Raw genomic sequence first — 72,089 nt, 5'->3', positions numbered from 1 at the left:
ATGAAAAAAGAATTAAAAAAATATATTGAAAGCTTCAGATTTCCTTAATCTTTGTGGGAATCATATAATGTGCAACTCAGATCTACCTCTTCGTGCAGTGACTGCCTGTAAATTTGCTGGAGCCTAATATAATATGGCCTTGTGCTTTCCACTAACTCACCTTCATTTCATTTTCATTACATTTGCTTGGTAGTCAGATTTTGGTGTGTGGATATTTTAAAACAATCTAACTAACATTAGCAAAAATTAAAAATAAAATTAAAAAAAATGCACAACAGCATCGTATCAATTTTTATAGATAAGATAAAGAAGAGCAGTTTCCCTTAGTTTTCTGTGCCTCTTTACTTTCTTACCCTCTCCCCTTGTGTGAGAAACTCTCAAAGTCAAAGATTTCTAGTTAGGCAAAGATGGCAGCGATAGCAGCAGTGCTTATTCATTATTGCAATACTGCGCGCACATCCCCTATTGGCAAGGGAGAAACTGCACACCAGTCAGTGAAATCAATTCTGTTCTGTGCCCTAAACCCACTGCAGGTGATGCTCTCATGGCTCTCATTGGTTGAGCATCTCAGGCTCACAGACTCCTCGAGACTGTGGCTAGGATTCATTTCCATAGAAGGTCAATTACCAACCTCTTGTTTTTAGGTCTGCCTTGTACTTTTCTGCGGACAGAGAAGGGCAATGTTTCCAAAAGTCAGTACATTCATTCTGTCCTGTGCTGGGCTCTACCCACCCTGTATTTATCTTGTGCTTGTCTCAATTCTCCCCATGTCAGAATGCCCCCAGTCTGAACTTAATTCTGTTCAGCAACTTTCTTGGTGGAAAAACTACTTATACAGCTGTTTTACAAGAGGGTTATACATTCAGTTAGGGCCTACACTATGTACTGAAAATACTGGAAACTTCCACTGCAAAAACACAATCTACCTCTCCCATCTGTGCAGCCTTGCAGACCCAGAGCATGCCAGGTTATTTCTGCTTTCATAGCATTTGCATGCTGTAGGGTGAGCACAAGGTTCTGCTGCTTGATTCTTCTGCAAGAGCTGCCTACCGGCAAATGGTTGCAGGGATGGAGGATGTGACAGAAAGCATTTGTCTCCACAAGAGCAGAGTTACATTCAGTGCAGAGAGTGTGAGAGTCAGGTTGGTGTGGAAAAGCACTGACACGCTGGGGATGATGCAGTGCTCACATGTCTAACACTTACAGACATTGCTGTCAGAAGGATGGTGCTGTGTTGTGCTTCTACCTTTGGCAGCCCCTGGAGAAATGCTGTGGCACACAGAACACCTTTGTATTGCACTGACTGCTGCCATGCAGCATGGATTTAACACACCAAATCCAGAGGAGCATGACTGCATCTAACTGCCCTGAGAAAAACTACTGTAGCTGAAGAGATGAGGAGGCAGCTGCTCATCTGCAGAACAAGCAGTACTGCCAGACATTGGGCCAGGTGAGCACCTCCTGCTGCAGCGTGATGATGACAGGGCTGGAGATGATCTGCAAAGCCAGCTTAAAAGTGGGAGACGTGAGTCAACATGGCAGGAGGACAGAGGTGTTAGGGAGCAGCCAAGGCATCAAAGAGTATCAGAAGGCTTTGAAAAGTATCACAAAGTGACAGCCAGGAAGACTGGGATATATCATGAGCAGCAACCTGGATGCTAGAGATTATTTGCTCCCATACAAAATGGTAGAGATCTTGCTGCAGACATCCCAAAGCCAGGCAAAATGGGAACCCAGAGCTCTGCCTGCACGAACCCCACAGCCATAGCATTGCAAGCTGAGCTGCCTTGCTGTTTGTTGCATTCATCCCAATCCCTGTGATTGAAGACTCGGAATGCAGTCGAGGCGATGACTGAGCATGAGAGTGACTTTATTCAATAAAAGACAGGAGGGCTTGAGAGGTCAAGGGTGAAGATGGGACTCCTCTTGTCAAGATGAGAGTGGCTCAGAGCTTGTGCTGCTGCCTGGTGCCTGGGACTGGCAGCCTGACTCCAAGTCCCCATCTAAGATGCTCAGCTTCACCTCACTGATGCTGCCCTGCTCCTGCATGGTGCTGCTGCTGTTGGGGCAGTTGGGCTGTGCTTGGGATGGGCAGCACTGCAAAGGCGCTGAGTCACAATCCAGGCAGGTGACTGCTGTGTCTGGCAGGCTCAGGTCAGCATCTTCAGCAGAGCCAGGAGATATGAGAGCATGAACGTGGATGAGCCCCTTGTGTCCATCACTGTTACCATGTGGAAGGCTGTCATCCGAATTGCAGCGATTCGTGCTTAATAAGAACTCTCCATTGATGGAAACACACTGCACATCACTACTTGGTTTGGATCTTTGGGGTTGACAAGGGCTCGAATCACCTAGGAAGGCATAGAAACACAAGGGTTAGTTTCAAACATTTGCAAGTTGAATCATGAAAGGTTGTTGATACTTGGTAATAGAGTGGCGGCAGGAAGAAGCAAATAGGCTTCAAGCAACAGAGCCACTGTCTTGAAAGTGATCCTCATGCAGGTCCAGCTCGTGAGTTGTTTCACTGTAATCTGCTTCTTTGGGTCTACCTAGTGGGCAGCAGCACTCGAGCTGTTACTGATATCACTGAAAAGAACTGGAGACAATTGTTCTATTCCTAAGAGCTTCAAGGTGCCTAGAAGCACAAATAGAAACTAGCAGTATTTCATCACTTCATCAAAAAGAAGGTCAAACACCTGAGCTGTGAAGAGCAGTTACAGAACCTATGCATAAGATCACACCAGACATACTTTGTTCTAACAACAGTTATGGCACATAGTCCATTTCCTTCAATATTCCCAAAATGAAATGATGTGGAGCATTACAGGGAAAGAAACACTGCACACAGACACTATGACCCTGATTAGACTCAAGCAGCAGACTTAAAACAAGTCAGAGTTTTTGATTCCAGGATATTTCAGGACCTATAATGTGTGAAATTCAGTTACACAACAGTGCCTAGGTGCCTGCGTTTCAAGCAACTTTCAGATCACAGCCATGTAAAATAAAAACAAATTCAGTGCAGAAATAGCAATCCTGTACCTTAATACCCATGAGATTATCCATTTTTTACTGCATTCTGACTAAGTTCTAAAACTTGCTCATCCCAGTTCACTTCAACAAGTTCCACCAATTCAAGCAACGCAGTTCTGAGATCCTGTGTATGTTGTGCAGATAGAATTGAACAGTGCAGAAATAATCTCTGACAGCTTTAAGAGCTCTGTTCTGCTTACAAACTCTCAGTCCAAAACTATTCTCAGTTTTAAGGAAATGAACACCTGAAGCAGTTGGATCATCTGCCGCATTCTGCTTCTTGGCATCATGATTAGCACAAAGGGTTTTCTGCTGTCCTGCAGAGATGGAAAAAGTCCTGCTTACAAATGGACCAAGTTTCAGTGTACAGCAGAGTTTGTACCAGACTAAAAAGCCACGCCATTCAATTCATGTGCTCAGGTTGTTATGCACTCCGAAAGGAAACAGAACTAACTGTTGGATTCTGAAGGCAATCTGTGGGGTCCTACATTACCTCCTGATTCTGGAAGAGGAAATTCTAATAGCAAATGCAGAACTTTGATCTTTGTAGACATGAGAAGAGCTGGCATTTAGGAACATTCATTTCAGGGAAATCAAATGATGTGTCTATATTTTTACTACAGATAGTATAGGGAGCAGCCAGTTGAAGAACCAGATACAAAAAATCCAGCCCATTGGCAGGAAAATACTTCTCCTTAAATTCTGTATGCTATCATGGTACAGAATTAGGCTACAGTGCCACATAGGCCAACCAAGTGTAGAACCAAATCCACAAAATACTGGTAGACAAAGCAGCAAAAACAGGGACAATATTCAGCAGACAGGCCTTTCTACCCACAGCTCAGCATGTTCTGCCATCCGAAAAGCAAGGCCTCTTGTCAAGCTCAGCTATTTCCCTTCTCAGTATATTCTAGCACCACTGATACCCACTGGTATCCTCCTGTAGAGTGCCATCATATTGTCATCATCCAAAGGGAAAACCCACACAGCAGAGCATACAGCACTACACCCATGCTCCAAATATCCGCCTGAAAAACAAAAAGACAAGCTTACAAACCTGAAGCACCTCAAATGGCTTCCTGACAGACTGGATTGTCTGCCCTTGCCAAAGCCCACATATAGCCCATGAAAAGCTGGCTCTTTCCCTCAGGAAATAAAACCTTATCGTCCCAGAGAAAGCATATAACCCTCATTCAATTGCCCTTCCACTCAGCTTAGAGCACTACTAAAACCAGCATCTTCACCTTAGCTCATCACACTGCTGCAGTTCCTTTTACAAGGATTTCACTAACAAAAATGAAATCAAAGCCGTCACAAGGGATTTAGCACAGTTACGTGTTACTGGCTACGAGAGCTGTCAGCACAGTCACCTGTCAGGCTTTGCTGCTGTTCTATTTATGTACAGGCACAACAAGGTTCAGACACCTCACAGTGCAATTCTCACTTTGACTGTAAAGAAAAAGGAAGCTTGAAAAGCAGCGTGTGGAAAACAAAGAAACAAGAATTAGAACAACAGTGGGGCCATGGCACTTGTAGGAATTGCTCCGCCTTTAACAGCGATTCAAGAAGGATGAGGGCATTCCAAACCAGACCAGTTTGGACAGATTAACAACTGCAAGTAGTGGGTTCCAAAATTCCAGACATGAAATCAAAGCTGGAAAAACTCTTCACATTTTCATCTCTCAGTTTTTAGTACATTGTACATTACAACGGAAACAATTCTTCACATACAACTTGGAAGCTAAAGACAAGTCTGACAAAACAGACTGCACAGAAATGATGGATAATTAACAGAGCAAATTGCTCTTTCAAACACTTAGTAATAGAAAGAGATCTCTGAAGTTGCTGTTCTGTAGAGCACCAAAGCAGTCGCTTGAGGCAGTTCAGGATTAGCCTGAGACAAACCAGCCAGCTGTGTGAACTGAGACCAATTGCACTTCTTCTATTTTACTTTCATTCTATGTGACCTCACTAAGCAAATATTGTCTAAGACCATGAGTATCACATAAATGTGCAGATCTCAAGCTGCTCACTTTTCTAGTACCCTTAGCATGATGCTTTATTTTCCTCAGCTATTCATCTAGATTGTGCCTGTTGATTGTGCAACAACAGCCTGTTGGTCTCGATTACCTGTAAGAGGCTTTAAATTTGGCCAGGAAAAATCATTTGAGGATAAGTAATTATCTGGGACTCAGTAAGGCAGTCTTCCCATGCTTTCATAACAGCAGAGATACACACACACACAAACTCATGGAACCCCACTGCTTTGCACAATCCTGTGCACACTCACATGTGTCATGCACTGATTTCCCAGCCAGTCCTCATGGGGTCTATTACTTAGGACAGGAGTGCAGGGGAGCAGCCAGAAGCTGTTTGCATTCCCTGCTGTCTGCTGGGCAGCTTTGCTGGAGATGCTTGGGTTGCTTTGCTTTTCCTTGGGAGGTGGGAAGGAGCTTTGGGTTGGAGGCACATCCCGTGCCAGAGCATCTCGATGGCACGTGTGTGGCACTGATCTGCAGCAGATGAAGGGGAGGAGGTCCCAGCACAGCCCTGCACCATGCTCTGCCACACTGGGCAGCTTGTTCCTGGCTCAGCAGCACCATCAGACAAGGAGCAGGGAAGGAAATCAAGGATGGGGGGTACCATCAAACGCAGTTAGTGCATGCCTGTGCAAGACAAACAGACCCAGAGCTTGCGGGTTATTCCTGCTTTTGTAGCATTTGTGTGCTGTAGCTGAGCAAAAGGTTCTGCTGCTTGAATCTTCTTCTGCAAGAGCCACCTACCGGTAAATGTCTGCAGGGATGGAGGATGTGACAGAAAGCATTTGTCTCCATGACAGCATAGTTACACTTGGTCTAGAGAGTGAGAGAGGCAGGCAGCACTGCCTGATGTTGGTCAGGGCGAGTTCCTCCTGCCGCAGCACGATGATGGCAGGGCTAGAGATGATCTGCAGGGACAGCTCACAGGTGAGAGCCAGGAATGGACACGGCGGGAGGAAAGAGGTGTTAGGGAGCAGCCACGGCATCAAAGAGCATCAAAAGGCCCTGAAAAGCATCACAGCCACAGCCAGGAAGCTTGGGGTTTTCATGAGCAGCATCCAGGATGCTAGAGACTATTTGCTGCCATACACAACGGCAGCAGAGCTCTCGCTGCAGGCATCCCAAAGTCAGGCAAAATGGGAACACACCCAGAGCTCGGCCGCACAAACCCCACAGCCAGAGTGTTGTAAGCTGAGCTGCCTTGCAGTTTCTTGCACTCATCCCAATCTCTGCGAATGAAAACTCGGAATTCAGTCAAGGCGTTGATTGAGCACGAGCGTGCCTTTATTCAACAGGAGAAAGGAGGGGGTGTGAGGTCTGGAGGAAAGATGGGACTCATCCTCTCTTGTAATCATGAGAGCTGCTCAGAGACCGTGCTGTTGCCCGGAGCCTGGGACTCGTGTCCTGATTCTGTGCCCCCCTGCGAGATGCTCAGCTTCTCCTCGGTGATGCTGACCTGAGCCTGCATGGTGGTGCTGCTGTCGGGGCACTCGGGCTGTGCTTGGGCTGGGCTGCACTGCAGAGACATTGAGTCCAGGCTGGTGCCTGAGGTGTCTGGTGGGCTCAGGTCAGCAGCTTCAGTAGGGATGGGATGAATGAAGGCTTCAACGATGATGACCTTCTTCTCTTGATAGCTGATGTTATACGGAAGGCTTTCATCTGAACTGCAGCATTCTGTGCTTAGTAACAACTCTTCATTGATGGAAGATGCGTCATCGTAACATGCCCTGCGTCTTGGGGATATACAAGGGCTCGGGTCACCTAGGAAGGAGCAGATGTACAGCAGTTAGTGTCGAACGTTCGCAAGATGAACCATGGAGATTCTTGACATTTGGCTATGTAGTGGTGGTGGGCAGAAGCAAATAGGCTTCTAGCAACAGTGTCACTGTCTTGAAAGTGATCCACGTGCAGGTCCAGCTCTTGTGTTGACAAGAGACTCATTTGGGAAAGACAGGGATCAAGACGGGCTTGAACGCCAGAAGGAGGTACAAGCCCACTGAAAGCATGAATTCTACCTGTGTTGCTGACAAGCAGTGTTTTGTAAGCTGGACTTGCACCCTTACCTGCCAGGACCAAGACTTCTGCTTCAGAGGGCTCCCTGGCACTGCTCTGCAGTTGGCGTTTGGCCACAGGGGATGGTTTGCCCAGGCAGAAGCAGGAACACCAACTGCCAGCTGCTGACTCTGCCCTCTTACTGGGAGAACTCATTCTGCAGAGAAAACAGAGCATGCTGTCAGACGTGGTGCAGGGTGATGGAAGAGCTGCACCGAGCCCTGGCCAAAAGTTGCCTGTTCTGGGCACTGCCTGCTTTCTGCTGAAACACAGCTTAGAAACTCCCTCTGTTTCAAACAGCAGAGGATGCTTCCATTCCTACAGCTCAGCCCTCAAGTCCTGAAGGCTAAATACCTCTCAACGATGTCAAGCAAGGACATGGATCCGGAGAATGTCGGAGGCTCAGGCTGCTTTGCTCTCCCGGGGCTGGCCTTCACCAGGGAACAAAGGCCGTTGATGAGCTTGCCCCATTTCTTTGGCTCTGCGCAACAAAACAAAGAAACCAGTTCATTTCAGGCCTGGCTCGGTTGGACGAAGCTGAGCGCAATGCATTCGACAGAGCATGTAACAACGGGAAGAACATTCCCAACAAGGACACGCAAGAATGGATTTTCCCCATCCCTGGAGGTGCCCAAGGAGATTACTGTAGTTCTCTTTCTAAGCTTGCTGAACTTGGGCATAAACAAACCCCCTGAAAGTAACGTTCTGACCCTATTTGACTAACTCGCGTTGTCAAATGTAAATTACGCACCTGGCTTTGGCAATGAATTGAGGAGGGAATCGGGAACTTTTCCGCTGATGAGTTCCATGCACTCACCAGGGAAAAGCCCAACCTGTAATTAGAACAAAAAGACAGGTGAGCATTAGCCCGAGCCCAGAGCCAAAGGGAAGGTCCACTGACAGTGACACAGGGCAACTGTTTGCATCCAGCAGCCATCCTGTGCAGGCAGAGCAGCTCCAAGCTGAGATTCCCAACTCTACTGAAGTTGTGCTCTCTAGTCAAAAACGTGTGCCTATCTCAAAGCCACGCTTGCCTCTCCACCAGGGGCTCAGCCTGTTGATATGTCCTCATATCAACAATGCTCACCAGATCTCTGACCTGAAAGAGATTGAAACATCAATCCCAGATTCAGCAAATCTGGTAGGAAAACAAAGCAGAAAGGACTGCCCTCTTCTATGCACGACAACACGGAATGCCTGGAACTGCTTACCTCCAGAGAGAGCTCATCTGGCCCCTGGGTGACGTGGCTCTTAATAACATGGGCTGCCGCAAATGCTGGTACGTTTAAAGATGACATAGCACGCACCAGCTGCGGCTTCTGCATGTTATCAGCCTGCAAAACAGAGCACAGGCCGTGGTCAGGAGCTGAGGACAAACCAGGAGGATTTCAAGGTGAGGAGCACATCTGCAGAGAAAGCTGCAGCAAATGCGCTCCGTCCTTCTCAGGAGCACTTCAGAAGGAGCTGCACGTCTCATAGCTCTGGAGCAGCACTTCTTCCCCACCCTTCACTACTCCAAGCAGCTCCAACAAACTTCTCAGAAGAAATCCAGGCCAGCACAGACCTGGCAGACCAGAACCAAGTGCAGCTTGTGTGACGGCAGTGCCCACTCCTTGCTTCCACCCTGCTCCAGCAGGTTAAGGAGTCTGAGCATCACTGGCCTTTGACAACTCAAGACTTCCAGCACCTCATGCCAACATTTCTCACTAAGATACACCTAAGGCATTGAATTCTCTTCTCACTACCTCCTCTCAGTCCTCCCCTAGGAACAGAAACCATTTAGATTCTACAGCAAACTACAGCATCTACCCTGCAAGAGCACACTGAACCACCTGCAACAATGAAACATGGTTTTGGAGAGTGGGTCTGAAAACACACCTTTAGACAGCTGTCTCCCTGTAGCCAAAAGGAAACCAAGTAGCAAAAGAAGAGTCCAGCCTGAAACATGCCCATGCTACTAGCCCAAGTTTCTCACAGTGAATGCAGAATCCATCCTGCTCTTGAGTTAACAAATGACCAGTGGGTCTCCTCTTGCTCCACCCCTTCTCCTTCAAAGCCAGAAAAAGAAAAACAGGTAGAAGAAAACCCAGACGTACCTTTCCACACACAGAGCAGAAAGTGGAACAGCAGTTGTCTCCTTCCTGAGACATGGTGGGGAGCATCCCAGAGGAAGCCCAAGTTCTTTGCTTCTCTCCACAGGGACTTCAAGCATTCTTGGCAAGAGCTGCTTTTGTTCTTTCTTCAATTGCTTCCATCACCAGAATCTCCTTTGGAAAAGGAACCCGAATGAAAGAATCAGCAAATGAAAAAGAATGAGCAATAGCCACTTTACCAGCTTTCTCCTAACATGCAATTTAGACCCCCAATTCGGGCAAGGTCTTAAAATCAGCTGGTTACAAGAACTGTCCCAAAATATATCCAGCTTCTGTACAGCTGCTGTTATTTCTGACAGCGAGTGTAATCACAGAATCATAGAATGGCCCGGGTTGGAAGGGACCTCAAGGATCATGAAGATCAATCACCTCCCTGTCCCTGCTGGCCATCCCCTCTTCTGATGGAGCCCAGGGGACCATTTGCTCTCTGAGCTGCAAGAGCACGCTGATGGCTCACGTTCTGTTTTTCATCCACCAGGACCCCCAGGTCCTTCTCTGCGGGGCTTCTCTTAAGGACTGCTCCTCCCAGTCTGTAGAAATGCCTGGGATTCCTCCAACCCAAGTGCAAAACCTTGCACTTTGCTGTGTTCAACCTCATTAGATTCACGTAGGCCAACCTCTCGGTTGAGCTCCCTCTGAATGGCATCCCTTCCTTCCACTGCGTCAGCCGCACCACTCAGCAAACAGCAGAGGGTGCACTCCATTGCATCATTGGTGTCTCTGATAACCATGTAAAAAAGCACTGGTCCCAAGACAGACTCCTGGATGACACCACTTGTTATCGGCCTCCACCTGGACATCAAACCATGAATCACCACCCTCTGTCCTCTACAAAACCTCTTTGTCTTCTACTCCTGCTGCAGCTGCAATGGCTGCACCAGCATGACTCACGTGTTTGACAATCCTCCAGCTCTGGCCTAGCCATGCACAGCAGCAGTCCGTCTCCCTCCCAGCTCACTCACCAGTGTGCTGCTGTGCCCCAAATTCAGTGCAGCAGCATTGAGAGCAGGCAGCACCCATCACCCTCCTCTAACTCTCTCTGCCAGCTGCGATGAGGACTGACATAGCATGCCCACCCCAGCCCAGCTTTTCTGCTGAGACACCTCCCAGCAACCACCCAGCACCAATCCCAGTTGCTGCAAACTGTCTGAGAGCCTGCTGGAGTGCACTGACAATAACTTTGTGGGCCAAGCATTAAGCACACCAAGCAGAAGGGAAGCATTACTGGACATGCTGAACAGCAGGGGTTAAGACTGGAGGTGGTCAGGGCTGTAGTGACCATGCCCTCCTAGAGTTCCTCATCTCAAGGAATGCAGGCCTGGCAAAAAGCAAAGTCAGGACCCTGAGCTTCAGGAGAGTCAGCTGCAGGCTGTTCAAAGAATTCTTGCATGAGAGACACTGGAAAACTGTTTTTAGGTGTAAAGGAATGGAAAAGAGATGGTAACTTTCTCAGAAAACCTTACTCAGAGCTGGAGCTCTGAGCTCCATCCCGACCACACGAAACACAGCAGAGGAGGCAGGAAAGCAGCATGGCTGAACCTGCTGGTTACAGGGAGCAACAAGAAGGAAATGGAGAAACAGCAGAAACGGAGACATGCAGCCTGGTCGCTTTGGTGACCTTCTACAGTGGAGTGACAGCATCAGTAGGGAAAGGAAAAGCAACTGACATCACTCAGCCAGACTTTTGCAAGGCCTTCGATGTTGAGCAAGTTTCCTGTTAGAACTCAGTGTGAACAAATCTACCACTGAGCAACACCCTGAGCCCCCACTCACCTCAGCAGAGGTCAGCCTGCACCCCAGCCTTCCGCCTATTCTGCTCCATTGATGGAAACACACCGGGCATCATTGCTACTCACCCGACCAATGATGATAGGGGCAGAAAAGGGAATTCCTCTTTACCTTTCAGATGAAAAATTGATGACTGTGTGGAATCTTCGCAGTACAGCTGTGGGGCCTTCCTTTACTTGTATCCTGCTGCTCCGTGTCACAGTGGGAGAGCTGCTCTGGCCTCTCCTCTCAGCCTGTGCCTCCTGCAGTGTGAGCAGCTTTGTGGATAGAGGAGACACCCACACAGACTTGGGCCTGGATAGAGAGCTGTGCCCTACAACATAGGTACATTTACATCACGCTCTTTTCCTTGTGTGTGAGCAATCCTTGCTCTTTTCAGATGGTACTATGAGCGTGTGACATCCCAAACACATAGTTAGCATCTGTCCATATCATTAAGGCTCTCGTCAAGGCAGTTATTTCAGCCTTCTGAAGGGGTAGTCCCCATGGCTGATGGTTGTGCTTCCATTCCCTGCTCAGTAGCAGTTACTGCATGTCCTGCCTTAAAGCCTCCTTGTCTCACAAAACTGCAGCTGCTGGTAAATCAGGCGTCTTCTGCATCTTCTAAGGGTTCGTCCTTCAGCTCCAACCGACTGGATGTAATGTGCAGCATCAGTTGTTTCAAATCAGTGATGTCATCCTGGTTCTCCACCAGGGGAGTTCCGCTAAGGAAAGATACTGGGTTGGCAATAGTAGTTACAATTATTTCTATATCACCCTGCTCTACCAGGATGGCCTGGTATTTCGGGAATCTTTGGGGTGAACAGATGCCATTCAGAGGGACCTTGACAGGCTGGAAAGCTGGGCTCGGGTGAACCTAATGAGGTTCAACACAGCAAAGTGCAAGGTTTTGCACTTGGGCCGGAAGAACCCCAGGCACCTGTACAGGCTGGGAGGAGTTGTCCTTGAGAGCAGCTCGGCTGAAAAAGACCTAGGGGTCCTGATAGATGAGAAACTTAACATGAGCCAGTAGTGCGCTCTGGCAGCCCGGAAAGCAAATGGGATCCTGGGCTCCATCAGGAGAGGGGTGGTCAGCAGGGATAGGGAGGTGATCGTCCCTCTCTACTCTGCTCTTGTGAGGCCCCATCTGTTGTACCGTGTCCAGGTGTGGAGCCCTCAGTACAAAAAAGATATGGAGATTTTGGAAAGGGTCCAGAGGAGGGACAGGAAGATGATCAGGGGGCTGGAGCACCTCCCCTATGAGGACAGGCTGAGGGAGTTGGGTTTGTTCAGCCTGGAGAAGAGAAGGTTGCGGGGTGACCTCACTGCAGCCTTTCAATACCTGAAGGGAACTTACTCCCAGGAGGGGAGTAAACTCTTCGAAAGGGCTGATAATAGCAGGACTAGGGGAAATGGTTTTAAGTTGAAGGAGGGAAGATTTAGGTTGGATGTTAGGGGAAAGTTCTTTACTAGAAGAGTGGTTAGGTCCTGGAACAGGCTGCCCAGTGAGGTTGTGGATGCCCCGTCCTTGGAGGTGTTCAAGACCAGGTTGGACAGGGCCCTGGGCAACCTGATCTAGTAAAGGCGTATGTTTGGTGGCCCTGCCAGGCAGGGGGGTTGGAACTACATGATCCTTGAGGTCCCTTCCAACCCGGGTAATTCTGTGATTCTGTGATTCTGTGGGGTGAAAGCCAATGTCCCCCTTTTGCCTCCAATACAGTAAACACTGCATGAGATATTAAAACTGGTATCCTTTGGCCCAGTGTAGATTGATGGGCTTCTTGAATATTGAGCACCAGTGCACCCTGGATATCCCTTACTCACTTCAAGCTGTTTCAAGTTTACCATCAGTCCGTAGCTGTGTATCCATGGTTGGCACCCTCCTGTCATTCCTGGCAACGTATGGAGTTCCTTGGCAGTTTGCAGCTCAGGGGTTGAGCAGATGGCTTCTTTCTTGGCAGTCCTTAAGGTTCAAAGTCCAGCTGTCATCTCCTATCCCAAATACGTCACTTGCTGCTGAGTTATTTGTGCTTTCTGTAAACCAAGAAACTCAGCAAACTCTCAGTCTATTGTACACAGTCCTTTTGTTGCTGTGGCACCCACGTGCTCCAGTAAAGTTCCACCCTAGGATGGAGGATCCCAGGTCTCAGGCTCACGAGTTGACCAGTTCTCAAAAATCATTTAGCTGTTCTCACAACCCTGGGTAACACTTTCCAGGTTCACTGAGTCTCTTCTCCCTCTATTAGGGAGAACAGATACACGCAAGTACTCGTATGCTATCATGAGGAATTCAGTAGGTTACATTTAATTTAGAAGCATGATGCAATCAAAAGCTCGCTTAAATAAAAGCATACCCTTTTCTTTCACTCAAAATAATAGCCCAGAAAAAAATAAAAACAAAACAAAACTCTCATCATAATTGTTAAAGAAATTATCTACTAAATCTCGATGGAGAGTGGAGACACATGCTAGTTTTAGGAACACAGCACTTATCTCATTATCTGAATGCATCTCAAGGCACGCTCCTTGTGAAACTGTGAGAACTTCTATCATTAACAGACGTGTACCATGCCCTGATATATGGTTAAACCGCTTGCAGTGCACTGTCAGATGTACAGGATGGCAGCTGTATGTGCTGTGACCAAATAAGCCCCACACTGAAACCTTTCAGAATTTTAGGACCTACAAGTATTGCATTCATATTAAAAGTAAAAAATTCCGAAGTTACACATGTTCTAGGTTTCCATTTGTTAGATACAACATACCTTTGGAAGTAGGCGCCTGAAAAGATATGCCTTCTACTTGCTTCTCTGTCTGGCTCTTCGAAAAGAAGGCCTTTGGAGCAGGAAATGCAAAGGGCAGCTCATTTCTTAACGCTGACTCTGCATCAACATTCTCTGTGTTTGCACGCTTCTTAGATGCCACTTTTCTTGTCACTGGAGTTGACAGTGTGAATTCCATATCACCCAGTTGAGTATCATGCCTCGAATGGTGCCAGAGACGGAACAAAAGGTTTTCTGATCACAGCTGGAGAAGTTACTGTCAAAGAAATTCTAACAGCTGAGAAGGTCAGACACAATGCTTATAAAAATATCATACATTATTTGGCTATTGAACAAAACAGTTGAAAACTCTGATTCTCTCCTAGAATAAGTTCGTTTCTTATAGACTGTCAAACACCATTTTTTTATTTGTTCATCTCAATTCTCCATTGAGGATTAACCTTCACCAGCTTATCTAAACATAAATATGAATTATCACTTGGTTTAGTTAAAAATTTGAATAATATCACAGTGGATTTTGTTGTCCAACACAGTAAGATTGAATTTCTTTCAGTACCTTTCAACCTCTGCCTACCTCCAGCCTAACTCCAGAATCTTATTAACTGTGCCTTATCGCTTCCCATTGTGTTTTAAAATCCTCACTGACTCCTTTACTTGTTCCCTTGCTTGCTGTTTCTGTGCAAACCAAACACTGGAGTTAGGGATCACGTCAAACCAACCATGGCCTACAGGTAGAAGGCAAATAAATTTATGCTTAACATACTTCTTTGCTCTATCTTTATCTTCCTTTGGTCAAGGTCCACTAGATACTTAAATATGGAGTAAGCACTAGATACAATGAGAAGCAGATTTCTAGATTAAGAGCTGTATTTTTTCTGTAAGAAACTAGCTGTACATCTTCACACACCTGCTTTGTTTTCTGAGTATTTAGATCTAGTGGAGATTCTTCAAACACTGAAGCTACATCAGAAAATTTCATGGATCCAAACGCATCTGGCACATGGCTGCAGTCTGGCATATCTTCATATGCCAGAGCCTTTTCAGACAGAAATGTTCCACCAAGATTCTTTTGCAGAATTAGAAGGAAGATTTCATCAGAAGATTTCACCACTAAAGTCTAAATAAGATTGCTTTGCAAGTTCCAAACTATGGCTAACAGCTAATGGAAGTCCACAGGCCAGCAGCAACAACTTTTATATTATGTTCTTAATATTCTAATTGTTGATATGACGTTCATATAAAGAGCAGAAGGGAAATTACTCTTAGAGCTCAAGTCATCTTTCACAGCCTGCGTCAACAAGAGCAGCACCTCATAGCCTTTGGTTTCAAGACCTGGACCACAAGCTAGCTAATGATTTTACACAGAATTCCAGAGTTCAAGTCACTGTTTACATTAGGGCTGAAATTGTACTGAAAGCCTTCAAGTTCATCACACTTAATTATCACTGGCACCACACATAACTCCACGTTACATATGTGATCACACGCAACCTGGCAACTTCAGACAATTCCCAAAGCACTCCACTTGCACTTGGCTACTAAAGTACAGAAAAAGGAATTAACATCAGAAATAGCTGCAGTCAAAACCATCTAAGAATCCACGTCTCCAGGAAACAAGGAAAGCAAATCCTCTCCAGGACTGTGTTCTAAAAGGAAACAGATCAGAAAGGTGAGTTCTTCCCCCCTTTGACCACCCACTCATGTAACGTCCATGTCATTTCTAAGTATGCTGCCCAGACCAAGACTGAGGATGCTTCAGAAGAAGACCTTCCCTGCTAAGCCAAACAGAACAAGTAAGGTACCAAAATATGTAGAGCCAAACGAGGAAAGGTGCTCTAAGAAGGTAAGCATCACAAGAGACCAACAGGAATACTTACACAATCCAAACAATGCACAGTTCTGTTCCACAAGCTGCCAAGAGGAATGTGTGCAGTACTCACAGCGCACCATGTACACTGCTTACTGCAGTCATACTGCTTCGTAGGACCAGCCCAACTTACTAAAACACTTTAATGAGCAATCCGAACTGTCTGGATCAGCACGGTTCACTTGGAAGGGACCTTCACAGATAAACCTGAAGAGGTGAGGCGACTGCACTATCTAAACCTTAAAGCATATAGGACCTTAAAGCATAAGCTTAAAGCACAGAAGCATGACCAGCAGGTCGAGGGAGGTGGTGCTGCCCCTCCACACTCCTCTCATTGAAACCCCATCTGGAGCACTGCACGCAGTTCTGGAGCCCTCAACACAAGAAGGACTTGGAGATGTTCAGGCAGGTCCAGAGGAGGGCCATGAAGGTGATCAGAGAGGGCTGAAAGCACCTCTACTATGTGCACAGGCTGAGAGAGATGGGGCTCTTCAGCCTGGAGAAGACTCCAAGGAGACCTTAGAGTGGCCTTCCAGTATCTGAAGAGGGCCTACAGGGAAGGCTGGGGAGGGACTTTTCATAAGGGCAGGTAGCAACAGAATGAGGGGAAATGGCTTTACATGGGAAGAAGGTAGATTAGGATTGGATATTAGGAAGAAATGCTTTACTGTGGGTGTGGTGAGACACTGGAGCAGGTTGCCCAGCAAGGCTCCAATATGATTGCTTTGCAAGTTCCAAACTATGGCTAACAGTTAATGGAAGTCCTCAGTCCAGCAGCACAAACTTTTATATTATCTTCTTAATATTCTAATTGTGGATTTGACGTTCATATAAAGAGCAGAAGGGAAATTACTCTTAGAGCTCAAGTCATCTTTCACAGCCTGCGTCAACAAGAGCAGCACGTCACAGCCTTTGGTTTGAAGACCCGGACCACAAGCTAGCTAATGATTTTACACAGAATTCCAGAGTTCAAGTCATTGTTTATGTTAGGGCTGCAATTCTACTGAAAGCCTTCCAGTTCATCACACTTTATTATCAATGGCACCACAGATACCTCACAAAGAAGCATTATGACATCACAAAGGGGCATTATGACGTCAGAAAGGGCATTATGACATCACAAAGGGCATTATGAATCACAAAGGAGCATTATGACATCACAAAGGAGCATTATGACGTCTCAAAGGGCATTATGACGTCACAAAGGGCGTTATGATGTCACAAAGTAGCATTATGACATCACAAAGAAGCATTATGACACCACAAAGAAGCATTATGACATCACAAAGGGGAATTATGACGTCAAAAAGGGTCATTATGTCGTCTGAAAGGGGCATTATGATGTCACAAAGGGGTGTTATGACATCACAAAGGGGTATTGTGACATCACAAAAGAGCATTAAGACATCACAAAGGGGAATTAAGACGTCACAAAGGGCATTATGATTATGACGTCACAAAGAGGCATTATCACGTCACAAAGAGGCATTATGAAAACAAAGGAGCCTTATGACGTCTCAAATGGCATTATGACATCACAAAGGGCATTATGACGTCACAAAGGGGCATTAAGACATCACAATGGGTCATTATGACGTCAGAAAGGGGCATTATGACATCAGAAAGGTCCATTATGATGTCACAAAGGGTGTTATGATGTCACAAAGGGGCATTATGATGTCACAAAGGGGCGCTGGGAAAAGATCTCTGTGTGGAGATTGCTTCTACTAGAGGTAGTTCTATAAGACTGTTATATAGAGCTGTGCAGGGGCTGTAAATCTGTCTGCAGAGGGTGATGATCAGTTCCAAGTGTCTGCAGTCAATGCTCATGGACAGAGCCCATCCAACCTGGCCTTGAATGCCTGCAGGCCTTGAATGGGGCATCCACAGCCTCCTTGGGCAACCTGTTCCAGTGTGTCACCACCCTCTGAGTAAAAGACATCTACCTAAGATCCAACCAATACCTCCCCAGTCTCAGTTTTAAACCATTCCCCCTTGTCCTATCATTATCCACCCTCATAAACAGCCATTCCCCCTCCTGTTTATACGCTCCCTTCAAGTACTCAAAGGCCACAATGAGGTCTCCCCACAGCCTTCCATTCTCCAGGCTAAACAAGCCCAGATCCCTCCACCTTTCCTCATAGGAGAGCTGCTCCAGCCCTCTGATCATCACAGTGGCCCTCCTCTGGACCCCCCCCAACAGCTCCACATCCTTCCCAGGCCTGGACACAGTGCTGCAAATATGGCCTCACAAGAGCTGAGCAGGAGTGGACAATCACCTCCCTCTCCTGCTGGCCACCCCTTTTTCAGTGCAGCCCAGAACACACATGGATCTATCTTTTCCATACGGATATTCCCATTTGTGTACATATATATACCACACCTACACCCCCACAATCTGCTACAACTCCATAGAATTTTCAAGGTTGGAAAAGACCTGGATGATCTTATGATCTTATGATCTCAGATCTTATGATCTGGATGATCTTATGATCATCCAGTCCAACCATCACCAATACTTCCCAGTTAAATCACATCCCTCAACACAACACCCAAACTTTTTGTGAACTTCCCAGGGTTGGTGACTCTACATGAGAGAAAAGGGCACACAGATAAGGGATTCTGCATTTGCTATTAGCAGAGGTGGGATGAGACCGAGCACTGCCCCAGCTCCTGGGATAACGCAGAAGGGCTGAGACCTTCCAGCTGCTTCCACCCAGGGTCACACAGCAAAGCCGACCCTGCAGGAGTCTGCATCATTCTTTGCATGGCATTGCTAAGAGGAAGATCCCCCCCCTACCCTTGGCTCTACACTCCAGCTGCTGTCTGCCATCTGTAAAGCCACCACAGCTCTCCTACTGGTGTTCCCATCTGCACAGTGACAGCTTGGTTTCTTCTTACTGTCAAAGCAGCCACAGCCTCAGTGCTTCTCAAATCTCCCCTTTTCAGCTGATTTCCTCTTTCTTGTGGCTGGGCAATTCCTCCCTCTCACAGTCATCCCTCTGCCCCACTCTGTGCCCACAGACCCAGAGAGGGCACACAGAGCCAGCCCTGTCCCAGCTGCTGCTGCTTCACATCTGACAGTCTCAGGAGCTGAGATCCAGGCCGAGACAGCAATGCCCAGACATGGTTTGTAGGACGTTTGTGATAGGAAATAGGGAGGCTTGTGATTAAATCTGCCCCCTAAGGAGGAAGGCAATGCTGCCTGCAGCCCCAGCAGGCATTACAAAACATCCCCATTTACAGGAGGGTTTTAAATAGCACAATTCAGGAACTACAACTGCACAAATTCCCGCATGCCCTGGAATAAGTTTGGGAATGGACATGGTTCTACCACCTGTGCAATGCCATAGAAATAACAACCATCCACCTGTAAACCTCCATCCTCTCCCCTGCTGCACAAAGGGAAGCTCAACAGCAGTGCACAAATGTCCCAGCAATGTCTGAGCACTGCTCTGTGCATCCCAACCTGCTCATCCCATCCACTCCTGGCTGGGCAGCAGGATTGGGGTGGCACACTGCAATGGGCACAGAGGAACATGGAAGCCCCACACATGTGAGGAAGGGGCTGGCTGTGCTCCACACTCACGTTATCAGACGTGATTTGCCCTTCTGTGGGGAGCCTCTGCTCTTTCCCAGCTCATCCTCCAGCGTCTGGGACTCCAGGATCTCATTCAGGCTGTTGTTGGCTGCGGGGCAGCTCCATGAAGAGCCGCTCCTCCACCGACCGGCACACAACAGCCGCTCCCGCGCACTGTGGCTCAGCCAATCGTAGCCGGCAGAGCTGCCGCTGCCCGATGGGACCCCCCCCTCCACATATTGACCCCCCAGACGAGGAAGAGGAGGAGGAGAGCGACGAGGAGCTGCCGCAGGAGCTGACGTTGGGGCGGGGGGGCAACGCGGGGGGGGGGTCGGCAGTGGGGGGTGGGGGAGGGGGTGGGGCAGCATTACCCCCGGACCCCGTGGACCCCCCCCAGCCAAAGTGCTGCTCTCCGACCCCCGCGGGCTCTTTGTGCAGCCGCTGCCCTCCAGTTATAGGACCCCCCCCCCATATTGCACTTTGCTCACCCCCACCTCCGGAACCCCCCCCCCACTCACCACATCGCCCCCTCCCCCCCAGGTGGGGTTATGGGGGGTGGGGTGGGGTCGACGATGTGCCGTAAGCCGCGCCGGGGTCGTGTGACAACCCCCCCCCCCCATCAAGATGAATGGGGCGCTGTCGGGGGGGGGCTCAGCCGTAAGGATAAAGCGGGGGGGTTAATGACGGGGGGGGGCAGTGCTATAGGGAACGCAACTAATCTAAGCTCCCCCCCCCCCACATTAACACCCCATTGTGTGTGGGGGTGGTGGGGGTGGGGCACACAATAACCCCCCCAAAGGCCAAACAGCCCCAACACCCCCCCTCAAAGCCGCTGACTTACGCTGTGCCCCCCCTGCATGAAGGGGCCCCCCCCATCGATTGAGCCCCCCCCAATCCCATCTATAGTTGAGAGCTATGCTTTTTATAACCCCCCCCTTTTAAAGTCCCCCCCCCCCACAATGTTGTGCACGATGTGTTGCCCCCCATGAGCCCCTGACACCCCCCCCTTAAAAGATGGGGTGGGGGGGGTGGTCTCGGACCCCCCCTCCTTTAAACGATGGGGTGGGGGGGCGGATTGTCACTGCCCCCCAACACCAAAATGGACACCCCCCTTTTAAAGGATGGGGTGGGGATGGGGGGGTGGGGGGTGAAGGTGATCTCGGCCCCCCCCCCATTAAAACGGACCCCCCACCCCTTTAAAGGATGGGTGGGGGTCGGTTACGGGCCCCCCCGGCGCTGTGTGTGTATGTGCCCCCCCCCGTTTTGCTCCCCCCGTGGCGCAGTGTGCTGGGAAAGGATCTCTGTGTGGAGATTGCTTCTACTAGAGGTAGTTCTATAAGACTGTTATATAGAGCTGTGCAGGGCCTGTAAAGAGAGTTGAGGGGGACTCTAGTGGGCATATGGGGCTGTGGTGGGCAATAGGAGGACTAGGGGCTCTAGGGGGCTCTGAGGGTGTGTAGGGGTTGTGGATCAGGTTGGATCTTAGGAAGATGTTTTTCGCTCAGAGGGTGGTGACGCACTGGAACAGGTTGCCCAAGGAGGCTGTGGATGCCCCATCCCTGCAGGCATTCAAGGCCAGGCTGGATGTGGCTCTGGGCAGCCTGGTCTGGTGGATGGCGTCCCTGCACATAGCAGGGGGTTGGAACTGGATGATCTTTGGGATCCTTTTCAACCCAGGCCATTCTATGACTGTACAGTTCCATAGTGGAACAAATATAATATGCTAACTATGTAAAACATGGAGTCAGACCTGTGTGATTTGTCCACACCAGGAGGTGATTAGAAAACAATTTGTAAGCTACAAAGCTGCTTGCTGGAAAGGAAAAGAAAATAAAACTACAAGAAAAAGGGAAATCATTTCTTCCTGAAAATAGGAAGAATTATAGATCTGACATGAAATTTGAGTGAAGCTCCTGATTTTATGAAGCTATTCCCATTATTTTCTTGGTGCTGTGTTTCCCAAATGAGTGGTTTCTGGCTCTGCTGCAGCACCAGTCTGCATGTGAACATCAACTCTGTTCACCATCTGGGAAGATTAGGACTTCCCTTCTCCTACCAGAGAATACCACTGAATTACAGTTACTCAGTGGTTAAACAAAGGAATCCTTAAAGAAGGGTTTACAGCTGTCCTGTTGTCTGAAGTGCTTGGGGCATTCTGATGCTATTAAGCTCTATGTATTAACAAGTTAAAAAAGAAAAGGTAGGCATCTGATTGTTGTGACAGTTTCTAAGCGATTTGGAAAGCTGTACCACCCAACCACTCCTTCTATTTGATGGAGGTGACAAAGCTCAGTTTAATTTCTGACTGCTGTTTAAATTCTGAAGCTCGAGCTGGTTCCTGGAGCAGAAAAAGCTCGGAAGCTGTCCCTCCTACAAGCAGGCACCTCTGAGCAAAATATGACATCTCAGTTTCTGATGGTAAGGTCAGGAGATCTGATTCCAGCATCTAGCTTTTGGCTTAATACTGTGTTAGTGGGACCTTTGGCATCTAGCACTTAATGATCTTGAAGGTTTCTTCCAACCCAAGCCCTCCCATGATCCTATGATTCTGTGATTTCATTCAGGTTTATTGAGATGAGTTCTCCTGAATGTGCTGTTCTCCATATGATTATAATTGGAGTCCAGATGGGTGACTGAAACCAGACACCAAACTTTCTGATGGCCAAAATTAAATGAAATCAATCCTTTACTGTGTCAGTAGTCTGTAACTAGAGCCCATCAGGTAATTCCCAGCCTCCTGCCTGTATCAGTGGCTGCACACAGTGAAAAAGTCTGATGGGATTTTAACCTCTAAAATGTTCCAAAGCAACCAGAGGGTGAATATATTCACTATGTAAATACCTGCAGGAATAAGCTTGTCATGTATGTCCTCAGGTACCACAGTAGTTAATGGTGGGACTCAGTAGGTCATGCTGAAAGTTGAGTCTGCTGATTTTGAAGGTCTTTTGAAGGTCTTTTCCAGCCTACATGACCTTATGCTAATATTTCTGAAATTTATTTCTGTTCAGCTCCCAGAAAACCTCCCACCCAGCCCCCAACTGACCCCGTGGTGAAAAATAAAACAGAAACCTCAGTGACGCTGGCATGGTCCCCTCCGAAGATGCACCGCCCCATTCCAGTCGATGGCTACATTGTGGAATGCAAGAAACTAACTGGCTTCACCTGGGTGAGGTGCCACGAGTCTCATGTCCCCGTCCCAGAGTTCACGGTGAGCAATCTGTCTGAAGAGGCTGATGATCAGTTCCGAGTTTCTGCAGTCAATGCGCATGGACAGAGCCCGTCTCTGGAATTCCCAGGGAGCGTGCACCTTGGTAAGCACAAAAACCCCAATGGAAATGGGTCAGTGTGTGCTGAGCAGCTGTGTTGGTTCCCTAAAGATGCTTCCTTTGACTTTAAGGATAGTAGTGCATTAACACACCAAAGGCTTTCCTTTATTCCTAGTTCTCCTATCTCCTATCAACCTCCAGCTACCACTGAAGTGATACAAGTTCTGTTTCTGTGACAGAGACCTGAATATCCTTATCTTTTGATATCTCACATGTGCAAGAGGCAGAACATTCTGTAACAGATCTTAAGCACAGAAGTGCTTCTTCTAGCACTCATGCAAAGGGAGAAGTAGAAATGTACCTATGATTTAATCTTCCATCTCTAAATGAGATACCAGACTTGCATCTAAAGAGCATTAAGACATACATGTTCTTCCTCAGACCCAGTCCTGGCTGTGAAACCCCCCCTAACAACTGGTGAAGCTGTACCTGGAGGGGATGCCATGTTTACTATTGACCTTACAACAACGTGCAAGCATGCCAGCTGATGAATGTCTGCAGTTCACAGCTATTGGCCAGTGCATTCAGTCACCAGGTTTACCACTGCATGACCATAGAGCAGTACTTTCAGCTGCAGGTTCAGACAGCCTTTCTGATTGCACTGGAATAGTTTAGAAGTAGGGGAGCAATCATTCCAATAATATCTCTATCAATCAGCTTTGCATGACAAAGTAGAACAAATAAACATTCATGATGGGAGGACCTGTTTGTCATTGGGTGGAAACCTCTGCAGAAGCATGTTTAGAGCATTATTAATCAGTAGAAGGAGATGTTTGGTTGATTTTTACTTAGTAAATCCAGCAAGAAGACCAAATGAAATATCGTGAATTGCTCAGCACTGACACAATGATGAGTGCAGGAACAGAAGGTGATACTTTTTCAGAGATGTTGCAGCAAACATTGACCACGTTAGCCTGATATAAATTGAAATAACAAGGCCTTTGCTCCTGACAGGTGCTGCAGTGAGATTTACCAAGAAGAGCAAAGATGTAGAAAAGATCTGCGCTTGGCTGCGTGAGGAAGCCAAACTGCAGGCTGAGCTTTCAGACACAGGTGCTACTGTGGAGTGGATGAAGGATGGGAAGGAGCTCAAGGCCAGTGAAAATTATGAACTGCAAATTGTGGGGAAGAAACACACCCTGAAAATTCACAACGACTCAATGGATGTTGCTGCAAGTTATCAGTGCATCTGTGAGGGGGATAAAATGCTCTATCAGCTTTCAGTGAAAGGTATGTGACAGTCTGGGCTGTCCTCTTCCTGCCCAGGGCCAGCAGACTGCATTCACCTGACTCCCCGACAGTCCAGCTGTTGTCAGACAGCATCTGGGGTGTTTTCAGTGGCTGTTTTGACTTGAACTGGCCAATCTGCTTTGTAGAGCCATTTGATTTCTGTGTTCTGTCCTGTGATTCGTCCCTAAGATATAGAGGAAATCAAGGGAAAGACAGGAAAAAGAGCATCCCAGCCTTCCTGCTCTTCTGTCAGGGTGGCCACAAGAGATGATGTCAACATCTCTTTTTGTAGCAGTGATCCCAAATGTAGAAAACACCTGTGAAGAGTCACAGGGACTAAATTGATGGAGAGCAGAACTTCCTGCCAAGGCTTGTCAGCTAGTCTTAATTTTGCTTTTCTTCTCTCTCTTTGTCATGTTAGCATAATATTTCATACTGGCAGGTCTGCCCACAGAATTAACTGGCACAGGCTGCCCAGGTAGGTGGTGGGATCCCTGGAGGTGTTCAGGAGCTGTCGAGATGTGGCCCTGATGGATGTTATCAGGGGGCATGGTGGGGTGGGTTGGGGTTGGAATCAAAGGAGGACCCCCATGTATTTCATCGGGAAGCACTACTGGTAATAAGACCTTTGGAGCAAATCCTGGTAGGGCCACGCTCAGCTGGTCCAGTCTGGAGGCTGTTTCTCCTTACTGCAGTATCTGCAGTGAAAACCAGCAGCTGCTTTTGTGTGGTTGGGCTCACATCCAGCAGTGGTGACGGGACTACAATGATAAGAGACAGTTCCTGAAAAAATGAATGAAATGTGACTGTATGATAGGATGGAGTTAAATGTATTGACAGGATCTCAGTCATCCCAGTGTCCATCAGCTGGCTCTCGAGCTCCTAAATACAGGCATTCTGTAGAACGTTGTTGAATTTGTATTATACATGCGTGTTCTTGGAACTGCAGAACAAATGCATGCATAATCCAGACTTTGATTTTAGCAGCTCTGACTGCGCTGTCTCAACAGACCCAGCTCAGTTGTGTGCGCTGTTTTGAAATGATATGTTAACAAGAAGTTGGAAAACAAGCTCAATTACCCTCAGTAAAATAGGACCGTGGACTTAGGCTTGAACTTTTGGCTAAGACAGTGGTGAGATTTTTAATCTTTGAAGTCAATTATTCCACTGTGTGTTAATAAGGGCCAGTTTTATCATCTAACTTTTGCACTCCAATTAATTTCCATAAAGGAATTCTTTTTTTTCTTTTTTCTTTTCAGTCCTAAGTGATATCTCTATCTTTTAGGCTTGATTTGTTTGCCAGGGGGTTACAGTGCAGTAATAGATACCCCCTCCATTGATTTCCTTCTAGTTTGCTTGTTCCAATTCTTTCCTCAGTTTTCCTATTTTAGACATTTTCTTGAAGCCTTGGGCTTCTTCCTTTGGCTCTGTCCCCTGTACAGTGTATGTCCTTCAACTCGTGGAGATAAGGTAATCTGGTACGTGGTTTATAAAAGCTGCCAATTTGCCAGCTTCTGAATTAGAATCTAGCAATTAGAACTAGGATTAAACGTGCACGTTTGATCTTATGATAAATGAATGCCTCATGGTCACCAATGTCCCTGCAGTTCTTTACCATCATATGTATTTTGTGTCTTCATATTTTGTTTCAGCACTGGCAAACTTCGTAATCAAAGAGACAAGTGGAGGAGTAATCAGGGCCGTTGCTGGAAAACAAGCTGAATTTGTTTCTGAGACCTCTGAAGCCAATGTCATGGTGAAGTGGTACAAAAATGGCAAAGAAATCAAGACCAGTAAGAAATTCACAATGGAAGATAAAGGGAAACTGCATAAGCTTGTGGCTTCAGCTGTAACGAAAGAAGACGAGGGAACATACATCTACACAATTGGAGATGACACTCTGATTTTTGATTGGAAAGTCTCAGGTAAGTTTGTGAGGCAAACATAGGATCACAATCCATGTAAAGCACTTCAGACTTAATTCATTTTATTTGTCCAACGCTGTGGGTTTCCAGTATTTAGGACAAAGATTGCATAGCTCTATTGAAGCAATTCTGACCTTCCTGTTGTCCCTATGCAAATCCACAGTATGAGCAAATAATGTAACTGTGTTGTGATGAATTCAAGACAGCCTTAGCTCCAGCTGGGGCTGGAGTCACGACTTGAGCCCTGACATCTGGGCTTCATTCATCTAGTTCATGTATTGCCTCAGCACTTACATCATCTTTAAACCTATGACTGAAATGGTCCTAAGTTATTAGCATGGGAATCCTGTCTCCGCTTTGGACAAATTAAACTCCACATTTGGAGAGTTGAGTGTCTCCTGCTGTACCCGAAGGACATTGTGATCTCTGAGGTGTCTCCCTGAGGTGCTGTAAGCACAGCCATTAGCTCATAGTGCAAGTAAAGCACTGTTAGGTCAAGCCTGGAGGAGTAATGCTTGTCACTGACATGTTCCTGTTCAGGGTGGAGCTGGAGGGTAAAATAACACAAGAAATTGTCATTGAAATTCAATATCTGTGAAATTCAGCTGGTTGCATTCACAGAACCTGGCGTTAAGATCTGTTTTCTGTTTTATATCTTGAGCCTATTTTCCATAACCCAGTCCTCATTTATGAACTGAAGCTCTACTGAAAGCCTTTCGCTGTGTATGCTCATGCTGCAGTGCAGTGCTTGTGACCTTTAACAGCACATTCACGTTCCTCTGATCACAGGATCCTTACGGTTGATTAAGACCCTCTAGTCCGACTGCTCACCCATCACCACCGTGATGCTCACCATCAGCTTAGCTAAAAACTCAGCAGAGATGATAGATCAAGCACAACACTGGATTTGGGGTGGCTAGAGATTCCTAAGATACTGAAGGATTGCTTGCAGGTGGTGTTGGCTCAGGTATTCACCCTGCATCCCACCTGCTGTTCTGTTTGGTTGAGAATCATGCATTCTGCAATTTCACTTTGTAATTCAAAGACCCTGGCTTTATCTGTTGAAAAACTGATCTAAAACAAGCCAAGAAGACTCCGTTGGAACTGGTTGATGCAGAACAAAGGCATCCCCAAAGGACAAGTTGCACTGTTTGATGAACATTATTGGATGAGAGCTAAGCTAAGATTTAAAAAGTTCTGGGGCTGTCTCTGAGCATCAAATACAGAGGAAGCCTGCATGAGAATGGATACCTCCTACTTTGGTGTAGGGTTAAGGGAGCACTAGCAGTAACTCCTATCACAAAATGTCGCATGGCTCAGACAAAATGCCATCAAGAGGGCTTAATTTGGAGCACCAAATGGTCGCAAGATGGTCTTAGGGCAGGGAAGTAATCTATCTATGTGATATTGATTGATGCTATTAGTTCTTAACAGCTTGACTCTAGAAGGACTGTTGTTCTTTGGTCACCTAGTAATAAAAGAATAAATGGCTCCTGTCTATTACAATTTTTAACGCAATTTTTGTTCACTGATGCCATAAATGTTCCTGGCATAGTAATTGGCCTTGGTATATTCAGTGACTGAAAGCAACAGTTGTTGCTCTAAGAAATGCAGTACAAAGCTAGGTCTGCCTGTAGCTGACAGCCATCAGCTTGCTCCTCAGGCAGGTTCTGTCTGTGTATGGGAGATCACAATGCGAACCACTGATTGATCAGCTGAGGCAAGTGTGGGGTCAGCTGTGGGAGCACAGGTGAAAGTTATGTAGCTGTGCTCCCTGGAGGGGTGGAAATCGACTCCACCTCCTCTGAGACCTCATTTAAGGGCTGACCCTCACTGAGGCAGCATCTCTTGGAGATTGCTCACCAGGGAGGATCGCCTCAGCTCTGGTGAGTTCCCTTTTCCTTATATCTTCTGTATTTCTACCATTTTGCTTGTAATTGCTATCCTTGTTAATACCAGCATAGTTATTGCCAATACATTTGGCGAGCCAGGCAGGAGCCACTGACTTGGCATCTAGAAATATAAGGAAAAAAAAAAAATGTCCTTTGTGTGGAAAATCTTTAATTGGTACAAGGGGGAGAAGACCACCCCCTTAGGGACATGCCTTCCTGGACAAATTCCAGGTTTTGAGGCGTCCCCATATTACCAATTAGCAACAATTATTGAACAATGGGGCCCTTTAAGAGTACCAAATAACATGGACGCCTATTGTCTAACTGATTACTTTCTAGGACTACAAAAAGATATCTTAATTACAAAAGAAAAGCGAATGGCTGCATCTATGGCAGCCTGGCCATTATTAAATGCTTTAAATCGGGCAGAGATAAAATCAAGCAACATTGCACATGAAAATGAATTGTTAAAGGCCCGTATTGAAAAATTGGAGGGTGAGATCAATCTATTGACAGGAAAAAAACCGTCATTTTCTTCCTCCAACCCTCAAATTAGATACATTTCATTTAATGACAAACAAGATCCTGAAGAAATGAATCAAAATAAGATCACTAAATCTGATCTAGAAAAACCATCTGAGACGGACTCACTAGAAGTCCGTCCAGTAAGAACTCAAAAAACAAAGAAAATTCAAGATCGACCAGCAGGAGTGCCTCCTGATCAATGGCCCCCTGCCGAATCTGTTTTACATGTAACAGCCCGTCCATATACACCTACTGAACTCATGGACCTAGTGCAACGATTTAGGCAAAGGCCAAGGGAAAGTGTTCCGGCTTGGTTATTACGGTTATGGGATTCAGGGGCAGATAGTGTACTGGTTAGTGGCCCCGAAGTATCTAAGTTGGCCACAATAACAATACATCCTGCCCTTTGGCAGAGACTGTATGCTGGGACTCAGTTCCCTGAAGAAAACCATTCAATTGTAGAATGGATAATGGCTGCTTGCCGCATGGTGTGGACAAATAAAACTGACATGCCAGTAAACACAGGGATGTGGTCTTCTATGGAAGACCTTCAAAATTATATATGCGAATTAGGTATGAGAGAGGCTATCTACGAAGACACATTCGATAGCCCTGATATGGTTAAATTTTCTGCGGGAATGAGTGACCTAATTTTACAGCAGATTTGTTGATAGCTTACCTGCAGAAAAGAGGGTGGGCTATAAACAAAGAAGGGTCAATCATGGAATTGGGGAAAGATAGAACGGGATGCTTTCCAACAGGCAAAACTGGCAGTTAAACAAGCTCAGGCGTTGGGTATATTTGATCCGACCCTCCCAGCTGAACTAGATGTTCATGTTACTCAAGATGGTTTTGGCTGGGGCCTGTGGCAATGCCAGAGTTCTGTTCGAACCCCCATTGGATTCTGGTCTCAGGTTTGGCACGGAGCAGAAGAACGATATAGCATGATTGAGAAACAGTTATTGGCTGCCTATTCGGCATTACAAGCAGTAGAGCCGATAACGCAAACAGCAGAGGTCATAGTTAAGACTTCATTACCAATCCAGGGGTGGGTGAGAGATTTGACTCACCTTCCTAAGACGGGGGTGGCCCAAGCACAAACGGTGGCACGATGGGTCGCCTATCTAAGCCAGAGAAGCAGTCTGTCTTCATCTCCACTTAAAGAAGAACTACAGAAGATCCTAGGCCCAGTGACGTATCACAGTGATACATCAAAAGAACCGATGGTTGCTCCACCAGAGAAGAGTCCCGTTCAGGAAGGAAGATATCCTATTCCTGAAGATGCCTGGTATACGGATGGGTCCAGCAGAGGCAACCCGAGCAAGTGGCGAGCAATAGCATACCATCCCTCTACTGAGACCATCTGGTTTGATGAGGGGGATGGTCAAAGCAGCCAATGGGCAGAATTGCGAGCCGTGTGGATGGTTATAACTAAAGAACCTGGTGACGGCGTCCTGAACATCTGTACAGATAGTTGGGCTGTGTACCGGGGGCTCACTCTGTGGATTACGCAATGGGCTACCCAGGAATGGACTATCCACGCCCGACCGATTTGGGGTAAAGACATGTGGGTAGACATTTGGAATACGGTCAAACACAGGACAGTATGTGTCTACCATGTCTCTGGTCATCAACCCTTGCAGTCACCAGGAAATGATGAAGCTGACACACTGGCCCGAATCCGATGGATTGAGAATTCACAATCTGAAAATATTGCCCGTTGGTTACATCAGAAGCTACGGCATGCTGGACAGAAGATAATGTGGGCAGCTGCTAAAGCATGGGGGCTGCCTGTACAACTATCTGATATCGTTCAAGCATGTCAGGATTGCGATGCTTGCTCAAAGATGAGACCGAGACCGTTGCCTGAAACAACATCCCACATTGCTAGAGGATATAGTCCTCTTCAGAGATGGCAGGTCGACTACATTGGGCCCCTCCCTCGGTCTGAGGGGGCGAGATATGCCCTGACCTGCGTTGACACTGTAAGTGGACTGCTGCAAGCCTATCCTGTACCAAAGGCAAATCAAGCATACACAATTAAGGCACTTACTAAACTGATGTCTGCATACGGGACACCTCAAGTTATCGAGAGTGACCAAGGGACTCACTTCACTGGAGCGATGATACAGCGCTGGGCAGAAGAAAACAACATTGAATGGCGATTCCACCTGCCATATAACCCAACAGGGGCAGGCGTTATTGAACGTTATAATGGTATCCTTAAGGCTGCCCTGAAAACAGACTCTCAGTCCCTGCAGGGGTGGACAAAAAGATTATATGAAACCGTGCGGGACCTGAATGAAAGACCTCGGGATGGCAGACCCAGTGCCCTGAAAATGTTACAAACTATATGGGCCTCCCCTCTTAGGATCCAAATTACAGGCACCGATAATAAGGTAAAGCCGCAGGTTGGTACTGAAAATAATCTTCTGCTCCCTGCCCCTGAGAATTTAGAACCGGGAATCCATAAGATAAATTGGCCTTGGAAGGTGCAGGTAGGACCCAAATGGTGTGGCCTACTTGCACCTTGGGGGAGACTATTGGAGGTGGGAGGTTCAGTCACCCCCTCGGTGATAGGTACATGGCCTACTGACATCGTGGTCAATACTCCGGCCTTTATTGCTAAAGGAACACCTATTATGTCCCTATGGCAGATCAAGACTCCTCCTCTGGTGCCAGATATAGTTATACAGCCACAGATATCTGGCCAGAGGGTATGGTATCGGAGGCCGGGACATAATCCAGTACAAGCAGAAGTATTGACCCAAGATAAGAATACGGCCTGTATCTTGCCCTGGAGGGCGGATCTTCCCCTCCTAGTACCCTTGAAACATCTATATTACTCCCCTTAAGATTGATTCTAAGCCTCTAGGACCATTACTCTGGACTGATGAAACGCAGACGGACCTGCACTTCAAGATGATTTGTCTTCGGTAACATCTATCAAGCACTGGCCCATGGAAGATCATAAACACCCATCCAATCATCATCATTTGAATAATATCAACATCTAATGCGACGGGAGATTGTATCAGCGTCGTGATTGGGTCTCTGTAGTAAAGGGAACTCACCTAATCATTGGTTCACGTTGTGAAGGGGTGGAGTGTATGGGAGATCACAATGTGAACCACTGATTGATCAGCTGAGGCAAGTGTGGGGTCAGCTGTGGGAGCACAGGTGAAAGTTATGTAGCTGTGCTCCCTGGAGGGGTGGAGTTCGACTCCACCTCCTCTGAGACCTCATTTAAGGGCTGACCCTCACTGAGGCAGCATCTCTTGGAGATCGCTCACCAGGGAGGATCGCCTCAGCTCTGGTGAGTTCCCTTTTCCTTATATCTTCTGTATTTCTACCATTTTGCTTGTAATTGCTATCCTTGTTAATACCAGCATAGTTATTGCCAATACAGTCTGGATGGAATGAAGGGCATGAAATACTGATGTGCTCATCAAACGCTGCTTGTTAGCTTAGAGACAAGGTGTTGAATTGGTTTGTTCATGTATTGCAAACAGGTTACTTAGCTGCCTTCATTTTAGCTTCAGAAGAACATGTGCAGAATACAGAATTGATTAGAAGAAATAAGAACTGTCTGCATAGAACTTACTCTTTCCTTACACAGGAGAATCAAGCACACGTTTGTATGTGAGTACCTCCAGAGGTGAAACTTGATCCCCCAGATGTAATGAGCAGAGACATTACAATCAGTTCTAACTGTATCTTAATGCTGTGCTGAATAAGCCTGAGTCAGGATGTAAACCACTTTCTCTTTTTTTCTTCAGATGAAGCCATTAATTTTGTCAGCAAGTCCAAAACGACTCCAGAAATATCAGTCAGTCCTTCTGAAGACCTGGAGCTGGTGTGTGAGGTGTCAGCTGCAAGCGGAGCTGTCGTATAGAAGAAAGATCAAATAGAGGTGAAGCAGGACCAGAGGACAACCATCATCTCCCAGGGGACGCACCGCAAGCTCATGGTCAAAAATGTGACCCTGAAAGACCAAGGGAGCTACAGCTGTGAAACAAAAGATGACAAAGCAACATTCCAAGTGAAAGTCAGAGGTGAGAAAATGCTTGGAATCCCAGAGATAAAGGAACACTTCATTTTGTGTGTCTTGCATTTGGAGGATCAACTTACAGCCTCTCTGGTGCAAAACATTTTGGCTATAGGACTTTCTTTGTCATCTAGTGTCATAGCAACACTTTTCTACATGTGCTTTTCCATCCAGGAATGAATTACTGCAACAAACAATAGGCAAGGAGGGTAACTTGTGCAGCTCTTGTAGTCAGCTGGTGTCTGCAGGGTTACAGTGCAAGAGCACACCAGGCATGCAAGGAGTGAGAAAAGGGGAGGTGTTTGATGAGATCTGGTTACAAAATTTGAATGACACAATGAGGTGGAAAATGCCACTAATCAGACTCATAAATGGCCTGGGTTGCAAAGGCCCACAGTGCTCATCCAGTTCCAACCCCATTCTTCCTATGTACAGGGTTGCCAACCAGCAGCCCAGGCTGCCCAGAACCACATCCAGCCTGGCCTTGAATGCCTGCAGGGATGGAGCATCCACAGTCTCCTTGGGCAACCTGTTCTAGAGGGCCATTCCCTTCTGATTTACTGGAAATGTAGAGAGACATCAGAAGAAACAAAGAGAAGGGAGGAGGTTCAGCAGTGCATGCAGGTGTTCTAAATCTCATGTCCAAATCTGCTATCAGACTGCGAAATGTTTAGATTTATGATATGATATGAAATGATATGCCTATTCATTTCCCAAGGCAAAATAGAGGGGAAAGTATTTTCCTGTCTTAATGAGGCATCATGATGGTCCCTGTGAAGGGCAAGTATAATGAAAATGGGGAACTGGAGTAAGCTCTGCAGCAGACTACAGCAAAACGGTGTGACTGTTGTGATGTCCCTGCAGAGAAAGAAGACGTGTTTACAAACAAGGACAAGGTACAAGAGAAGGTGAAGGCTGCACTGACTCAAAATGCCACGCTGAGCTGCGAGGTGGCCCAGGAGAAGATGGAGGTGAAGTGGTACAAGGAGGGGAAACTGATCACCTCGAGCAAGAAGTTCAAGGTGGAGTCAGAGGGCAAACAGTGTCGGCTGGTGGTGATCCAGGTAGAGAAGAAAGATGCAGGGGAGTACAGCTGCGAGGCTGCTGGCCAGAAACTCACCTTCAAGATTCATGTCACAGGTGAGAGAGAACACATTTTGGCCTTTCATTCTAGAATGTTTTAGAAAACGGTCATTAGTTTGTAAGTTTTCCCTGCTATGCTTAAAATTTTTGGAGCTGAACTTTGGGGTGGTTAATTTCTGATGAGGAAATTGAACAAATTATTCTAAATACAGTTGTGAGGCAGCTCCATCTTTTAAAATCTTCAGGAATTTCCTTTTGCTGTGGGAATGAGGCCATAGACAAGAAAGTTCTGATTGCACTTCTCCATTCCCACGTGCCTGTACCACTAGAACAACTCTGCAATGCAGCTGCGTCTCAGGAAGTTTCAGAACAGGGGCTTTGTGTCAAGCACTAGGGGGTGTGCTCTATGTAACATGTTTTTGTCTTGGAAGGGCTCATTTAGCATGGGAGAGAATACTACAGGAATGTTTTGTATAAGTTGATGTTTTGAAGACATAAGTAAATGGCAGCTAGGGGACGAAAGAGTCATGAGAGTCATACAAGAAGCATCACAGAATGCCTTTTGTTGGAAGGGACCTGGAGGATCATCCAGTTCCAATCTCTGTCCTGGAAAGGAACACATTCTTTGAGACTAGGTTGCTCTAACACCCATCCAGCCTAGACTTGAACGTTTTCAGGGATGGGGCATCCATAAATTGCACAACTTCTCTCCACATCATTCTCTTGGGGCATCAGACTGGGAGAACTGATTCATTTTTCTGACTCCTTCCCCAAAACCTGCTCTTCTTTCAAGAGGCCAAACTAATGTATCTCTCTCTTTTCAGAGCCAGAATTTGTATTTACAAACAAGGAGAAGGTACAGAAGGTGGTGAAGGCTGCAACAACAGAAAATGCCACGCTGAGCTGCGAGGTGGCCCAGGAGAAGATGGAGGTTGTCATCAATTTATAAGCAATGAGCCAATAATGTTCCAATTATAAACTTTTATTAATTGTAGCGGGTAAAACAAAAAGGCAATTCAGCGCTGGGTGACAGGGGGATTATTGTTCCTCCACTGCCGCGCCGTCCCGTCCCTTGCAACTTCTTTTGTATTGTCCATCCCGAGCGTATTGTCCTTTAATTGGTCGGTTGTGATCGTGCGACTTGGTGTGTTGTTCCTTGGTTGGTCCTTCCGTGGAACTTTGTATCCATCGGGGCGCGCTTTGCCTGTAACTAAGCAGAGTACACAATCTACCCATAAAATTAGAGTGTTCTGCAACCCTTGTGGCCTCCATATTCCACCATCATATCCCGGTCCTAATGAACAAGCACTCCACCACAATGCTACCACATCCCGGTCTTAATGAGCAAACATTTTATCACAGAGGTCAAGTGATAAAAGGAGGGGAAACTGATCACCTCGAGCAAGAAGTTCAAGGTAGAGTCAGAGGGCAAACAGCGTCGGCTGGTGGTGAGCCAGGTGGAGAAGAAAGATGCAGGGGAGTACAGCTGCGAGGCTGCTGGCCAGAAACTCACCTTCAAGATTCATGTCACAGGTAAGACAGGTGTTGTATGAAATACAGCAGAGAACAGTAAAGTAAAATCTAGTTTCCATTATACAGTGATCCAGGTGCAGTAGTCTGTGCTGAGGTTTTTTCCCTAGACTTGATTGCCTGGGTTTGTAGAAAGTATTTGGTTTCAGTATGACACAAAGACCTGTTTCAGTCTGTCTGTAGAGCAGTAATTAGTAATATATGTACAGTGGAAGCAATATTCAAGATATTATTCAAATCTCTCCTGTGCCTGAGATCCCAAACTGTAATTCTTGTTCACCTAAACATTTGACTAAGATAAGTATGTGCAGTGAGGCTAGAGTGCATGTTGTACGTGCAGCCTTTCATGGCAGGAGAAGCAGGAACTTCTCCTAGTAGTACACTGCCTTTTTACTATGCCTTTATGTTGGAGGCTGCATCTGGATAGGTGAGTCTGCTACTCACAGTAAGAGACCTGGTAGAGCTGACTATTGCCAGAGCTCAAAGTAAGATAGATATCTGCAAATCACACACAAAGAACAAAGGACTGCGTTGGTGAGCATATTTCCTTTGTGCCTTTGACAGTCACAGTTGTGGCAATGGTAGAGGCCATGAGGAGTCTGTTCAGGAAGCCAGGAGTACTGTTCTGGGTCATGAAAAGGCAGCCAGTGGTTTGACTATCACATGTTTATGTGTTTTGATGTTTCACAGTGGGTCTTAAGCAAAAGGAACTCAGGTTTTGGTTGCCTGCAGGACAGATGTTCTTTTGTGTTCAATATGTTTGCATAGTGACTTGCAACCATGGGACTGGTGTTCAAGGACCCTCTTGGTTCCTTCAGTTCCTAGGTTCTTTCTTGCCTAGATTTGACACTTTGTTTCAACAGAAGAGCTGATATTCTCTAGTGAAGGCTATTAGTTTGGGCACAAGTGGTAACCTAAACCTGTTCCAACCTGTACATACAAACCTGCAAGTTGGTCTCATTTCGGTCCCTCAGTCAATACTTTTTCTTTTCTTCCCTCAGAGCCAAAACCTGTGTTTATAAACCAGGAGCAGGTGCAGAAAGAGGTGAGTGCTGCCCTGGCAGCAAGTGCCTCCCTCAGCTGTGAAGTAGCACAGGATCCAACCGAAGTAAAATGGTACAAGGATGGAAGACTGCTTGCCTCCTCCAGAAAGTTCAGAATGGAATCTGTGGGCAAAACACGGCGTCTGGTTGTGGAGCAGCTGGAGAAGAAAGATGCTGGAGAATACATCTGCGAGGCTGCTGGCCAGAAGATGACCTTCAAGTTGGAAACAAATGGTGAGCATTCGCTTTGGGAGCACTAAGCAGCTTTTTATGTGGCTTAGAGGAAGACTGGCTTCTTCTACCCTGTGGGCATGGAACAGCCACAATTCCCCCCGGAACAACATCAATGACCCACACCACAAGTTGGATTCTCCTTTTTAATGTAGTGGTAGCGAGGTGAAAATCTGGCTGTGGAATATTTTTGACTAAGGAACTTCTACTTTAATTTCTAGATGCGCTGAATTACCCTCTGGAGTGTCTTTCTGAATATATAAGCAACCATGGGTGACTATGATCCTGATTTATATCTAGGTTCAGGCTTACTTTTTCAGTTAGGTTAGATCAATAGCTCCAGAGAAGATAGGGAAATACAGCAGTTCACTGATACCATGTGTCAGAAGAATGCAGCTCAGTGCTGGGCAGTTTGCTGCTTCATTCCCTCTTACAAGTTGCACCCAAGGCTGGTAAAGACCACTGAGATAGCTGAGTCCAACCCAGCCCACCCTCACTGGACTTACTAACCACGTCCCCAGTGCCACATACCCGTGGCTCTTGAGCACCTCCAGTGACTGCGGTATATCAGCGTGGTTGCTTCAGTTGTGGGAGTTTTCAGACACTGGCTGTTGTTCTAGCGAGACAAAAAACCAAAACTGATGGAACAGTGTCTATACAGGAAGCAACTGGCTGTCCTGATGGCTGCCAACAGTTTTACACAAGGTGTGTCATGCAAGCTTGCATGAGTCTGGTTTAAAAACTTGCTGTTCTGATGGAAGGAGAGGATGTTGGTACAGGATAACTGCGGGATTTGTGCTCTCCCGACATCCAGTTGCAATCACAGCTTATTGTTGCTATAGAAAACAGCTTCTCTGTAGACAAATTGAGTTAGTTCCAATAAGTGGCTGAAGCCCTAAGTGATCCAAGGTGAAGCATGATCCAAACTGGAATTTAACTAATTGTAGTAGGGAATCCAAGCCTTAATGAGATGAGTTATTTAAAATATGAGTCCTCCATCTAAAACAGCATTGAACTCTTACTCTGGTTTATGATAGAAGTGAGAGTTTAACAGCAGAAGTCTGAAGTTATGCTCCATATTTCTCATCACTCAAGAGAATATTTGAATATATGAATTCCTTTGGCTATGTTAGAGCTCATAATGAGGTCAGCTGATGTTCTTTAAATGCTCGGAGTCTAGCAATGTGGGGAAGTGGACTGCTATTTGCTGTTGAGCTTTAGGCTAAGAAGCCTGATTTTAGAGGACTGTGGACTTCCCCTTTCCCTTCCCCTCTCCTCCCCTTCTCCCTGGACTGATCCCACATGGTTTGAGAATGATTTCAGATCAAGGTAAATGAGGAATCGCTGTGTGAAAACCTGTTGTTTTACTGCACTATAAGAGACACTTAGTCAAAAGACAAGTGTGTGTTCCAAGCTTGAGATTGCAGGAGATCCTAGAAACAACTCAGCTGCTCAAACCTGTAGTCTGGCTGAATCTTTTATTGTCAGTTTTGGTCAGGAGGAGATGCTTGAGTAAGACAAATTAAAGGTCACGGGTAAGTTGGTCCTTCTTGTGATATACTTCTAGGCTTTCATCAGGGAGAAGCTTAATTAGTCCAAATAATCATAGCAGAAACCACACCAAGAGCATGAGAGTGAAATTTATACTTTCTTGACGTGAAGGAAAATTTTACCTGGTTCTGCCATTCCCCAAATATTTGTTTCCTTATGACAAGAAGAACTTTGCAGAAGTAATTTTTTTTTTCAGTCTTGCGTGCAACACAAAAAGGGGTAAAATCTAGGAGGCCACCTGAAATGTTTTTTCCATCTGGAAGGATCCATTTAACAGCACCCATGGACCTGGTTATGAACAAAACTAAGTTCCCAACTAAATCCACATTCTTCTTTCTCCTTCTCAGAATTGCCTGTGAAAATCAGCAAACCATTGGCAGACAGTAGCGTCATTGAGAAGGACAAGGTCACATTTGAGTGTGAGCTGTCCAGGCCCAACATGGACGTCAAGTGGTTCAAGGTATGGCATGTAATGGTATTTTCCTTTCTGACTTCTCTGGAAATGAATGAGAGCCTTTAATTTCACTTCCAAGGGATGCGAGTCTGAGCTTTTCCTTGATAGCTTTTTCACTGCTCTCTTTTCTTTATGCTCTTTTATTTGCCCAGATCAGCACTCTTTGTTATTATGTCCTGAGTTCATTTATCAAGTAGAAATGGAAGTTTGTTTTGGTTTTATTGTGAACTTTTTAGGTCATGCTGCACAAAATATTGTTGGTTGAACTACAGTACAGTCTTGAGCTTCAAGTCTAACACAGAAATTCTCAGCCGGGATTTTGTAGCCTTGTTGTGAACTGGGTTTTTGGGGTGAAATCTCAATTTTCTTTGCACCTGACAGTGTGAGAATTTGCTCTGGCACTTTGTGTACCTCCCCGGTGCTCAGCTGTTCCTTCCCTTACTTGGGGATAACGTCATTTATTCAAGGTGATGTCCAGACAGGCTTGTTAACAGTCCTCCGCAGTGCTTTAAGCTGTCATAGGTCAGCCAGAATTTATGCATGTTCTATAGCCATTCCTTCATGTTGAAAACACTGCACTGTGCTTAAGCTTCAGCATATGTTCCAGTAAGCACAGTTCCATTAATTCTAGGGGAGTGGGTGAATTAAGCATAGATCTGAAGGCTCCCTTTGCTCAGTGCAGAGATGGAAGGACTAATGGAGATCTGACTTGATATTTTCCCTTCTAGGATGGGAAGGAGCTCTGTCAAAGTAAAAAAGTGGGCATTACTTCCCAGGGAAATAAGAGAAGTCTCATTATTCACAAGTGTGAATATGAAGATCAGGGAACATCCACATGCTGAGCAGCCTAAGACAAGACATCAGCGACCCTAAAGGTTCATTTTATGTTTAACTGAAAGAGCAAATAAATCCTCTTGTGGTATTTTGCACCACGGGAAGAAATGCTTCATGGGCAGTTTGGGCATTTCTTGGTTAGTCCTTTTGGATACCTTTCTCTTTCTTCTTTATGCTCAAGACAGATTTTCCCTCCATATGTTGCATTGGTTAAACCCCAGTTTGTAGCTCATCATTGGGCTCTGAAGCATCAGACTGGTTACTGAACACACGGGTCTGCTGTGCCCTGGTAGATTCCACCTTCCCAAGGAACGTCTGAAAGGATGCTTTTTTCTGATTTCCTACTAGATGCTGTCCTCATGTGGCCACTTGGGTTCAGTGTTAGCATGAACATGAACATGTGTCCTGTCCCATGACTTTGGTGAACTCTCATTTTCTCTCTCATTCTGCAACCAGGTTGGGTTGCTGTTTCAGTACTGGCTGTTTTATGTAGCCATTGCATTTGTTCTGGTTTACGTTCTTTTTTATTTTCTTTTTTTCAGGCATCATTTCTATACAGTAGACAAAGCCAGCCTATTACATTTGATTTACAGTTTTTAGCTTTTGCTGGTAAGCATTTCAGCTCTCAGGCAGTTTTACCAACAGCTTTGAAGAGCTGAAATGAACCTGCCTGGATACGATGGTCTGTTTTTGTTGGTGTAATGAATTTATGAAGTTAAACTGATTGACCCCATAAGGTTTTACAGTGTATGACTCACGTCTGGCGGAGTTATCACAGCAACGAGTTTATATATTTAGCATTTCAGGAGGCAAATGGTTGGGGATACTCTTTCATTTGCTTGCGTCTCAGAGTGAATCACTAGTATGTGAACCATCCTTCATCTCCTTTGTATTGCTTTTGTGTGTGTCTGTGTGTGGTTTCCCCTGTCAATTTCATCCTTTCCAGTTATATGGAAGTTCTCTTTTGAGCAGTGAAATTAGATGTTCCATCAGCAGTCATAATGGTAAAGCTGAGTTGCCACGTTATCTGTGTCCTTTCTGTCTGGCGTCTTAATAACTGCTGCCCCACCACAATATCTGTCTAATACTTCAGCTCCATGGATGCCTCCTTGTGCAAACTGAGAGCGTGTATTTGGTGTGCATAGATCTGGGCTTACATCTGTGCTGGTAAATGCACTAGTGCATGGGCTAAGCAGTCCTGCCTCCTGTGCTGTGGGCATTGAGATGGGGCTCCTACAAGCTGCCCATTGCAAGATATTTAGAAACTAATTGCTGCGGAGGTTTCCATCCTCTTTTCAGACTAACTAAAATTTGGTTAGTGGGATCAAAACAGAAGGGGCAGGGAGGGAGAGCTGACCAAGGACTACTGATGGAACAACTATGAATCCTTGGTTCCTCAGGATTCCCTGCATCAGCAGTTGGCAACAGGAGTAAGGGGGCTCAGGAGGACACTGTAGAGTAGTGTGAAAAATGAGCGAAGAGAGTTACTAATTGATGCCTCTTGGAAAGTAGTCCAAGAGTGGTCCTCTTCATAAACTCTCCTCTTGTGTGTGGTTTTATCTTTATGAGGTGTTCATAACAAGTGATGTGTAGATCTCCCTTATCTCATAATGTCTTTGCCTGCCTGCAGTGAATATGCAGGATACTGGATCATATACCAGCTTATTTGAATTACTGCTCATGTCAGGAGATAAAATCTGCCTATTCTTTGAACTAACACTGGCGAGGGTTAGTTATTCTGGCTACCGAGAGAATGACACAGCAGATTAAACTCTTTCATTTCCTTCTTTGTCAAATGCCTTTTCATCACCCTGTGTGTCCCATAGAAATTCAGAGCAGTGTTGGCTGAGGGAAGTGGAAATATTTATCTCCTGTGTGTATCTGCCACCCTATTTAGACATGCTGGCAGAGCGCAGAGATTGGAGGAGTTGGATTAGGCAGTAGTTTCCCTATTGCTCACAGAACCACTTTTTCTGTGGTCTCCCAGCTACCCTGTGCCCAGTGGCCTATGCAAGATGGAGCAGAAAAGGCTCATTTTATGAACAAACAGGAACCTTTCTGGTCAGATTAATACCTGTGCTCTTTTAGAGAGATTTAGGTACTAGAGATTTTAGGTACTGGAATAGGCTCCCCAGAAAGGTGGTTGAATCGCCATCCCTGGTTGTGTTTAAGAGCCTTTTGGATGTGGTACTCAGGGATATGATTTAGTGTAGGGTTTTTAGAGTTAGGGTACTGGTTAGGCTGCGATTGGACTTGATGATCTTCAATGTCTTTTCCAACCTGGGTAAATCTATGATTCTATGCAGGAACTCTTCTCCTGAGGTTAATCCAAGTTGTATCCAGGCCCTTCAGAAGGAAAGGGATATAGCAGCACAGAAATATGGCCTGATTCTGACATAACTAAATGCAGACCTGGAGAGTTAAAAGGGATTGTGTGATGTTCAAGGGATTTTGAAGCAAAGATGTCCCCTAGGTAAGATTTGTGGCTGACATTCCCCATACATTGTTTGTGGGCACACAAGCTAAGGAGAGACTAGTGATGAGCATGCAGAGAAGCCAATGGTTCAGACAGGTTTGTAGTGACACGACATTGTAGAGTTCTGTCTAGTTCTCCTTGGCATAGTTTGGAAAATAAAGATGAGGTAATTGGTGGTAACCAATATGGCTTCCTCAAAGTCAAGCCATGCCTGACAAACTTGGTGGCCTTTCATGATGGAGTAACAGCATCAGTGGATAATGGGAGAGCAACTGAAATCATCTACTGGGACTTGAGCAGAGCATTTGATCCCGTCCTGCATGACATCCTGGTCACCAAACTGGAGAAAAATGGTTTTGATGGATGGACCAGTTGCAGGATAGGGAACTGTCTGGATGGTCACACTCAGAGAGTTGCAGTGAGTAGCTAAGTGTCCAGGTGGAGGGTGGTGTTGGGACCAGTGTTATTTAACGTTTTTGTAGGCAACATGGAGAGTGGAATCAAATGCAGCCTCAGCAAGTTTGCAGATGACACCAAGCTGAGCGGTGCTGTTGATGTGCTAGAGGGAAGGGATGCTACCCAGAGGGACCTGGACAGGCTGGAGAGGTGGGCCCTTGGCAGCCTCATGAACTTGAGTGAGGCCAAGTACAAGGCCCTGCACCTGGGTCAGGGCAATCCCAAGCACAGGCACAGGCTTAGAGGAGAATGATTTGAGAGAAGCCTTGACCCTGAGGAGAAGAGATGGTCTGGAGGGAGGTGTCCCTGCCTATAGCAGGGGGACTGGAACTAAATGCCCTTAAAGATTCAGTCAGTTCTATTGTTTTTCTACCCTTAATTTTGCTTGAAAGGTTTTAGAATAAATGAGATTCTGGTTTCCATGAAAACTGTTTGCAGGGAGCTCCATTGTAGCTATTGTCTGTCTTTAAGTTCAAGGGCAATAATGCATTGACTGTGTTGAAGAGAGAAATGACTCAGGAATGGATGATGGTTTAGAATAAAACATAATCCTACTTATTTTCTATGCAAATATGTGTAAGGAAAAGATGCTGCACTCAGTTCTGGAAATACCCTGACAAATATGTCTCTACTGTTTCACAGCTGGAGATATCAAGATTGTTAAACCACTGGAAGATGTGGAAGTGAATGAATATGGGAGTGCATCTTTTGTCTGTGAGATTTCACACGATGAGGTTCAGACCCAGTGGTACAAAGAGGACAACAAGCTGAAGGCTGATGACAACATCAGAATGCAACAAGATGGTAGGGTGTAAGCGGGGGATCTTTCTCCTGAGTGGGGGGGTGGGTTGGAGATCAAGCATATAAGACATCTGAAATGAAGTGAAGAGGGTTCAGAAGTGAGTTCCCCTTTTGTTTTGGGACTGAGGTTTAGGTGGAACAAGTGACATGGTGGGATGCTTAGTGTGGGAAGTGTGATGCTATCCCACCATCCCACACTGCTGGGAGCAGGTAGGAAATGAGTGCAGTTATTTCCAAAGTGGGGGTGAACAGGGCAGTCAGTTCACCTCTCCAAAGAGGTTTTGTCTGACAGTGAGTGTGATCCTTCTGTATCAGATACTTTGAATTTGACGGTGGCCGCATTTGATCAGTCCTTGTAGAAGCCATGTTTAGATTCTGCTTTGGTCTGCTCCATTTCCAGTTCAAAGTCGTTGGACACTAAATGAGACAACTGCATCTCAGTAAAAGATCTGTTTGAATAGCTGTGATGTGCTTACTATTCAGATTTACAGAGCTGAGGTTTTGTCCTTGGCTATAGCAAAGAAGTCAAATCAGGTGAAATTAATTGTATTTCTGAACTAGACAAGTTTAAGTTTGGTAGCACCTAAATTTGGTGCGGTTTGTCATTGATTTCATCTGAAAGAAACTTGCAGGCTTTTTATCTGCTGTTGTCCCCAGCGTAAGATTATCCATTCACATCCTAAAGTACTTGTTATATTTTCAACTCACTTATTTGTTAAAAGCCTCAACTGGGAGCAATTTAATAAGCACAAAACAAGAGCTGGACCTTGCATTTGGTAGATACTGTACAGTATTACTTCATAGAAATGTAGTCAATGGCATTCCCTATAGACAATCGTTTGTTTTATCTTTAGAGTCGTTCAAAGAACCGATGTGAACATGAAATTAAATGGAATGGAATACACGCAAGGGACTTTCCTCTTCTTCCAATTGTCCTCATCCTTTCTTCTCTTCCACCCCTGCTTTGCAGATTACCATATAGAAATCACCAGGAAGTTGGAGGACAAGACAGCTTTGGAACGTCATTCTGTCATCCTGTCCTGTGACTTCAGGCCTTCTCCAAAGGTTGTGAAATGGTTCAAGGGCCGCACACCCATCGAGCCCTCTGAGAAGTACAAGATCAAGAGGGATAAGCATTCAGTAGAGCTCAGAATTCTGAAGCTGAAGCCCGATGATGCTGGTGTGTACAAGTGCAAGGCAGGAATTGCAGAGACTGAGGCCACGCTGACAGCTGAAGGTATGAGCAGGGAGGGTGGCCTCTTCCATGTCCTATTTCACCTCAGATTTCTCTTCTTGAGGTTGACTTCTGCCGTTCTCTCCTGCTAACTTTATACATGTATTATCTTCACATAGATGATTACACAAAGATCATCTAGTCCAACCATTCTACCACATCCCAGTATGATTTATAGTAACAGTGGTAACAGTTCACCTTGTTTCCCCACAGCCCGCAATGTAGAAGTAACGAAGCACCTGCAGGATGTAGAAATTGAAGAAGAGAGCTCCGCTGTCTTCTCCTGCGAGCTGTCCCATAATGACGAGGACGTGGAATGGTTCCTGAATGGCAACCTCCTTTACACCAACAATTACAATGACATCAAGAACATTGGCAATTGCTGCACACTGACAATGAAGCAGGTTAAGCCTGAGGATGCTGGCACAGTGACAGTGAAGACAGACAAGGTGTCAGAAAGCGCACCTGAAGGTGATAGGTGGGTCTGATCACACCCCTCCTGGATGTAAGAGATGCTAAGGAGCTCCAGTTCATTCTATTGTGCAGCAGTCCTGCTTCTAAAGCTGACCTCTCTGGGGTGACAAGTCATCAGAGGCTTTCTTCCAGTGGAAGGTTCCATTGCAGCAGATATCAAGGAAGGAGGATGGTTTTGGTGTCCTGCCAAAGCATTCCATTGCTTTTTATCATCATTTTACTTAACACAAGGAGAGTTACAGGAGCAATTTCTTTTACTGCTTCAGTAACATGCAGTGTCAATGCTGTTGTCTCCAAGGATTTATGACTGAAGGAGAGATCATTCAGTGTGTGTTTTGCCTCTGGGATGACTAATGACCAGGCTGTGAGCAACCTGATCTAGCTGTGAATGTCCCTTTTTATTGCAGGGGAGCTGGGCTAGATGGCCTTTAAGGGTCTCTTCCAATTCTAAGGAACTTGTGCCTGAAGTGCAGAAGTGGATGAATTATACCACTTCTTCATATCCTCCCCATGATTACAGAGGAAATACAACAAAACAACATGCATGGTCTTACTGTTGTCATTTGCTTGAATACGAAGACGTCTCTTTTTTATGGTTGAGATTTTTGTTGATATGGGTCAGGAGGAACACACACTTTTTAGCTTTCTCAATAGGCAAAAAGTTCCAGTTGCTGCAAGCCACCGAGGTAACCAATAGAGGGGCCCTGATCCCCCTTGTGCCATCGGGATGCTCTGGCACGGGATGTGCCTCAAATTCAAAGCTCCTTCCCACCTCCCAAGGAAAAGCAAAGCAACTCAAGCATCTCCAGCAAAGCTGCCCAGCAGACAGCAGGGAATGCAAACAGCTTCTGGCTGCTCCCCTGCACTCCTGTCCTAAGTAAGTGACCCCTCGAGGACTGGATGGGAAATCAGTGCATGACACACGTGAGTGTGCACAGCATTGTGCAAAGCAGTGGGGATCCGTGTGTGTGTGTATTTGTGCATGGATGGTGTTGTACACACATTTGTGTCCATGAGTGTACAAACCAGTGGTGTTGCTCAGGTGTGTGTAGGTCTGTGGGTATGTGTGCAAGGACGAGCATGCACATATATGTACGTGCACAGGGGTGTGCAGAGTGTTGGAGCTGCACAAGGACATTGTGGTACCGGTGTGTGCGTGCACTTTGGGAGTGAAAGGAAGGGGTTACACATGTGTGAGTGTGTGTGTGCACAGGGCTGCACTAAGGGATGTGGTTGTGTGAGTGTGTGTGAGCACATAGTGCGTGGATGCGGTGGCACAAATGTGTGCTTGCACAGGGCTGTGCTGAGGAGTTGGGCTGCACACAGGTGCACACAAAGGGATGTTTGAACCCTTTGCCCCTAAGAACAGTTTTCCAGTGTCCCTCGTCCAAGAATTCTTTGAACAGCCTGCAGCTGACTCTCCTGAAGCTCAGGGTCCTGACTTTGCTTTTTGCCAGGCCCGCATTCCTTGACATGAGGAACTCTAGGAGGGCATGGTCACTACAGCCCTGATCACCTCCAGTCTTAACCCCTGCTGTGCAGCATGTCCAGTAATGCTTCCCTTCTGCTTGTTGTGCTTAATGCTTGGCCCACAAAGTTATTCCCAGTGCAGTCCAGCAGTCTCTCAGACAGCTTGCAGCCAGCCATGCTGATTTCCCAGCCTGACTGGAATCCCCCAGCAAGTTGAGAGTCAGTGAGCGCAGTGCTTCTGGTAGCTGCAGTAAGCAGGGCCCATCAACAGGCTCCCTTGACAAGGCGGCCTGGAGCAGACCCTCACCTCCAGAAGCCCATTATTGGTTCAGTCCCGAATTTTACCCGCAAGTTCTCAACGTGATCGTGGCTGTTCTTAGTCCTTTGCAGTCAGCTTCTTCATAGAGAGGGCAAATACCTTGCCCTCCGGAATTCCATAGTAACAATCATGTCTCCTTTATGTCAGGTGAGGTGTTTTTTGTTGTTGTTGTTTTTTGTTTGCTTGTTTGTTTGTTTTCCATTTTCTAGGTAGAAAATTTAATTTCTGAGCCAGGAGAAGAAGAAGTGCAACATGTAACAATCTTCCTGGCACTGTGCAGTTTGCATGAGTAGCCAAGTGCTCCTCAGGTAACGTGTGCTGCAGAGCTGACCTTGGTGGCAGGGGTTGTGTCTTCATTTTCTTCCTGTCATGTGGGAACATAAGAAGACTCTTCAGAGCAGGAGCTGCAGAGCAAGATGAACGGCATGAGAAGGTAAGGCTAGGAACCAAGGACACCTCCAGAAAGAACAGAAAAACTAAGTCATTTAAGATGCATGATGGCCGTGTGATACTGTCCGTGACTGGAGCAGAAGCACATGGCTAGGAATGACTGATGGCTCTGGTGGGATGAGTGCCTACGTGCGCCATAAAGGAGAGTTTGTGGGATGTTCTGTGGACATGTGAAGGCTGTGGGAAAGTTAAGAGAGAAAACGTGTGAATTCACAGAAGTGGTATTAGAACCTGGAATAAACCATTTGGATCACTCACATCTGAGTCCGTGCCAGATTGTCGCACTGTCAGAACCTGAGGCCTGGGATTTTCCTTTAGTAGTGCCAACTGCCTGTTGTAAATGAGAAAAGATATTACTAAACATAGCTTCCCTCCTTGTAGTTTTGATATTTCTGTCTTTGCATTCCTTTAGCACCCAGGGTGTTGATGCAGCTGCACAAATCCGCTGTACTGTCCTCCTGTTTTGCATGGAAGAATGGTAAAATAGCAATCTCTGGGTGAAATTTTGTTCAGGCGTTTTCCTTTCTGTGTGCCCCTAGGAAGCAATGGCTTGGAAATGGCAGTGCCGCCTGGGAACCCACACAGCAACCCAGTATCTCATTGTCTGGGTCTGTGAAAAACCACAATGATGACAAAAGATGTTTCAATTCTGTCTGTGCTGTCAGTGCAGCCCTGAGGAGCGGTGTGGGCATGGCATGGCAGGGAGAAGGGATTTCCCTTCCAATGGGAAAGTGCCTGTTCATGTGTTGGTATGTAACCAACCGCTCCATGGCCTGCCCCACGTGCTTCTGAATGGGCAGCTCAACTTTTGTGTCACTCAGGCACCTGTGGCAGAGGTCAGGATTTCTGCAGGTATGGGATATATCCCATCACTTAGTGCCTTACAAGGAGCTGAGAAGCTTTTCTTGCTCAAGTCCTGCTTAACCACCTACAATGAAGTTGATGTCATTTTTCTAGTGTCCTTCAATTCCGTGTCCGCATTTTCCCAAAAGCAAAAGAATTTGGAGGTAACCAGCTGCAGTGAAGTGAGCGATTTCAGTGCCCATTTCTGATGGTGGCAGTGAGTTCAGAGGTCACACTGAATTGACAGTGCCTGTCTCCATTCTGACAAAGGCTGTAGTTTCAGCTGACTTCCCGAGGCTGCCATACGTGGTGGTGACGCAGCCTTGGGCTTGTGCGTTTGCATGACTCCCACCTTTCCTTTCTGTGTCTTGCAGGTCAGCTGGTGCTGGAAGCGGCCGGTATCTGAGTAGGAATGAAGGTGAGCGCAGGAGCAGCTGCTGAGGGGAGGAAGGAAGTCCATGCTAATGAGCTCTGAAACATCTGCGGGTCTGGTACCAGAATAGGCAGCAGTGATGCAGGGGGCTCCCCAGCAGGAAGCTGGCTGATCCAAATGCTTGCTGAGAGTTTGGAAGCCCAAACCCTTATTGTCTCTGTAAGGGTGGCTAATAAAAAGATGTTAACCAAGATGGTGGTAAATAGTCAAAGGTTATTAGCAAAGGGAAACTCACCAATATCGATACCTTGACCAGAAAGCTGAGGCAGTCTCAACTGGGGAGCAATCTCCAAGAGATGCTGCCTCAGTGGTGGTCAGCCTTTAAATGAGGTCTCAGAGGAGGTTGAGTCGAGGTCCACCCCTTCTGGGAGCACAGCTAGATTACTCTCACCTGTGCTCCCGCAGCTGACCCAACACTTGCCTCAGCTGATTAATCAGAGGTTCAAGCTGTGATTTCCCATACAGTCTCTAAGCTGAAGGCAGCATCTCCTTGATCTGATGGTGGTGTGCCTGAGTGAGGGAGTGATCCAAGCTGGATGCAGAAGAGTCATCTTAATTTCTCTGCTATTTTACTTCAGATGACACCTATTGGGTGTTGGTTTCTTAAAATTTGGATCTAGGAGGTGGCCTCTCCCTTTGCTTCTGGTGAAAGCACAGAAGTGCAGCAGGAGTAGAAGACAAAGAGGTTTTCTTCGTGACAGGAACACCAATTATTTGATTCAAATGTGTAACTGTGATGAAGATGGTGAAGAACAGATCCGCCTCAAAGACATGCTTGATCACATAAGGAATGAGCATGTGATCCAAGACAGCCAGCGTGGCTTTAGCAGGGGAAGGCCATGCCTAACCAGTCTGGTGGCCTTCTATGATGGAGTGATGGCATTTGTGGACAAAAGGAAGGTAACAGATGTCATTGACCTGGACATGAGCAAGATCTTTGACATGGCCCTCCACCACATCCTTATCTCTAAACTGGAGGGATGTGGATTTGACAGGTGGACCACCTGGTGGATAAGGGATTGGTTGAAAGGCCACAGACAGAGGGTGGTGATTCATGGTTCGATGTCCAGGTGGAGGCCGATAACAAGTGGTGTCATCCAAGAATCTGTCTTGGGACCAGTGCTTTTTTACATGGTTATCAGTGACACCAATGATGCAATCGCGTGCACCCTCTGCTGTTTGCTGAGTGTTACGGCTGACGCAGTGGAAGGAAGGGATGCCATTCAGAGGGATCTCAACCGAGAGGTTGGCCTAGGTGAATCTAATGAGGTTCAACACAGCAAAGTGCAAGGACACTTCAGCCGGACAGCCCGGCTGAAGTGCCTTTATACTAATGCACGGAGCCTGAGTAACAAGCAGGAGGAACTGGAAACTGTGATGCACTCTGAAAATTATGACATTGTTGCTATCACAGAAACATGGTGGGATGACTCCCACAATTGGGATACTACCATCGATGGCTATAGGCTCTTTAGGAGAGATAGGCGAGGTAGGAAGGTTAGGGGAGTTGCCCTTCATGTCAGAGATTGGATAAACTGTGAGGAGCTCCCCATGAGAAACAGTCAAGAACAGGTTGAGAGCCTGTGGGTTAGGATTAGAGATGGGACTAATAAAGGTCAGCTGGTATTAGGGGTATACTACAGGCCACCTGATCAAGGGGAGGCTGCTGATGAGGCTTTCTTGCTCCAGATGCGTGAGGCGTCTGGCTCACAGACTCTTGTCCTGGTGGGGGACTTCAACCATCCTGACATCTGTTGGGAAAACCACACAGCGAGCTGCAAGAGCTCCAGAAGGCTCTTGGAATCCATTGATGATAGCTTTCTGGTTCAGGTATTGGACAGACCGACCAGAGGTCAAGCGTTGCTGGACCTGCTGCTCACCAACGCTGAGGAGATCATCAAAGGCGTCAAGGTTGGAGGCTGCCTGGGCTCCAGCGATCATGCCCTGGTTGAGTTTGTGATCTCAAGCGATGTGGGCCTGGCAAAGAGCAGGACCAGGATGCTGAACTTTAGAAGAGCTGACTTCAAGCTTCTCAATGGAATGCTGGCCAAGATCCCCTGGCGCGCTGCCCTCAAAGATAAGGACGTTGAGGAGAGCTGGCTGCTCTTCAAGGATGCCCTCCTGGCAGCACAAGAGGTCTCCATTCCCCTGATTAAGAAAGTGGGCAGGAGAGGTAGAAAACCGGCATGGCTCAGCAAGGACCTGCTAAGAGAACTGAGGGTGAAGAAAGGGGTGTACAAGCTCTGGAAACAAGGCTGTGTCACCCGGGAAGAATACAGGGATGCCGTCCGAACTTGCAGATGTGGGATCAGGGAAGCCAAGGCGCAGGCAGAACTGAACTTGGCGAGGGATGTGAAAAACAATAAGAAAACCTTCTACAGGTACATTGGCCAGAAGAGACAGGCCAAAATGGGCGTACCTACTCTGTTAAATTTAAAAGGAGAAATGGCTTCAACAGATGAAGAGAAAGCTGAGGTGCTGAATGAGTTCTTCACCTCGGTCTTCACTGGTGGCCAGGATTCTAGTCTTTTTCACGTCCCTTAGTCTTGCACCCCCATACTTCTATGTGGGGACCAAGGAGGTAAATCCCTCCCCACTGTAAGGGTAGAGCAAGTCCGAGAGTGCCTCCTTAGACTGAATGAGTATAAGTCTATGGGGCCAGATGGCGTGCATCCCAGGGTCCTGAAGGAGCTGGCTGAGGTGGTTGCTGAGCCGCTCTCCATCATATTTGAGAAGTCGTGGCTGTCAGGTGAGGTCCCGGATGATTGGAGGAAGGGTCACGTCACTCCCATTTACAAGAAGGGGAGCAGGGAGGACCCGGGGAACTACAGGCCGGTGAGTCTCACCTCTGTGCCTGGGAAGATTATGGAACAGATCCTCCTGGACAACATGCTTGATCACATAAAGAACGAGCATGTGATCCGAGACAGCCAGCATGGCTTCACCAGGGGAAGGTCATGCTTAACTAATCCTGTGGCCTTCTATGATGGAGTGACGGCGTTGGTGGATGAAGGGAAGGCGACCGATGTCATTTACCTGGACCTGAGCAAGGCCTTTGACATGGTCCCCCATCACATCCTCATCTCCAAATTGGAGGGAGGTGGATTTGATGGGTGGACAACTCGATGGATAAGCAATTGGTTGAAAGGCCGCAGACAGAGGGTGGTGGTCAATGGCTCTATGTCCAGGTGGAGGCCGGTAAGGAGCGGTGTCCCTCAAGGGTCTGTCTTGGGACCGGTGCTCTTTAACATCTTTATTAATGACATCGATGAGGGAATGGAGTGCACCCTCAGCAAGTTTGCTGATGACACCAAGCTGAGTGGTGCAGTTGATACGGTGGAGGGAACGGATACCATTCAGAGGGACCTTGACAGGCTGGAAAGCTGGGCTCGGGTGAACCTAATGAGGTTCAACACAGCAAAGTGCAAGGTTTTGCACTTGGGCCGGAAGAACCCCAGGCACCTGTACAGGCTGGGAGGAGTGGTCCTTGAGAGCAGCTCGGCAAAAAAAGACCTAGGGGTCCTGATAGATGAGAAACTTAACATGAGCCAGCAGTGTGCTCTGGCAGCCCAGAAAGCAAATGGGATCCTGGGCTCCATCAGGAGAGGGGTGGTCAGCAGGGATAGGGAGGTGATCGTCCCTCTCTACTCTGCTCTTGTGAGGCCCCATCTGTTGTACCGTGTCCAGGTGTGGAGCCCTCAGTACAAAAAAGATATGGAGATTTTGGAAAGGGTCCAGAGGAGGGCCACGAAGATGATCAGGGGGCTGGAGCACCTCAACTATGAGGACAGGCTGATGGAGTTGGGTTTGTTCAGCCTAGAGAAGAGAAGGTTGCGGGGTGACCTCATTGCAGCCTTTCAGTACCTGAAGGGAACTTACTCCCAGGAGAAGAGTAAACTCTTCGAAAGGGCTGATAATAGCAGGACTAGGGGAAATGGTTTTAAGTTGAAGGAGGGAAGATTTAGGTTGGATGTTAGGGGAAAGTTCTTTACTAGAAGAGTGGTTAGGTCCTGGAATAGGCTGCCCAGGGAGGTTGTGGATGCCCCGTCCTTGGAGGCGTTCAAGACCAGGTTGGACGGGGCCCTGGGCAACCTGATCTAGTAAAGGCGTATGTTTGGTGGCCCTGCTAGGCAGGGGGGTTGGAACTACATGATCCTTGAGGTCCCTTCCAACCCGGGTAATTCTTTGATTCTGTGATTTCAAATGCCTGCAAAGAAGGAAGTGTGTAGGTCCCTACTTAAGAGCGGTTGTACAGGGATGGGCTGCGGATCTGGAGTGGTAGAAGCGAATGGTCCACTCGTAATAGGAAGAAGTGTGTTGTTATCCCCTGTGCTGGGTAGCCCAGCTGCGGTCCCAGCGCTCCAGCTGTGACCTCCTCAGGGCTGAGCAGAGGGTGGGATAACCGCCCTTCACCCACAGGTGGCACCTGGCCTCACGCAGCCCAGGACAGCGTTCGGCAAGGCAGCCCGGGTGGGTTCCTTGCAGGTTCAGCCTGGTGTCCAGCAGGACTGGTGGTTCTGCTCCAGCTGGCTGACCCCAGCTGTAGCACGGCCTGTGGATGTTGGTCCCCAGGAGCAGAGATTTGCCATTGCCCTCTCTGAAGCCCGTGGGGTTCGTGTCTGGAATGCAACAGTGGCAGCAGTTGCACGGCAGTAGGAAAAAGGGGAGAGAGCGTCAAGGATGGGGAAGCGTCAACAGCTGTGCCGTTATCAATACCAACACTCAATACCAACACTTTGTTTTTCAATTGTTTTCAATGTTAATTTATTGTTTGCAGTCTTTCTGTTTTCTATTTGAGGTTGAATTGGACGGTGATGACAAGGGTCTGTTGGGGCCAGTGTGTGTCCCAGGTGCTGCCTGGCCCCAGCCTCCTCAGCTGCCCCATGGGCTCTTCTATTGCTGCCGGCGGGGTGGCCTCTTCTTTGATGGTGCTGAGGCCTGTGAGTCGCCGGCCTTCCTCTTCGGGGCTCGCCGGGTCCCCTCAGGTGGGCTGGTGCCGGAGGGCCCTGCCACAGGCTCTCCTGGCTCCTCCTGAGGCGCTGCCTGCTCTGTGGTGACAGTTGCAGGGTTGCCGTATGGGCGGCTGGGGTGCCCACGAACCTCTTGTGTTGCCCTGCCCAGCATTTCGTCCCTGTTGGAGCTGGCAGGGCTGCTGGAGGGTGCTGAGCCAGGGACAGGTGGCTCCTCTGGTGTGGCAGCTCTGGGCTCTGCTGCTGTGGCCTCCTGTGCCCCAGGAGCAGGGGGGATGTTGAGGCCCAGGAAGCGGCCTGCCACCCGGCTGCACCTCCGCACCGCAAAGGCGATGAAGTGCCTCACAAAGGTCACCGTGTGGCCGTGCAGGTCAGGATCCAGCATTTCTATCAGGATCCCCTCTGCCAAGCCTACGAGGAGCAGGGCCCAGATGACACTGTCAACCAGGATATTTGCCTGTGGCCCCTCGATGCCCAGGATGCGGTGCAGGTTCTGGCGCAGCCAGGACCGCAGGGGCCGCAGCAGGGCCGGGTGCTCCCTGAAGAGGGAAGCCCAGGTAGCAGGGGAGAGGCCGCCCAGAGGATGAGGATGCGTGGGCACTGCAGGCCATGGCCGGGCTGCGTGGTGGAGTGCGGGTCTCCGTGTAGCAACAGACGTCTGTGCAGCTGGTCTGACCTCCACCTCCTTGTAGTTGTCGTCCGCTTGCACGGAGTGAATGATGGTCTTCACGTCCCGTTTGCACAGCGGACACTGGGGCCTGGTGCTTGTCCACCGCTGGATGCAGCGGAAGCAGAACTGGTGGCAGCAAGGCATGGCGTATGCTGCGCTGTCCCAGTTCTCCAGGCACACGGGGCAGCGGGTCTCAAACTCTGCCTCCATCCTTCCACCAGTTGCGGTGGGCCAGTGGGAGCGGGAGATGGTAACGTGCTCCCCAGCACTAACGCTGCAGCAGCAGCAGCAGGTGACACGCTGGAAGAGGACAAGAGACATTAGTCAGACTCCGGCCTGGGAAGGGTCCCGCAAGTTGTGCCCCCCTGCTGCCAGTCTCTGTGCCGCCTACCTGTGCTGCTGCACACGCTTTTTTCTCTAGGATGTCCTGTCTGCCTGCTCCCGGCAGGCTCGGGGAAAAAAACAAATGGCTCTGAGAAGGCCGCTGGGAGCTGTGCTAACAGCACCCAGAGCACTTTCCAGCACCAAAGCTCGCCCTGTCCACACTCCAGTCCTCGCACACACGCTCGGTCGGAGGCCAGGCACGAACTGCTGGGCTGAGCTGCTGCGCCCGCGTCAAAGCCGGCGTGGCCTATGGGGTCACAATCCGTTGTTGCCTGGTGATGTCTCCAACCATGGCTTGGCCAAGCTGCTGGGCGTCACCTTCGCTTGACCTTCGCTTGGGTACATCACTGCCCGTCTCACAGCGATGCTGCAGTCCACTGCTGGCTCATCACAGTGAGCCGTCCTCACCCGCAGCACGTGCTCCAGCCCCAGCTCAAGTTTCTGGGCTTTTCCCAGTGCCGCCGCCCTCTCCCTTCCCCACATCTCATGTGCTTGGCATGGGTGTTTCCTACCAGAGTGGGGCCTCAGCCATGTGATCCCATGATCCCCCTCAGGTCTCCCTGGCCATCACACACATGCAAAACACGGATGGCGTGTAGTATTCAATAAAAGTTCATGTTTGTCTCTGATAGATGGACGTGATGATCTTAGTGGCGATTTAACACCCCATGGACTTTGAGTGTCCTCTGTTTTCACGCACATCAAGTTCTTTTGTGATTAGTAATTTCTGTCTTTTGTCGCATCCATTTCATTTGTCAAAAGAGTTATTAATCCCATCGGTTCTTCCAGTGGTTATCTTTGATGTCTATGGCGCTCCTTGTGTCATTAGCCCCGTTCTCTCATGAAATTCTTTCATTCCTACGAACCAACTTCTAATGTCTTGCATGCCATCTGACACTCCAGTTCTTCAGGCATTGTTGCCTGTAGGTAATATGAGAAGTAGTGGTTAATGGTTGTTGAATTGTTTCATTTTTGAATGAATTCTGATGGCAAACAAGCAGCGTTCCCTTTGATGAGACTGTACACCAGGCTGTGACAGCTTGTATTGTGATGTGAGGTGGAATTAGATGGAAGAACATTAGCAGGGGGAAGATTGAGTGAGGGACTGAGTGAGTGTTGGAGCTCAGTATGCTTCATAGGGAGCATGGGAATGACGGTGGAGTTCTTTATTCCGTAGTGAGGCTGGAGAACTTTCTGTTCACCAGATGTGCAGTAAACCAAGGGTACGTACTACCGTGTTTAAGAACCAGCTGTGTTGTCTTAGGAACGTGGTGTGGATAGGCACGGAAAGATTTTTGTCTGGTTTTGTCTTCTGTAGAGATATTTCAAATGCCTGCAAAGAAGGAAGTGTATAGGTCCCTACTTAAGAGCGGTTGTACAGGGATGGTCTGCGGATCTGGAGTGGTAGAAGCGAACGGTCCACTCGTAATGGGAAGAAGTGTGTTGTTATCCCCTGTGCTGGGTAGCCCAGCTGCGGTCCCAGCGCTCCAGCTGTGACCTCCTCAGGGCTGAGCAGAGGGCGGGATAACCGCCCTTCACCCACGGGTGGCACCTGGCCTCACGCAGCCCAGGACAGCGTTCGGCAAGGCAGCCCGGGTGGGTTCCTTGCAGGTTCAGCCTGGTGTCCAGCAGGACTGGTGGTTCTGCTCCAGCTGGCTGACCCCAGCTGTAGCACGGCCTGTGGATGTTGGTCCCCAGGAGCAGAGATTTGCCATTGCCCTCTCTGAAGCCCGTGGGGTTCGTGTCTGGAATGCAACAGTGGCAGCAGTTGCACGGCAGTAGGAAAAAGGGGAGAGAGCGTCAAGGATGGGGAAGCGTCAACAGCTGTGCCGTTATCAATACCAACACTCAATACCAACACTTTGTTTTTCAATTGTTTTCAATGTTAATTTATTGTTTGCAGTCTTTCTGTTTTCTATTTGAGGTTGAATTGGACGGTGATGACAATGGTCCGTTGAGGCCAGTGTGTGTCCCAGGTACTGCCTGGCCCCAGCCTCCTCAGCTGCCCCATGGGCTCTTCTATTGCTGCCGGCGGGGTGGCCTCTTCTTTGATGGTGCTGAGGCCTGTGAGTCGCCGGCCTTCCTCTTCGGGGCTCGCCGGGTCCCCTCAGGTGGGCTGGTGCCGGAGGGCCCTGCCACAGGCTCTCCTGGCTCCTCCTGAGGCGCTGCCTGCTCTGTGGTGACAGTTGCAGGGTTGCCGTGTGGGCGGCTGGGATGCCCACGAACCTCTTGTGTTGCCCTGCCCAGCATTTCGTCCCTGTTGGAGCTGGCAGGGCTGCTGGAGGGTGCTGAGCCAGGGACAGGTGGCTCCTCTGGTGTGGCAGCTCTGGGCTCTGCTGCTGTGGCCTCCTGTGCCCCAGAGGGGGGATGTTGAGGCCCAGGAAGCGGCCTGCCACCCGGCTGCACCTCCGCACCGGAAAGGCGATGAAGTGCCTCACAAAGGTCACCGTGTGGCCGTGCAGGTCAGGATCCAGCATCTCTATCAGGATCCCCTCTGCCAAGCCTACGAGGAGCAGGGCCCAGATGACACTGTCAACCAGGATATTTGCCTGTGGCCCCTCGGTGCCCAGGATGCAGTGCAGGTTCTGGCGCAGCCAGGACCGCAGGGGCCGCAGCAGGGCCGGGTGCTCCCTGAAGAGGGAAGCCCAGGTAGCAGGGGAGAGGCCGCCCAGAGGATGAGGATGCGTGGGCACTGCAGGCCATGGCCGGGCTGCGTGGTGGAGTGCGGGTCTCCGTGTAGCAACGGACGCCTGTGCAGCTGGTCTGACCTCCACCTCCTTGTAGTTGTCGTCCGCTTGCACGGAGTGAATGATGGTCTTCACATCCCGTTTGCACAGCGGACACTGGGGCCTGGTGCTTGTCCACCGCTGGATGCAGCGGAAGCAGAACTGGTGGCAGCAAGGCATGGCGTATGCTGCGCTGTCCCAGTTCTCCAGGCACACGGGGCAGCGGGTCTCAAACTCTGCCTCCATCCTTCCACCAATTGCGGTGGGCCAGTGGGAGCGGGAGATGGTAACGTGCTCCCCAGCACTAACGCTGCAGCAGCAGCAGCAGGTGACACGCTGGAAGAGGACAAGAGACATTAGTCAGACTCCGGCCTGGGAAGGGTCCCGCAAGTTGTGCCCCCCCGCTGCCAGTCTCTGTGCCGCCTACCTGTGCTGCTGCACACGCTTTTTTCTCTAGGATGTCCCGTCTGCCTGCTCCCGGCAGGCTCGGGGAAAGAACAAATGGCTCTGAGAAGGCCACTGGGAGCTGTGCTAACAGCACCCAGAGCACTTTCCAGCACCAAAGCTCGCCCTGTCCACACTCCAGTCCTCGCACACACGCTCGGTCGGAGGCCAGGCACAAACTGCTGGGCTGAGCTGCTGCGCCCGCGTCAAAGCCGGCGCGGCCTATGGGGTCACAATCCGTTGCCTGGTGATGTCTCCAACCATGGCTTGGCCAAGCTGCTGGGCGTCACCTTCGCTTGACCTTCGCTTGGGTACATCACTGCCCGTCTCACAGCGATGCCGCAGTCCACTGCTGGGTCATCACAGTGAGCCGTCCTCACCCGCAGCACGTGCTCCAGCCCCAGCTCAAGTTTATGGGCTTTTCCCAGTGCCGCTGCCCTCTCCCTTCCCCACATCTCATGTGCTTGGCATGGGTGTTTCCTACCAGAGTGGGGCCTCAGCCATGTGATCCCATGATCCCCCTCAGGTCTCCCTGGCCATTACACACATGCAAAACACGTATGGCGTGTAGTATTCAATAAAAGTTCATGTTTGTCTCTGATAGATGGACGTGATGATCTTAGTGGCGATTTAACACGTCATGGACTTTGAGTGTCCTCTGTATTCACGCACGTAATGTTCTTGTGTGATCAGTACTTTCTGTCTTTTGTCGCATCCATTTCATTTGTCAAAAGAATTATTAATCCCTCTGAGCAATCTAAATGATGCATGGATATGGTATTTGAAGTTTTAGGGTGTAATCATTATATTCCTTGTAGAAGGACCATGTATTGAAAAATTTAACTTGAAATCCGTTTTTGCAATTACTGTTAATATACACTGTACCAAGTTCTGATTAGATTTAAATGGAACCAATAATATATGTGGATATTATTTATGAATACTTTAGATTTCACATCAATTGACACTGTGAAGTAGAGCTCATGTATTTGTTGCCCAAGGCATGCATTTGCTGGGTAGTGCTAATATCCATCTTGTACTCCTGAAGAGCTCGCTGTTTACAAATGGCACCTGTTCTACTGCTCTTCTGATGGTCTAGAAATGGAATTCAGCTAACTGTAAAGACTGCAAGTACTGCAGTGTTGCAAGGATCGAGTTGCAATGCTTTAATGTAGTAGGTGCCTTCTCTCTGACAGCCTTAAAGTATTTTCTTGTATGTATGTGTCATCTTCTTTCCTGAGAGTTTAAGCTCTAGGGTACAATGTTTTGGAGGTCTTGATGCTCTTTGATACAGATTTGAGAGGGTTTTTGACATTTATTGTTTCTGAAATGGTTTCATCTTGTCTTAGAGAGTCGAATGCCACAGATAGGTAAATACTATCTCCTGTTGCTGAATCAGTGCAACATTTATGGCATCCTGCTGGTTTTTTATTTGTTTTTTAATTTCCTGATTGATCTATACATTATTGCTGCATATGAGCTCGCAGATGAGTTAACAGGTGATGAGAACTCTAATGCCGGGCAGGGCATGACTGCTCTTCATCTTGTGTAACAAAACAGGGGCTGCTACTGTGACCTGATATTTAAAGGATATGTTGAGTGAATAAAAAGATGCCTGAAGTTGAACCCAATAATTGTGAGGAAATAGAATGTATTTTTTTTGTTAATCATCTCTTCCTCTTTTTATGAAGGGTATTGGTTTGCCAGATATTTTCAGATTCATTTCAGATAAATGATTTTGTGCTTCTGTCATTTGGTAGGTTGATCGCACAGTTTGTTTTGGGGCAGTGCCTTTGCTGAGGGATGGTGAGAGAAAGCACCTCTGGTACTATGTGTTCGTGCCACCTGGTGGCTTTGCTGGGCAGCCTGGGCTTCAGATACACAGTTAAAAACACAGGTTTAAAGTGTCTGTAAAATCCTCTACATTCCAGTACTGTAGTTTTTTTCTACTAACCCAGTGAGAGTTAAACTTTTAGTATATGCAGATCGACTTAAGCTGGTTCTTATCTTTGTTAGCAGTTTTTAGCTTGTGGTTCTTTTGATCTGATATCAATGACATAAGTCAGAGCATTTGTAAATACAGATTCTGAGTGGAATGCACAGATGGTTTGTCTCCAGAACAAAACAAGCCTTCAGTAAAAGGATTCTGTAGGTATTTATAGATAACTATTATCCTGTTGCTAATTACATACTGTGAATTTAAAGTGGAAAATATTCTTTCTTGTCTCACTTAGAATACAAAGAGGTGCCTAATGTTGTGCTGTTTCCCAGCTTCATTAATTGACTTTTTTTTTTTTTTTTTCCCCAGGCGTCAGTATAGGGGTAGGTCCTGTTTAATATCTTTATTGATGATCTGGATGGGGGGATTGAGTGTATCCCCAGTGAGTTTGCAGATGACTCCTCGCTGGAAGGAAGTGTTGATTTGCCTGAGAGTAGGAAGGCCTTACAGAGGGATCTGAATTGGCTGGATCAATGGGCTGAAGGCAATTGTATAAGCTTCAACAAAGTCAAGTGCCAGCTACTGCACTTTGATCACAATATCATGCCACTCCATTTTGCAGGCTTGTGGCTAGAATCTAGATTCTGGTGGTGTTTGTTGACAGCCAGATGAATGTGAGCCAGCAGTGTGCCTGGTAGCCTAGAAGGCCTGGCTTGTATCAGAAATAGTGTTGCCAGCAGAACCAGGGAGGTGATAATCTCTCAGTACTTGGCACTGGTGAAGCTGTGACTTGAGTACTGTGTTCATTTTTGGGCCCCCTCACTACAAGAAAGACCCTGGCACATGTTCATAGAATGGTAATGAGGCTGGTGTGGGGTCTGGAGCATAAGTCTTGTGAGGAGCAGCTGAGGAAGCTGGGGGTATTTAGTCCGGCGAAGAGGAGGCTTGGGGGGAGACCTCATTGCTCTCTACAACTTCCTGAAGGGGGGTTGTGGTGAGGTGAGGTTCAACCTCTTTTTGTGTGTAACTAGTGACAGGACAAGAGGGAGTGGCTTAGAGTTGTGCCAGGAGAGGTTCTACTGGATGTTCGGAGAAACAACTTCTCAAAAATAGTCATTAGGTATTGGAAAGGTTTGCCCAGGGTGATGGTGGATTCACCATCCCTGCAGACGTCCAAGAAACGTGTAGATGTGGCTCTGAGGGACATAGTGGACATGCTGGGAGTAGGTTGATGGTTGAACTAGATGACCTTCAGTGGTCTTTTCCAACCTTAAGTCACAGAATCATAGAACCATAGAGTCATTCGTTCTTCTAAGAACCAGCTACACTCTGAAATGCTATACAGGTTGGTTGGTCCTTCTGATCCTTCTCATTTATGGCTCTGTATTATCTTATCCTCAGTGATCCTGCCGTCCTTCAAGAAAGGTGCTTTAGATATACTTCTGTTATACTTCAGCTTGATTGCTTTAAGTGTATCTCTCAATACCACAGTCCAAGGAAATGTGTGTGTACATTCTTCCGGCTAGATAAATAAATAAAAACACAAAGCATCTCTGAAGCTCGGACTCACTGTGTTTATTAAATGTTTTATTAACTTCATAATGACTAACAAAGAAACATTTTAATTTTGATTGTGTGTTTCTGTCTATGCTCTGATTTCTGTTAAAATCAGCTTTTGGATATGTAGAGGGAGAATTTTTTCGGTGAATAAGTGTGTGTTTAGGGCAGGAATGGATGATCCTTGATTTCACATGGTAGATGTTCTTTACCTGCTCTGTACTCATTTTACAAATCATTTCATGCTGTAACAGTAAACAAATGGTGAATTCTTCATCAGATACATCTGCTACTGTAAGGTCTTTGTCTGATTTCAAAGTTAAAGTCAGGAGTCAAACTAAAAGAAGAAAAAACTAGTTTAAAAAGGACGTATAGAAATTCTGCCTTTCTGTAACACAGCTTTGTTGGAAGTAACCGCGGGAGACAAGTCTCATGCTATCATGGTCAACAAGTCTCGTTTATTAGGTGTTACAGCATCTCATTTATACAATCAGTAATAAGTTCATGCATATTGCAAAAGTAAAGCTCAGGATTGGTGGGTTACACATTACTTCATCTGACCTTTGTGGTTAGTCTTATGGATACTTTTTCTTTGCAGCTCTGTCTACACCTTGCTACACATCTTGCTTTTCCCTCAGGCCGTCCTTGCCTCTAGATACATATTTCGTCTTTAGCTACATACCCTGTCTTTTCACATCCTGATTTCTCCATAGCTGCTTAGCCCGTGATCGGCCCTAGGATAGACCGTCTTTGTCTTTAATCACGTTCATTCTTTTACAATTTAACTAGTGGAATCTCTTCATGTCCTTTCTCATGAAGCCATTCTGCATAAACATTCTCCACATAGATCTGACCCACATCAGACGCACAGCAGCTCCCGCCCCATAGATCTGACCCACATCAGCCCCAAAGAAGCTCCTGCCCCATAGATCAGACCCACATCAGCCAAACAGCAGCTCCTGCCCCATAGATCGGACCCACATCACCCCCACAGCAGCTCCAGCCCCATAGATCTAGCCCCATCAGACCCACAGCAGCTCCAGTCCCATAGATCTGACCCACATCTACACCACAGCAGCTCCTGCCCCATAGATCTGACCAAAATGTGCCCCAGAGCAGCTCCTGTCCAAGAGATCTGCCCCACAGCAGTTCCTGCCACATAGATCTGACCCACATCTGCCCCACAGCAGCTCCTGCCCCACAGATCTTACCCACATCTGCCCACAGCTACTCCTGCCGCACAGATCTTACCCCAATCAGCCCCACAGCAGCTCCTGCCCCATAGATCTGACCAACATGTGCCCCACAGCAGCACCAACACCATAGATCTGACCCACATTAGCCCCACAGCATCTTCTGCCCCATAGATCTGAAGCCCATCAGCCCCAGAGCATCTTCTGCCCCATCGATCTGACGCACATCTGCCCCACAGAGCCTTCTGCCCTAAAAATCTGAACCACATCTGCCCCACAGCAGCTCCTGTCTCATAGATCAGAACAACATCAGCACCACAGCAGCTCCTGCCCCATAGATCTGACCCACATCAGCCACACAGCAGCTCCTGCCCCATACATCTGACCCACATGTGCCCCACAGCAGCTCCTGCCCCATACATCTGACCCAAATGCGCCCCACAGAAGCTCCTGCCTTATAGATCAGACCATCATCAGCCTCACAAAAGCTCCTACCCCCTAGATCTGACCCTCATCATCCCCACAGCAGCTCCTGCCCCATAGATCTGACCCACATCAGCCTGACAGCAGCTCCTGCCCCATAGATCAGACCCACATCTGCCCCTCAGCAGCTCCTGCCCCATAGATCTGACCCACTTCAGCCCCACAGCAGCTCCTGCCCGATAGATCTTACCCACATCTGCCCCACAGCATCTCCTGCCCCATTGATCTGACCCACATGCGCCCTACAGCAGCACCTGCCCAATAAATCTGACACACATATGCCCCACTGCAGCTCCTGCCTTACAGATCAGACCCTCACCAGCCTCACAACAGCTCCTGCCCCATGGATCTACCACACAGCAGCTCCTGCTCCATAGATGTGACCCTCATCATCCCCACAGAATCTTCTGCCCCATAGATATGACCCTCAGCAGCAACACAGCAGCACCTGCCCAACACATATGACCCACATATACCCCACAGCAGCTCCTGCCCCATAGATATGACCCACGTCAGCCCCTGCCTCATAGATCTGACCCACATGTGCCCCTTAGCAGCTCCTGCCCCATAGATCTGACCCACAGCAGCTCCTAACTCATAGATCTGACCCTCATATGACCCACAGCAGATCCTGCCCCATAGATCTGACCCACAGCAGCTCCTGCCCCATAGATCAGACCCACATCAGCCCCACCGCAGATCCTGCCCCATAGATCTGACCCTCATCAGCCCCACAGCAGCTCCTGACCCATAGATCAGACCCACAGCAGCTCCTGCCCCATAGATCTGTCCCCCCTGAGCCCCACAGCAGCTCCTGTCCCGTAGATTTAAACCTCATCAGCCACACAGCAGCTCCTGCCCCATTGATCTGACCCACATAAACCCACAGCAGCACCTGTTCCGTAGATCTGACACACATCATCCCCACAACTGCTCCTGCCCCAAAGATTTGATATACATGTGCCCCACAGGATCTCCTGCCCCATAGATCTGACCCAAATCTGACCCACAGCAGCTCCTGCCCAGTAGATCTGACCCACAGCAGCACCTGCCCCATAGATCTGACAAACATGTGCCCCAGAGCAGCTCCTGCCCCATTGATCTGACCCACATCTGCCCCACAGCAGCTCCTGCCCCATAGATCTGACCCACATAGCCCCCAGAGCAGCTCCTGCCCCATAGATTTGACCCGCATCAGCCACACAGCAGCTCCTGCCCCATACATCAGACCCACTTGCGCCCCACTGCAGCTCCTGCCTTATAGATCAGACCATCATCAGCCTCACAACAGCTCCTGCCCCATAGATCTACCCCACAGCAGCTCCTGCCCCATAGATCTGACCCTCATCATCCCCACAGGAGCTCCTGCCCCATTGATCTGACTCCCATCTGCCCTACTGCAGCTCCTGCCCCATAGATCTGACCCACATCTGCCCCATAGCAGCTCCTGCCAGATATATCTGACCCATATCAGATCCACAACAATGCCTGCCCCATAGATCTCAACCACATGAGCCCCACAGCAGCTCCTGTCCCACAGATCTGACCTACATCTGTCCCACAGCAGCTCCTGCCCCATAGATATGACCCTCAGCAGCAACACAGAAGCTCCTGCCCCACAGATCTGACCAACACCAGCCCCACAGCAGCACCTACCTCATAGATCTGACCCACATCTGCCCCACAGCAGCTCCTGCCACATAGATCTACCGACATGTGCCCCACAACAGCTCCTGCCCCAAAGATCTGATACCCATGTGCCCCACAACAGCTCCTGCCCCATAGATCTGACCCACATGTGCCCCACAGCAGCTCCTGTCTCATAGATCTTACCCACATCAGCACCACAGCAGCTCCTGCCCCATACATCTGACCCAAATGCGCCCCACAGAAGCCCCTGCCTTATAGATCAGACCATCATCAGCCCCACAGCAGCTCCTGCCCCATAGATCTGACCCACATCAGCCCGACAGCAGCTCCTGCCCCATAGATCTGACCCTCATCAGCCCCACAGCAGATCCTGCCCCATAGATCAGACCCACATCTGCCCCACAGCAGCTCCTGCCCCATAGATCTGACCCACTTCAGCCCTACAGCAGCTCCTGCCCGATAGATCTTACCCACATGTGCTCCACAGCATCTCCTGCCCCATAGATCTGACCCACATGCGCCCTACAGCAGCTCCTGCCCAATAAATCTGACACACATATGCCCCACTGCAGCTCCTGCCTCACAGATCAGACCCTCATCAGCCTCACAACAGCTCCTGCCCCATAGATCTACCCCGCAGCAGCTAATGCCCCATAGATCTGACCCTCATCATCCCCACAGCAGCACCTGCCCTACAGATATGACCCACATATACCCCACAGCAGATCCTGCCCCATAGATCTTACCAAAACCAGCTCCACAGCAGCACCTATCCCATAGATCTGACCCACATCTGCCCCTTAGCAGCTCCTGCCCATAGTAAGACCCACATCAGCCCCACCGCAGATCCTGCCCCATAGATCTGACCCTCATCAGCCCCACAGCAGCTCCTGACCCATAGATCAGACCCACAGCAGCTCCTGCCCCATAGATCTGTCCCCCCTGACCCCCACAGCAGCTCCTGTCCCGTAGATTTGAACCTCATCAGCCACACAGCAGCTCCTGCCCCATTGATCTGACCCAAATCTGCCCCACAGCAGCTCCTGCTTAGTAGATCTAACGCACAGCAGCACCTGCCCCATAGATCTGACCAACATGTGCCCCAGAGCAGCTCCTGCCCCATTGATCTGACCCACACCAGCCCCACAGCAGCTCCTGCCCCATAGATCTTACCCACATCTGCCCCAAAGCAGCTCCTGACCATAGATCTGACCCACATGTGCCCCACGGCAGCTCCTGTCCCATAGATCTGACCCACATCAGCCCCACAGCAGCTCCTGCCCCATACATCTGGCCCACATCTGCCCCACAGAAGCTCCTGCCCCACAGAGCTGACCCGCATCAGCCACACAGCAGCTCCAGCCCCATATATCTGACCTACTTGCGCCCCACAGCAGCTCCTGCCTTATAGATCTACCCCACAGCAGCTCCTGCCCCATTGATCTGACCCTCATCATCCCCACAGCACCTCCTGCCCCATTGATCTGACTCCCATCTGCCCCACTGCAGCTCCTGCCCCATAGATCTGACCAACACCAGCCCCACAGCAGCTCCTGCCCCATAGATCTGACCCACATCAGCCACACAGCAGCTCCAGCCCAGTAGATCTGACCCACAGCAGCTCCTGCCCCATTGATCTGACCCACATGTGCCCCACTGCAGCTCCTGCCTTACAGATCAGACCCTCATCAGCCTCACAACAGCTCCTGCCCCATAGATCTACCCCACAGCATCTTCTGCCCCATAGATCTGACCCTCAGCAGCAACACAGCAGCTCCTGCCCCAATGATCTGACCAACACCAGCACCACAGCAGCTCCTGCCCCATAGATCTGACCAACATCAGCTCCACAGCAGCACCTACCGCATAGATCTGACCCACATCTGCCCCACAGCAGCTCCAGCCCAGTAGATCTGACCCACAGCAGCTCCTGCCCCATTGATCTGACCCACATGTGCCCCACTGCAGCTCCTGCCTTACAGATCAGACCCTCATCAGCCTCACAACAGCTCCTGCCCCATAGATCTACCCCACAGCATCTTCTGCCCCATAGATCTGACCCTCAGCAGAAACACAGCAGCTCCTGCCCCACAGATCTGACCAACACCAGCCCCACAGCAGCTCCTGCCCCATAGATCTGACCAACATCAGCTCCACAGCAGCACCTACCGCATAGATCTGACCCACATCTGCCCCACAGCAGCTCCTGCCCCAAAGATCTGATACCCATGTGCCCCACAAGAGCTCCCGCCCCATAGATCTGACCCACATCGGACCCACAACAGCTCCTGCCCCATAGATCAGACCCACATCTACCCCACAGCAGCTTCTGCCCCATAGATCTCAACCACATGAGCCACACAGCAGCTCCAGTCCCACAGATCTGACCCACATAGGCCCCACAGCAGCTCCTGCCCCATAGATCTAACCAACATCAGCTCCACAGCAGCTCCTTCCCTATAGATCTGACCCACATAAACCCACAGCAGCACCTGTTCCGTAGATCTGACACACATCATCCCCACAACTGCTCCTGCCCCAAAGATCTGATATACATGTTCCCCACAGGAGCTCCTGCCCCATAGATCTGACCCACATCAGCCACACAGCAGCTCCAGCCCAGTAGATCTGACCCACAGCAGCTCCTGCCCCATTGATCTGACCACATGCGCCCCACAGCAGCTCCTGCCTTACAGATCAGACCCTCATCAGCCTCACAACAGCTCCTGCCCCATAGATCTACCTCACAGCATCTTCTGCCCCATAGATCTGACCCTCAGCAGCAACACAGCAGCACCTGCCCCACAGATATGACCCACATATACCCCACAGCAGATCCTCCCCATAGATCTTACCAACATCAGCTCCACAGCAGCTCCTGCCCCATACATCTGACCCACATGTGCCCCACAGCAGCTCCTGCCCCATAGATCTGACCCTCATCAGCCACACAGCAGCTCCTGCCCCATACATCTGACCCACATGCGCCCCACAGCAGCTCCTGCCTTATAGATCAGACCATCATCAGCCTCACAACAGCTCCTGCCCCATAGATCTGACCCTCATCATCCCGACAGAAGCTCCTGCCACATTGATCTGACTCACATCTGCCCCATAGCAGCTCCTGCCCCATATATCTGACCCATATCAGCCACACAGCAGCTCCTGACCCATAGATCTGTCCCACATCGGACCCACAACAGCTCCTGCCCCATAGATCAGACCCACATCTACCCCACTGCAGCTCCAGTCCCATATATCTTACCAACATCAGCGCCATAGCATATCCTGCCCCATTGATGTGACACACATCACTCCCATAGCAGCTCCTGCCCCATAGATCTAGCCCCCATCAGACCCACAGCAGCTCCTGCCCCATAGATCTGACACACATCACATCCACAGCAGTTCCTGCCCCATAGATATCAACCACATAGGCCCAACAGCAGCTCCTGCCCCATAGATCTAACCAACATCAGCTCCACAGCAGCTCCTTCCCTATAGATCTGACCCACATAAGACCCACAGCAGCACCTGTTCCGTAGATGTGACACACATCAGCCCCACAGCAGCTCCTGCCCCATAGATCTGACCAACATGTGCCCCAGAGCAGCTCCAGCCCCATAGACCTTACCCACATCAGCCGCACAGCAGCTCCTGGTCTATAGATCTGACCCACATGTGCACCACAGCACCTCCTGTCCCATAGATCTGACCAACATCTACCCCACAGCAGCTCCTGCCCCATAGATCTCACATGTGCCCCATAGCATCTTCTGCCCCATAGACCTGACCCACAACTACTACAACAGCAGCTCCTGCCCCATAGATCTGACCCACATCAGCCCCACACCAGCTCCTGCCCCATAGATCTGACCCACATCAGCCCCACACCAGCTCTTGCCCCATAGATATGACACACACCTGCCCCACAGCAGCTCCTTCCCTATAGATCTGACCCACATAAGCCCCACAGCAGCACCTGTTCCGTAGATCTGACATACATCACCCCCACAGCAGCTGCTGCCGCATAGATATGACCCACCTCAGCCCCTGCCTCATAGATCTGACCCACATGTGCCCCTTAGCATCTCCTGCCCCATAGATCTGACACACAGCAGCTCCTAACTCATAGATCTGACCCTCATATGACCCACAGCAGATCCTGCCCCATAGATCTGACCCACAGCAGCTTCTGCCCCATAGATCAGACCCACAGCAGCCCCACAGCAGCTCCTGCCCCATACATCTGACCCACATGCGCCCCACAGCAGCTCCTGCCATATAGATCAGACCATCATCAGCCTCACAGCAGCTCCTGCCCCATAGATCTCAACCACATGAGCCCCACAGCAGCTCCTGCCCCATTGATCTGACTCACATCTGCCCCACTGCAGCTCCTGCCCCATAGATCTGACCCTCATCATCCCCACAGCAGCTCCTGCCCCATTGATCTGACTCACATCTGCCCCACTGCAGCTCCTACCCCATAGGTCAGACCCACATCTGCCCCACAGCAGCTCCTGCCCCATAGATCTGACCCACATCTGCCCCATAGCAGCTTCTGCCCCATAGATCTGACCCCAAACAGCCCCACAGCAGTTCCTGCCCCATATATCTGACCCACATCTGCACCACAGCAACGCCTGCCCCATAGATCTCAACCACATGAGCCCCACAGCAGCTCCTGTCCCACAGATCTGACCCACATAGCCCCCAGAGCAGCTCCTGCCCCATAGATCTGACCAACATCAGCTCCACAGCAGCACCTAGCCTATAGATCTGACCCACATCAGCCCCACAGCATCTCCTGCCCCATAGATCCGACCCACATCAGCCACACAGCAGCTCCTGACCCATAGATAAGATCCCAATCAGCCCCACAGCAGCTCCTGCCCCATAGATCTCACCCTCATCAGCCCCACAGCAGCTCCTGCCCCATAGATCAGACCCACATCTGCCCCACAGCACCTCCTGCCCCATAGATCTGACCCACATCTGCCCCATACCAGATCCTGCCCAATCAATCAGACCCACATTATCCACACAGCAGCTCCTGCCCCATAGATCTGACCCACATCTGCCCCAATGCAGCTCCTGCCCCATAGATCTGAACCACATGTGCCCCACAGCAGCTCCTGCCCCATAGATCTGACCCACATCAGCCACACAGCAGCTCCTGCCCCATGCATCTGACCCACATGCGCCCCCAGCAGCTCCTGCCTAATAGATCAGACCATAATCAGCCTCACAACAGCTCCTGCCCCATAGATCTGACCCACATCAGCCACACAGCAGCTCCTGCCCCATACATCTGACCCACATGTGCCCCACAGCAGCTCCTGCCCCATAGATCTGACCCACATCAGCCACACAGCAGCTCCTGCCCCATACATCTGACCCACATAAGCCCCACAGCAGCTCCTGCCTTATAGATCAGACCATCATCAGCCTCACAACAGCTCCTGCCCCATAGATCTACCCCACAGCAGCTCCTGCCCCATAGATCTGACCCTCATCATTCCCACAGCAGCTCCTGCCCCATTGATCTGACTCACATCTGCCCCACTGCAGCTCCTGCCCCATAGATCTGACCCACATCTGCCCCATAGCAGCTTCTGCCCCATATATCTGACCCATATCAGATCCACAGCAACGCCTGCCCAATAGATCTCAACCACATGAGCCCCACAGCAGCTCCTGTCCCACAGATCTGACCCACATAGGCCCCACAGCAGCTCCTGCCCCATAGATCTGACCCTCAGCAGCAAAACAGCAGCTCCCGCCCCACAGATCTGACCAACACCAGCCCCACAGCAGCTCCTGCCCCATAAATCCGACCCACATCTGCCCCAGAACAGCTCCCGCCCCATAGATCTGACCCACATCAGCCCCAAAGAAGCTCCTGCCCAATAGATCAGACCCACATCAGCCACACAGCAGCTCCCGCCCCATAGATCTGACCCACATCGGACCCACAACAGCTCCTGCCCCATAGATCAGACCCTCATCTACCCCACAGCAGCCCCTGCCCCATATATCTTACCAACATCAGCGCCATAGCATCTCCTGCCCCATAGATCTGACACACATCACCCCCACAGCAGCTCCTGCCCCATAGATCTAGCCCCCATCAGACCCACAGCAGCTCCAGTCCCATAGATCTGACCCACATCTACCCCACAGCAGCTCCCGCCCCATAGATCTGACCCACATCAGCCCCAAAGAAGCTCCTGCCCCATAGATCAGACCCACATCAGCCACACAGCAGCTCCCGCCCCATAGATCTGACCCACATCGGACCCACAACAGCTCCTGCCCCATAGATCAGACCCACATCTACCCCACTGCAGCTCCTGCCCCATATATCTTACCAACATCAGCGCCATAGCATCTCCTGCGCCATAGATCTGACACACATCACCCCCACAGCAGCTCCTGCCCCATAGATCTGACACACAGCACCTCCACAGCAGCTCCTGCCCCATAGATCTGACCCACATAGGCCCCACAGCAGCTCCTGCCCCGTAGATCTAACCAACATCAGCTCCACAGCAGCTCCTTCCCTATAGATCTGACCCACATAAGACCCACAGCAGCACCTGTTCCGTAGATCTGACACACATCATCCCCACAACTGCTCCTGCCCCAAAGATCTGATATACATGTGCCCCACAGGAGCTCCTGCCCCATAGATCTGACCCACATCAGCCCCACAGCAGCTCCTGCCAAGTAGATCTGACCCACAGCAGCTCCTGCCCCATAGATCTCACCAACATGTGCCCCAGAGCAGCTCCTGCCACATAGACCTTACCCACATCAGCCGCACAGCAGCTCCTGTTCTATAGATCTGACCCACATGTGCACCACAGCACCTCCTGTCCCATAGATCTGCCCCACAGCAGCTCCTGCCCCATAGATCTGACCCACATCTGCACTACAGCAGCTCCTGCCCCATAGATCTCACTCACATGTGCCCCAGAGCAGATCCTGCCCCATAGATCTGACCCACAACTACCCCACAGCAGCTCCTGCCCCATAGATCTGACCCACATCTGGCCCAAAGCAGCTCCTGCCCCATAGATCTGACCCACATCAGCCCCACACCAGCTCCTGCCCCATTGATCTGACCCACACCAGCCCCACAGCAGCTCCTGCCCCATAGATATGACACACACCTGCCCCACAGCAGCTCCTACCCTATAGATCTGACCCACATAAGCCCCACAGCAGCACCTGTTCCGTAGATGTGACACACATCAGCCCCACAGCAGCTCCTGCCCCATAGATATGAGCCACCTCAGCCCCTGCCTCATAGATCTGACCCACATGTGCCCCTTTGCAGGGGGGCTCCTCTGCCTGGTGGTCATGGCGGGCCCCCTCCTCCTTCTCACTCCTAGGGCCCCCAGCTCCATCCTCCCGCCTGAAACAGGGAAAACTTCTACCCTAGCCCTCTTAGCTGCCGACATGGCTGCTAACTGCCACAACTGTCAGAGGCGAGTGCGTTGCGCGCGGCAGCGGTGACCAAGGTGACGTGGAGAGGGTTCTAAAACGGCGGCCGCACTGCTGGCACTGGTGTTCCACATAGGATGAGGAGGGGGCTGGTAATAGCAGGACAAGGGGAAACTGATTGAAGTTGAAAGAGGGAACATTTAGGTTGGATGTTAGGGGGAAAGTTGTTTACTAGGAGAGTGGTTAGGCCCTGGAACGGGCTGCCCAGGGAGGTTGTGGATGCCCCGTCCTTGGAGGTGTTCAGGGCCAGGTTGGACAGGGCCCTGGGCAACCTGATCTAGTAAAGGTGTATGTTTGGTGGCCCTGCCAGGCAGGGGGGTTTGTTCTTCATGATCCATGAGGTCCCTTCCAACCTGGGTCATTCTGTGATTCTGTGATACTGGTGTGTGGCTGTTTGTCCCAGCGCGCTGACCTTTTGTCTTCAGGTTCACCAACAAGACTGTAACTGATTTATGGAGGAGGTAAGTGATGGGTGCTACTGTGTGACAATCAACATCACTTTGTGGACATTTGAAAGCACCTTCCTCCAGAGCTGTTCACCTCCAGAAGAGGGTGCTCAGAAGTGTTTACTGGCAGAAGATCTGGCTCCAGCTTGGTATGGGAAAACTGGGGAATGATACCATCGTGTCCGGTGAAGAACAAGAAGCAGGTGGGCGTCC

The 72,089-nt window shown here is 48.7% G+C and overlaps 1 protein-coding gene across 1 annotated transcript; it reads left to right on the top strand.

Annotated features, from left to right (window-relative positions):
- The first annotated feature begins 39,606 nt into the window (after positions 1–39,606).
- LOC146758093 (obscurin-like) lies at positions 39,607–43,976 on the top strand. The gene is made up of 4 exons (XM_085518668.1): positions 39,607–39,628; positions 42,521–42,682; positions 43,650–43,916; positions 43,963–43,976. Exons 1-4 carry the CDS (start codon positions 39,607–39,609, stop codon positions 43,974–43,976), a joined length of 465 nt encoding a protein of 154 aa, XP_085374794.1.
- Positions 43,977–72,089: the final 28,113 nt, after the last annotated feature.

The sequence above is a fragment of the Coturnix japonica genome, chromosome 17 (genome assembly GCF_054131305.1).
Source record: "Coturnix japonica strain WE chromosome 17, WE-NBRP24, whole genome shotgun sequence".
Lineage (NCBI taxonomy): Eukaryota > Metazoa > Chordata > Aves > Galliformes > Phasianidae > Coturnix > Coturnix japonica.
This window is presented reverse-complemented; position numbering and strand designations above follow the sequence as displayed.

What these genes read in the sequence shown, in the direction of transcription:
- LOC146758093 (XM_085518668.1), top strand. Translation starts at nt 39,607, where the DNA reads ATGAACCTGCCTGGATACGATG. An exon ending in GAACCTGCCTGGATACGATG is followed by an intron (nt 39,629 to 42,520) that starts GTCTGTTTTTGT and finishes ACTGTTTCACAG; the next exon opens with CTGGAGATATCAAGATTGTT. An exon ending in CATCAGAATGCAACAAGATG is followed by an intron (nt 42,683 to 43,649) that starts GTAGGGTGTAAG and finishes CCTGCTTTGCAG; the next exon opens with ATTACCATATAGAAATCACC.